The sequence below is a fragment of the Crocuta crocuta genome, unplaced genomic scaffold (genome assembly GCF_008692635.1).
Source record: "Crocuta crocuta isolate KB4526 unplaced genomic scaffold, BGI_CrCroc_1.0 scaffold18, whole genome shotgun sequence".
In the NCBI taxonomy this organism is placed as follows: Eukaryota; Metazoa; Chordata; class Mammalia; order Carnivora; family Hyaenidae; genus Crocuta; species Crocuta crocuta.
Window position 1 is genome coordinate 3,243,119 of NW_027532589.1, and position 72,089 is coordinate 3,315,207.

Below are 72,089 nucleotides of genomic sequence, written 5' to 3' on the forward strand. Positions count from 1 at the left end.
ACTATTTCCCATTTGCACTGACCTTACTAATTACATCAGTACCTTAGAAAAAGAATGTTCTCAATTATATTATGATCTGCAAGAAAGTCAAGTGAAGGTGTTGCCAATTTCAGTTTTCCTACCCACAAAATGCAAGTTTGAATAACACTGATGGAAAAAACTATTTAGAAAATTGAAAATAATAAAAATATGTTTTACAATATTCTTTAGAAAAATACCATTGACACAGTATTTGAAAATATATTGGATAAAATGATTAAAATATGAGACTATGCTTCACGAATATTTTTTACAGTACACTCAAAGCTTATCAATGTCCCACCTTTGTATCTCTTCTATGACTCTGGCAAAGTTATTTTCCTTAGCAGGGTTTTGGTATCTCTGGAACATTTCCCTAAATAAGCAACATATATGTTTCGAGTCATGCGTAAATTCTGCTCAGATTTTATTATAGTCAATTCATGGCACATTACATCTTTATGTTACGCAAAACACTTTTTTACTCTTACTTTTAAATAATTTTTTATTTATTTTTGATCCCCGCTTATAAACCTCCTATATGTTCCAACCCAACATATAGGCATATACGTCATTGGGTAAGTATGTTTCCTTGAGAAATGCAAAATGCTGTCTTATGTGCAATGAATCTCATTCAGTTTCTTACTTTCGTTGTTCAATAGTGTTTTTAAATGTTTGTATGTTATTATATGTGCACGTAGTACACAAAATACTCTTGCAAAATCATCTGTCATTTGTATTCATCCCGTTTTACCAAGCCCTTTCCTGGTAATGGATAGCCTGGTTGCCTCCCAGGTGTAATGAACACCTTCAAGACCACCGTTCCAGGGACCTTTGTAAGTTACTCTTAAGTGGGCCTGCTGGGTCATAAACTATCTACTTAAGCCTACTTGTTGCTGTCATTTTTCACTCCAGGATGACTATATCATTATACCCTCTTACTAGCTGTGTGCGAGGGATCCTGTTGCTTCCCCACATTCTTAAAGTATTTGGAATTATCCACATTTCTGATTTTTCACCAAACCGATGAAGACAAAGTGGGATTTTTTTTTTAATTCGGATTTGCATTCCACTGACTACTAACGTGGTTGAGCAACCATTTATTTTCATGCTATCATTCCAGATTTCTCCCTTATTAACTTGCTTGCTCATACCCTCTACTTATTTTTCTAGTGAGTTCCCCATCTTTTCCTTGTTAATTTCCAGCCATTCTTTGTATTTTCTGGGTTTGATTCTGTACTGTTTTTAGATCATGCAAATGTCTTCTCCCAGCCTACTGTCTTTCGGTTAACAGTGTCTGTGGTGCCTTTTGTTAAACAGAAATCTTACTATTGATATAGACAAATTTTTAAATTTTATTTTAATGTTTATTTACTTTTGAGAGAGAGAGAGAGAGAAGCAGACTTCAAGAGGGGGAGGAGCATAGAGAGAGGGAGACAGAGAATCAGAAGCAGGGTCCAGGCTCTGAGCTGTCAGCACAGAGCCCGACACTGGGCTTGAACCCATGAACTGTGAGATCATGACTGATCACGAGCGTAAGTCAAGCACTTAACCAACTGAGCCTTCCAGGTACCCCTTTAGACAAATCTTTAAATTTTTCATTGTGTGCTTTGTGTGTGCTTTGAGGGTCTTTCCAATATCATGGAGAAATTATCTTAGTTTTTTTTTCTTTTAATTTTATAGTTTAACCTTTCACATTCATGCTTTAATCTCTGTGTAAGAGAGATGCTTTAATCATCTTGGTGTATGAACCTAGTGTTTTTCTATATTGTGTGAGCCTATTTTTCTCAGCCCAATTCCTTGGGTATTCTGATCACCAGCTTCAACCTATAGAGGCGGGTTTCCCAAGCAGGATGCCAGCAGGGCATCTAATAATTCAACTCAGTTCTGATACAATCCACCCAAATGTAGCATTAGATTGCACAGGTTAAGGGTTCAGTCTTACAAGTCTGCACCCCTTCCCCACTTGAGATGTCAGTTGAAGGCCCCAGGTTGTTATCTGTGCTTCTGACCAATTGGTTGCAGATTGAAGTTCTCACAACCTCCTTCTTGGAGTTCAGATACTAGTCTCAAGTCCAGGTAATTACCTGTACATTTGACTAAGTAGCTATAAATCAGAGGTTCTCGTGACATTCTTCTCAGGTTCAATTAATTTGCTAGAACCACTCCCAGAACCCAAAGAAACATTTTACTCAGTAGATTACCAGTTTACTACAAAAGGATATGATTCAGGAACACCCAGATAGAAGAGTTACATGGGGGTGAGGTGTGGGGAAAAAGTGCAGACCCTCCATGCTCTCTCGAGGGGCAACAGTATTCCCATATCTCCGCTTGTTTACCAGCCCTGAGCTCTCTGAACCTTTTTTTGTGTGTGTGTGTGGTTTTAAGGGGGCTTCATTACATAGGCATGATTAATTAAAATCAGTGGTTGCTGATGAATGATTCAGTCTCCAGCCTCTCTCCCTTCCCAGAGGTCACAGGGATGGGACTGGAAGCCCCAACCCTCTAATCCATGTGATTGGTTCTTCAGCAACCATCGTCCATCCTGAGGTGCTTTCAAATATCATGTCAACAACATGACAAAAGACACCTTTATCTCAACACTTAGGAAATTCTGAGGGTTTGAGGAGAGGCCCTGAATTATGGATGAAGACCAAATATATATGAGAAATACATAAATCACAACATCACACCAACCTACTTCTGATTTTGGGTGCCATGTTTATCACCCATGAAGCGTTCAGTCTATTGTTATCATGTCTATTTTTCCCATTAATGCATTTTTCTACCTCTGCACTAGTTCCATGCTGCTTCATCATCATAACTTACAAAAAGCTTTCATATCTGATATAGCAAGACCCATACTTTGCTCTTTTCTTTCAAATTGATCTAGTTATTTGTGAACACTAGCTCTCACATACAAGTTTAGAATGGTTGTTGCTACTCAAAAATTCCTCCAGGAATTTTTACTGTAATTGCATTGGATTTATAAATTAATTCTGAGAGATAACATCATTACAAGATTAGGTCTTGCCATCATAAATTCAATATAAATCTCCATTTATTCAGCTTAATAAACATCCCTTAACTTGTCTCTGCAAAGGAAAACTATGAATCCATAGTTATCGTTGCTTTTGTTCTCTACTGAAAATGTTGTTTTGTGAATGTTCTATATTAACGATGATGTTTGTTGGAGTGGAGGGATGCTATTGATTATTCTTAATACATTTTGGATCTGGCAACCTTTCAGAATTCTATTTTGTTCTAATAATATCTTTAGAATCTATTGAGTTACCAATGGAAATAAATACATCACCTCTAAGGAATAGATTTTGTGTCCTCCACTTCCATCTTTTACCCTTTATTATTTTTTATTTCTTAATAATTTACTTACGACTTCAAATGCTATGTTAAATAACCATTGGTAGTGTGCATTCTTGTCTTATTTTTGATCTGGTCTTAAAGAAATCCATTGTATTTCATTATTATATAAGATGTCTCTGTATGACTTTGTCAGGTTAAGGAAATCACCTTCTGACCATAGTTTTTCAAGTGGTTTTATCACAAATAAGTTGAGTTTTATCAAATGCTGTTTTGTTTCTCATCTCTTGAGATCATCACTGGTTTTTTTTTCCTGCAGTCCATTAATGTAATGAGTTGTATTGATAGATTCTTCTGAGGTTAAAGCTCTCTCACGTTTCTAAAATCAGCCTGGTGTTTTTCAAAATGATGTTGACTTCGGTTAGCTAATATTTCATTTTGGATTCAAGAAGTTTATAAAATAGTATTTTCTGGTGTACTGAAGGTAAAAAGTAAACACAAAAGTAACATGAGCATTTATGATTTAGAAGTTGGCTGGTCAGCAGTCATGAGAGAGAAGCCTGAGAACACGACCCATTTCCTTTCTTAGGTGTTCCCTTTCCTCCATGTGGTAAGTTTTGACACCTACTCTGCACAAAGGAAAACTTGCTCCTAAATATTTAAATAGAGATTGTTGAAAAGAGAATCACATTAGCACCCACTAGGGAAAAAAAATAAATGATTCCAAGCACCGATTCACCACTCCAAAAGTCAGCAAAAAGAATCTCAAACAAAAAGCACATTTGAACTAATGCTGTGATGATTGCAGACAATCCTCTCAGAAACCTGAGAGTAATTGAACTATCTCCCTTCCTATGATATATTAGCTATCGGAGTAGGAGGTGGAGAGACATAGTGTGCAAATGTCTCCTTAGAAGAGGAGTCTGTTAGAAACCCTTTCAGCCCTGCACCTACTGCCACCTCCCCTATGAGAGACTTGCATTGTCTGCTTTGCAAATAAAGGGAATGTCATCAGTCACCGGAAAACAAAACCAATGGTACACACATTTAGTGACTGCAATGTGCAGGACACCTGCACACAGGGGATGTTTATGGTCTAAAAAGTACCTAATGAGGAACTTCAGTATGGGCTGTTGTAGAAATTATGGGTGGTGTTTGAGCAGAAAGCAGGGATCCAGACTCTCAGCCTTGAATCTTCATTTCCTTTAAGCAAGCTTTCCATGTGAAAGGAAAACTCCAAGGAAGAATTGATGAATGGTTTCATTAACTCACCCATATTTATTGAGCTCCTGCTAAGTGCTGGTCTCTGAGGCTCCAAAGATGATGACACAGAGTCTCTAAGTCCTTACACTTAAAAATGTACAGGGTACACAACTAATAATAATAAATGAGGATGATAACACAACGGGATAAAGCTAAGAATGCACAGGGTGGATTTCAGGACAGAAAAGATTTGCAACCTAGACAAAGAGGAGGTCACCTAAGCTTCCCAAGGGAAAAGACACTTGAGGAGAGTCCCAAAAAAGAAGTAAAAATTAGCAAGGGGAAGACAATGCGTGTGTGTGTGTGTGTGTGTGTGTGTATGCGCACACACGTGTATGTTGATGTAGAAGTAGTGGCAAAGAGGAGGAAAGTTCCAGAGTGGAGGAAAAATACATATAAAGTCCCACGGGAAGACAGCTTCATGTATTTGGGCAACTGCAAATAAATTACTTCATGAGACTCAAGAAAGAAGTCCCTATATATCAGGCCAAATTAATTGGCCTTTTACTGAAGGTGAAGGGAAGCCACTGAAGAAGATGTAGCCCATGAATGACTGGAGCAATGAGAAATGGCCCACCATGGCAGTCAGCTTTCCACATGGACCATTCCCTGGAAAGCTCTCCACCAACCCTCTCTTGGTCCAGGAAACAGCAAGTCCGAGAAAACTCGGCACTCACTCTATTGAACAGCCTTTCATCTTTTGAAATGTCTCAAGACTGCTTGCTTGTCCCCTTGCAGCCAAAGACTGCCCAAGGAACCAGTTAGAAGGTCTTCCTCATTTCCGAACTCCCAACTTAATAGATCAACTTGCCTATCAGAGCCTGTCTCAGAGTTTCTTCCTTATCTTGTAGAAAACTGATTCTCCTTTTGACACTTTGGGTTTTTTAAAAAATTTTTGTGTGTGTTTTATTTATTTTTGAGACAGAGAGAGACAGAGCACAGGTGGGGTAGGGGCAGAGAGAGAGGGAGACATAGAATCTGAAACGGGTTCCAGGTTCTGAGCTGGCAGCACAGAACCCGATGCGGGGCTCATACCCACAAACTGTGAGATCATGACTTGAGCCGATGTCCAGCTGAGCCCCCCAGGCGCCCCAGTCTTTTCTACACTTTGAAACTGCAGAAACAAAGGTAACAGCAAATGGATTCCCCTCCCCAAGTTTATGAAAAAAGAAAACACCAGCCTGTGTTAATTTTATCTGAGTTAGTTTGGTCTTTGACATCAGAGATGCCATAGAACAGAAAGTGGGCTGAGGATGAGGGAGTGGTAAGATCAAAAGCAAGAAGATAACAAAGACGGAAGCTAATGCTCTCATCCTGGAAAGGAGGGAAGGGAAAAAGAAAGAAGCGGAAGGGAAGATGGGGAGGGAAGAAAACAATGGACCTTAATCAAGGCAAGACTGTAGGGGTTAAAAGACACAAATGGATTCAACAAGCACTGAAAAAGAAGAGTCAACCCAAGTTTCCGATTTCCAGATGAGAAAGTTAGCAGCCCCTGAATGAATGTGGTAATCAGAACATGGCCTCTCCCTAATCAAATTAAGCTTTTTAAAATGATAATTGGAGGGAAAATTACAAATCATTTTCAAAAATAAAAATAAATGAACTAGGGCACCTGGGTGACTGGGTCAGCTAAGTGTCCAACTCTTGATTTTGGCTCAGGTCATGATCTCACAATATTCGAACTCGAACCCCTAGTAGGACTCTGCACTGACTTGGGGACTTCGGAGCCTGCTTAGGATTCTCTCTTTCTTCCTCTTTCTGCCCATCCCTCAATCATTCTCTCTCACTCTCTCTCTCCTTTTCAGGCTCTCTCCCTTTCTGAAAAAATAAATAAACTTAAAAAATACTTTAAAAAAGCAAGTGAGGACTACTGGAAGTTCAATTTCTCCCCTCATTTCAGGGGCTCCCCTTACAACTGTGGTCACATTACTATTATTCCTGTCTTTTGTTCTGCTCAACCAGTTACTTTTTTATTCTTAGATTGTGAGCCTCTTACTGATAGGGACTGAATCTGAGTTTTCTCACTCTGTTTCTCTTCCCTATTCTCTGTCTCAATTTTTAACACTGTCTCTCTCTTCTCTCTTGTTTTCTGCCTCCATCTTTCTGTGTACGTGGGCATCCAAAGTCTTCCTTGAGCCATCCTCCACCATCTTTCCCAACTCTCCTAGAAGGCATGTAATGGGACCATGACTGAAAAGGGCTTCTCTTTGTTCTGATCTCTCTCCTAAGGACAGGCACGTTTCTGGATTCCAGGTGAGGCTCTCTTTTGGCACTCTAGGAACATAAGTGTGTGTGTACACACACACACACACACACATTTGTGACCTTCTATTTACTTATGTAGCATTTTCAATAGAGCCTTAATGACAAGACCTATGCGATTATATTTATATCCCCAGCACCCAGCACAGTGCCTAATACCCACGGGGTACTAAATTTATATTTGTTGAATGAAGGTTTAATAAATGCTAAATAATTTCAGAAAACTCTAAATTCTAACAAAAGTATGAGTCAGGCATCCCTGAATAAGTAGAATAATTAATACTAACCCATGAAAATGATTATAGGAGGTGTTAACTATAAATGAACGTGCCTTATATCACACATGATGATAAGTGGGTATCATCAGGGAAGCTCCTTGTTTGAGTGGAAGGAACTAAGTAGATAGCCTGCTTTCTTGTATACAAAGTATAGTTCCCACATAAAAATATATAAGCACATTCAAAAAATGGTTAGTGAACTAGAGTACAATCAGAGATTAAGATAGATGGAAGTCAGGGGAGCCTAGGTGGCTCAGTTAGGTGGCCAACTCTTCATTTCGGCTCAGGTTGTGATCTCACTTGAGGGTGGTAAGATCAGGCCCAGAGTTGGGCTGTGCCCTGGGCATGGAGCCTGCTTGACATTTTCTCCTCCTCTCCCTCTGCCCTTCCCTTGCTCTCTCACTCATGCACACACTATCTCTTTCTCTCAGAATAAAAGAAAATAAAATTTTAATTTAGAAAAAGATGAAGTCAGTATTCACTACCGTTGAGGCTTGTCAACTCTTCTGAGTTGGGGAGGAAGGAGCTCCTCAAGTTAGTAGAGTAATGAGAGTGCCCACTGCATATGTGGTCCTCTCTATGAGATTTGTGTTCCTTATAAAGGCAGAAATAAACTGCCTACCCTGTCCAAAAAAAAAAAAAAAATTCAAGCTTTCCCCAGCCATCTTAGTTGAAGGAAAATTCAGCACATATTTTGTAGAGGCTCCTTCACAATTCATTCCCTGAAGGCATGAGTTCTTTGAACAATTTGAGAACATGGCACAAACAGGAAAGCTGGTTGATGGATGGAAATGTAAATATGAAATTTTAATGAAGGCTCTTCTTTCTCACCTAAAAAGAGATCGTAAATATTTTAATGCCTGCTCAGTGGAACTTCAAGTGTCTGGTACCATTAGTGAGATATTCCTCATCTTCTCCAAAAAGCTAACACTGGTTTTGATATTTCATAATACCCAAACACTTAGCCCAACTATCCCACTCAGAACAGGGAGCACCCAAACTTCCAGGGTCAAAAACACCACTTAATCATCTCGATTAAGCTGCATTTTGTTCTTTCCTTTGGTCCAATATTTTTGGCTTGTTAGAGCAAAGCTCCAACTGATTGGGGTGCACAGAGAATAGAAAGCAACTTTTGACAAAACAGATTGCAGATTAACTGAAAATTTTATTTTGTCCAATATTCTTGGAAATCTGTTTTCCTTGTAATGAGGTGCTTTGATCACAGTGACACTTCTGAGAACAGGATAGAGCTGGCATAGCTGTAAGGAAGAAGAGGATACAACAAGAGACAATAATGGGGACCAAAGGAAAACTTCAGAAACTTACAGATGGGCTAACAGAGAGTGAGTAAACCTTTCCCATTGTCATAACCAGGATCTAGAATGATAGAAATCTCAAAATAGCCATGTCAAGAAGGTGGCTTTGGAGAAACAAAGCAAGAGCAATAGGAGTGTTAAAAAACAAGTCAAGTCATGCAAATAATTCCATTCATGAAGGCAAGAGTGAGAGCACCAGGTTGGGAAAATGCAGAGTGAACAGGAATAAAATGGGAAAAGCCATCATTTTTAGCTGATAGTGCAGAGCATGATTCAGTCCTGTACCCCAATAGTTTTGAGGGGAGCCCAGAATCCCCTGAAACCTAATAAACTCAAGGAGGGGGGGTTGTCCTGTGGTGTCCCTGAGTCATCTGGAGAGAACTTGAGAATCACATACTGTTACTGCTCTGTTGTTCTGGTCTCTATCTGTATAATCCTAGGAAAAAGTATTTGGCTTTTCTAAATGTCAGCTATGAGACTTAATCATACTTGACTAGTATGGTTAGTCTGACTACTTTCCTAAAGACCTTCAAGTGTTTGATACCCGATTTTGCTCCCAAATCATTTGTAACATTAGCCACCCACCTTGTTTATTCCCCTCACAAAACAAAAAAATAAAAAAACAATAGCTATTTCTGAAAGTACTGATTCTGAAGTTTTATCTACTTATGCTACCATCTGATTGATTCTGGCAAAAGTAATAAAAACCAACAGACATCTGGATATTTATAGAAAAGCTAAGGCTGGATTAGAAAGCCAACCTGAATGGGGTCGGTTTCCTTTCTGCAATCTCCTCGATCCCCCCTCTAGGAGGCGCTGTAATTATGTCAGGTGATCAAGTGTCTTCTACCTGACCTCTTTCCTGCTTCAGGGAAACTATGGAAAACCACACAATGGTCGTTGACAGAGTGTGGGAGTCTAGCGTTACTTCTTTCGTATCGAATCTATTCTAAGCTTTATCTCAGATGAGGAATCAAAGGTTCTCCATCCGGTTAAAGAGACAACAAACATAGATGAAATGAAAGGGAGGTATATTATTGGCACCATTGAAGTCATAACCAATCTGTCTACCACTAAAGCTGGTCCCAACTCAACCTGTGGGAAATAATTCAATCTTCTTTTAATTAATCGCGATCATTCACACTCTCAAAACGACCACTCATTAGAGATTATTACAAAGGGAAATGGGGACTATATACGAAGTCTAGATCAGAGCCAGGAAGTTCCTCTTTGGAGGAAAACCACAATGTTAACCCGTAATAGTCAAGTCATGTCTGACCTTTCCTACCCAAACTAAAAACAAAACAATTTCATCAACTGAGGAATCCAGTTAAATGCTGTTTTCCTTAGTTGAAGCCTATCTTGTGATCCACAGCTAACCGGGTCTCCATCTTCTTCTTATTTACGAAACTCATTATCCAGCAAACCCACAATGGCCTCCCATGCAAGGTGACCTGAGAACCCTCCTGACTTCAACTTGATAAGAGACACTGAATTAATTAAATCCAAGTGCAGTGTCCTGAACTGAGACAATGGCTCCGTCAGTACGGAACTACAAACACAAACCCCAGGGGCCTTTTATGGCTGGTAACAGGAACAGCCTGTCCCCTCAGCTGCCTTTCAATTAGTTGGGAAGGTGGAGGCTGCCTGCTAGCCCTGGTTTGGGATGTGCTGAGGTTCCTCTGGTGGAGGTGGTATGTAATTAGCAGGCACGTTGCCGAGCTGCTGGCTTGCAGTGCGCAGCTCTGGGAATGAAACACCACAGAGCCCCCAGCCACGTCCCCTCTCTTCTCCACTTTGCAGCGTCGAATGCAATTCCAGGCAGCACAGGAAAAATAACATAATGAAAGATGGGGAGTGTGCGCCTGCCTGCTTTTATTCTGGAGTTTTGAAAATGGGCCCTCTTAATAGGAAGCCCAGGCATTGTAGACCCACAGGGAGGTCATAGGAGTGGAAGGCCAGAGCCCCCGGGGCCCAGAAGGGTCCCGTCCATCTGTGATTCAGCCTTTGCAGATGACAGCTCTTCTCATTGCACACCCAGGGAGCAGCAGGTGATGGATCGAAAGGGTAGTCAGTGACAAGTCGCTCTAAGAATAACAGTTCAAAGTTGAAGCATTTGAGCCAGGCCATGGGTCATGAGGGAGTTGGAGAGGTGGGCCTGAATCTCAATGTATTTGGCACTTAGCCTGCAGCTGAGACAGAGATCCTCAGCTCCATTGTTGTAAAGATTATACCAGCACCAAGTGTACTGATCACCTTTGCATGCCAGATCTTTAAACACACTTCATTTAGTTGTGACTTGACTGTTTTATTGGATGAGGGAGAGAGGGCTCAGAGGGTGAAATCTTGCTCAAGGTCACACAGGGCGCAAGAGCTGAAGGTGGCCCTCACACCCAGGCCTGCCTGCACAATCTTATCGGAGTCAGCTGTCACAATTCTCGGCAGGCAGAAACCCAGGGCATTCTGAGGCCCAGGAGGCCAGCTTTCTTGCCAATTCTGTCTCCTAGAAGTTCCAATTTTAGGAGCTGTGCTTTTCAAAAGGAAGACCAAAAATAAATAAATAGATGATGGCGGTGCAAGAAAATATTCTGTCTTCTGGGCCTAATTGCAATTAGCTCATAAACTCAGCCTCAAATGATGATGTATTTAGCACCGGAAATTAAATTCATTAATTATGGTGCAGCCACCACCAAAATCTTGCAGCAAGTCCATCCTCTGAATAAAGTATTTTAAAATTAATGACATACTTGTTCCTGCTTATTAACAATTTAATAGTTATGTGTTAGGCATTTTTAATTAAGTGGGGAAAAAAAGGGTGGCTGGAGAACTGGAAGATAATCAAATCAGCAGCACCCTCGACTGGAAAGCAGTAGAATCAAGACCTCTAGAGAGAACTGTCTTCTGCCTCCCTGGGATTTCAAGCCAGAGAAGGATGGCTGGGCCTAGCCTTTGTCCACTACGTAAAGTACACCATGTGGCAAGCACAGAGATGCACATAGGTTGCTATGAGAGATCAGAGGAGGATTTGGAGAAATCGTATGAAGGGAGACAAAGTAGGCTTCCTGGAGAAGGTGGCTGAACCAGTAATTCAAAAATCATAAAAGTTAACCAGTCCAAGGAGGCAGAGGGAGAAAAGAAGAGCAGGTCATTCCAGAGAAGCAGTTGAATGCAGAAACATGTGTAGGCCAGAAATAAGATATTGGGCACCATCTCCTACATCCAGTTTGGTAAACCAAGGGTACACCAGTTAGATTGGGGGTGGGGGGTGAGTTAGGCAGAGAAGACATGGAGGAGGGACCCATATCACTAAATGTTAGTGCATCTGGGCTTTGTCTCATCAGACAACATTTTCCCATCACTGTACTGGCCAGCCAAGAAACAAACTAGTATTTTACCACCAGGAGTGAGAGTGTTCATAAGGGAGAAATATACTAATAAAAGCTTAAGTAACTAAGGTTTTCACCTGATTTGTTTTATAAACTACAAATACAAAGTTAAGCCCACAGTGATATCCATAACCCTTAGTTACTCACTTTGTGATATGTTTTCTTGAGCTGCAGTGAAAGAAAGGACAATTATACCAAGCATGCCGAGAAGCAGTCATAACAAGATCAAGCCATCTGTGGGAAAGTCCCCTACGTGACTAGCATTTGTCACATTACTGTTTGCAAAGAAAGGTTGACAATGTCTACAGTAGTTGTGGAGTGTCCCCTAGGAACTGTTAGCTGAGTTTTATTACCATGTTTTCCTTGGCAAAGTTGTGATTGTCTGCGTTTTTCACCTCCCCCTGGGTTCACCCCTCTGTCCTCCAGGACAACTGTTATGATTAATTTTGTTCAAAGGACAATCTCAGCACCTAGAACGATACTTAAGACTAGGAGCTGTTCAATATATGTTGACTGTTGAATTAATCAGCCTGGGCTAAATTTTCTCGTGCTGGTCATCATTCATCTGAAGCCTTGTTTGTTATGCAGCACTCTATGAAGGCCATAGATAACTAATACAAAATAACTGGAAGTAAGCTCTGATATAACTAAGACCTAAAGTACATGGAATTCGTTTGGGGAACAGACAGCAGGCAGCAAGGAAATTGTTATAAGAGGTATTATGGATTGAGTGTTTGTGTCCTTCCAAAATTCATATGTTGAAATCCTGACTCTTAAGCTGATGATATTAGTGGGTGGGCCCACTGAGATAATCAGGCCTTTAGAGTAGAGACCTCAGACCATCAGAGGAATTGGTGCCCTTCTAAAAGAGAGCCCCAAAAGCTCACTTGCTCCTTCTGCCCCATGAAGCTACACAGAGAAGACACCCATCTATGACCCAGGAAACAAGTCCTCACCAAATCTCACTAAATCTTGATCTTGGACTTCTGGCCTCCAGAACTGGGAGAAATTTCTATTGTTTATAAGGCATCTGGCCACGGCACTTTATTATAGCACCTCATGCTAAGACAGGAAACCAGAAAAAACCTGAGGAAACTGCACTAGAATGCTGAAAGACATATTGAAAAATTGTTAAACAAGCCTAGAAAAATGGCAAGAGGTCTGTTATATGAAGCCAGAAAAACGGCGATCCACGTTATGTGTGGTACAATGTGTGAGAACCTCATATTCTTTGACTGAACCATTTCATTTATAACTAAACCCAATTGGAGAGACAGCTCATTTAAATGGCATCAGTTCTAGAACCAGACACCTGCACCGAACTGCCATGTATCTTGGATGGCTGACTAGCTTCACAAGGTCAAAGTCCTTATGAGTTTTATGACACAGTAGGTTTTGTAGCATCACCTCTGAGTTCGTGTCTATCAGGGAGACACTCAAGTCCTTACCCTGTCACTGACTATATAAACCAAGACTTGCCACCTGACTTCATCTTTAACACGGAGACTAGGGGGCGGGCTGGACAAGGAGAGATATGTGCATAATGCACTTGAACTTTTTCTCCAGCTGAGTAGAGAGAGCACTCTGTAGCCAGGAAAGAAAATTTGCAGAGGTGAGCAGAGGAAAGATCGAGCATAATCTCAGAAACAATTGTCTAAAATAGGATAAAGCACCAGCAAACAAAAGTTCCACTGGGGAGAAAAGAATTGCCTGCAGGCAAAGGAAAACACATTAAAAAAAATTAACATTGCGGCTCACAAAAATCATGAGACAAATACAGGGAAACAAGCCACAAGAAAAGGCAAACAAAAACCTTTCTCTGGAAGATGAAGATCTTAAGCAAACAACTGCCCTGAACTTTGAAAGAAATTAAAGAAAATGGAGACTTTGTGTAAAAAAAAAAAAAAAGATCAAATATGAGAGAAAATGGAATGAGTGAAATGGAGTATGAGGAGCTAAGGAAGAAAACTGAGCAGAAAAATAATATCATTGCAGAGATTTAAACCAAGTCCAAAGCAAATGTGTACCTCACACAATGCTAAGGAAACTGGCAAGGGCATTACCAAAGACACATAAAATAAAAGAGAGAGAGAGAGAGAGAGAAAATGAGAATAATTGGTGCTTACCTGAAAAGATAATAGAATAAGATAGAACAAAATAAGCAATGAAAGATACATTTTAGTCATAACTATTTACGTTTAGAACAAAAATGCAAATAATTTAGAAGTTAATTTTTGTCATTGGATAGTGGAATTTCCTGTGATTTTTATTAGCTTTCTCCTTTTTTGTAGTTCATCATTTTTCAACACACACACACACACACACAAGTCTCTCTTTGTGGTTATGAAAAGCAGCAAGAGTTATTACTTGTAGCCTAGGCATGTAGCTCCAAGGTGTTCTTAGGACTCCATCAAAAGCAAACCAGACCATTGGAAACCGACAATGACTTCAATAAAAGCTGTCTTTGTTCACTTCTAAGATAGCATTCTTGGCTCAGCCACACTATTTCTGGACAGCATTTGAAAGAGTATTGTAAAGGTCAGTTTACCTCCCAAAACAGAATCCCCTTGTGGCCCCGTCCTACCACCTATACCAAAGAAAACACTCTGGATTTTCTAGAACCAGATAATGTTAGCACAAAGTGTTATCTGTTTCTTCTCTCTAGAACCAGAGATGAGAGCTCCAGGGGACAAAGACAATGTTGTAAACCTCTCCTGTCTTCCTTATGGTGCCCAGTATAATTTAAGAGACAGAGAGGGCTCCCTAAATCTTTCTGAAATAGATGTGGATTCAGTCTAGAAAGCAATGCCAGTACCAAGCCAGTCCCAAGTGTTTCTGCTTCAAATTTGGACCTACATTAACTAAATGCAGGACAACAATTGTTCTTTTTCTTCTCAGATGGAAAATAAGATCTTTTGCCTTATTTAAGTCTCAAAAAAAAAAAAAAAAGAGCCAACAGCCTTGCTTTTCTGCAATCTGAAAGAAAGTGATGGTATAGGACACATGATTATTTCATGGTCCAACTCTGTTCCTTTGTAACTATAGCTAGTAGAGATCAATGACAACAGGAAAGCTTTTCTCTGCAAGCCATTTGCTGGAATATACTGGTTATTAGGTATGGTCATTAAGTTTCATGCATGTCGAAGGTCCATCTTTATGATCCGTCTCAAAAGGAGTTCAGAGGTAATCTGATGCCCCTTCTTTTTCAATTTCAGATAGGTGGGAGTTGGTGGGCTTCATTTGTCAGAGAAAGCATTATACTTTAGCTCGGAGAAGAAAGCAATTTATTATTTCAAGAGATAGCCCCACGTGAAATTTATCCAGCTGTCTAAGGTCAAGGTGCAGCTCCTATCCATTCCAAACAACAAGAATGACCATGAAATGAGGTGACACAAAGAAAAAGTATAGGTTGGCTGCAATTCTTAAACATGTGATCCCAGACGAGGTATTGAAAACATGTAAAATAATAAAAATACGTTGTGGGATGGCTTCCTCCCCATGCACCCTCCTCAACCCGAAGTTGTCAAGGAGATTAATAAGTGCCTTATTCACCAGGAAGATGAATGCATCTCCCGCAGTGGGATCAACAGATTTCTCATGGTTTCTCAAAGTTTCACCTGTAATTGTTTCGCCTGAGTTGTGATTCTATGCTTAGGACCAGGCATGGAAGTCTATAATTTTTCTTAATGATTAAATGAATAATTGTACCCTCAGTTTTGTATTTCTTTCTAACCTAACATGCCGCCCCCTTCAAATAAATCACATTTATAGCTTCCTTTAAAACTTACTGAAAGGAGAGATTTCTCAAGAGGTAGCCCATATTATTCCATGTTGTTCCCTGTTCTAGACCCTCCAGGCACTCAGACACTGATAAAAATGAGGAATAAATTATTATGACATTTTACATTACCTATAATGATTCAAAGCAAGAATAACAGGAACCTTAGAATCCATTTCCAAAAGTGGAAAATAAGCATTTTTGGGGCAAAGGACAAAGGTCAGCACATGAAAAGAATGGCTCACTATGAGTCTTCACCAGAAAATGTGGGATGAGATGGTCATATATACTTATAAAAATGCAAAATTTGTTTTCACTTACAGACTCTAACACCTTTAGTAAAAGCATAAGGGCTTAAAATAGTAATTCAACATTCAAAGCCATGTTTATTTAACATTTACTTAGTTCAGGGGCACCCAGGTGGCTCAGTAGGTTAAGCGCCCAACTCCAGCTCAGGTCATGATCTCACGGTTCATGAGTTCGAGCCCCACATTGGGCTCTGTGCTGACGGCTCAGAGCCTGGAGTCTGCTTGCGATTCTTTGTGTCATTCTCTCTCTGCCCCTCCCCAACTTGTGCTCAGTCTCTCTCTGTCTCTCAAAAATAAATAAATGTAAAAAAAAAATTTTTAAACATTGACCTAGTTCAGTTACTTATACTTTCCAATCCCTATTATATTTAAGACTCTGTGCTAAGTGTTGAAAGAATACAAAGATAAGTAAGACCCAATCCGGGGACATACAATATAAGCGGTTACAATACAACAGAGAAGTAACACATTCAGTAAATACGCTTTGACCATCCACAATTTGCCAGCCACTATCCCACATACTGGGATGATGTGGCAAACGTGTGAAATAAACTCCACTGGACTCAGGGAGTTTACTAACCGTCCTAGGAATCCCCAATACATCCATAGAGAGATACGAAGTGCAGTTGGGCCGAGTTAGGGCTGGCAAGAGATTAGTGCTTTGGACAAGTCAGAGAAGTCTTCATCATAATAATACTATAACAATAAAAAAGTAAAAAAAAACCCACCTCCCTCATACATTGGACATCTCCTCCTCCTTGTTGCAGGCATAAGCCAGGTTTCAGTCTTCAGCAGTGATGACTATATCTTTGTTGGCTACATATCCTTAAATATGCCTGGCCTCTCTCCTGCCTCAGTCTCTAAGCTCTCATGGTTGTATCCCCTGAAATATTTATCAAAGTCTTTTCATAAGCAGAGATCCTACTGAGAGACTTTCCATATCAGTAGAGTGAGCAGATTATCAATGAAAATCAGAGTTTGCAAATTCATTTTTGGCAGAGTCCTAGACTATGTAATCCAAAGAACTATTATACTAAGACATCTCTACCTCATATAAAATATCCTTTTTAATACATTGGTGGGCCTCCAAAATGAATGGAAATCTCCAAGTCCCTTACCCTTCCACCAAAGCTGAAAATGGATCCGGTTGCCTTTAGAACACCAGCACTGAAATCCAGAGGCCCTATCTTGGGACAGCAGCAAAGTCAGGCACTGGGAATAAAATGCTCACAACCAGAGACCACCAAAGGAAGCCTATATAACCCCAAACTGTGAGAATAACCCAACAGAAGCCAACACAAATCTTCTCTGAAGGAAATCCTCTGTAATATGGACCTAGAGGATTTCCGGACATTAAAATCAAATAAATAGAATATAAAGATTACAAAACAGACAAGGAAACAAATCATCATGAGTGAGACTCAGCAGAAACAACAGACAGGCTTAGCTCTCTAAGGACTTTGAATTCCAAATTGAGCAAATATAGACCATAATACAATTATGACTGTAACACACAATTTGTCATTTCTTCCAGAAATTAAAAAGAAAACGGTGTTTAAAAAAAATCAAAGTTTGGGTTAGATTTCAGACTATACTTAAGAAAGGGTAAAATAGCACAGTAAAAGAACTGGCCAAGAACACAACGCAGATCAGAGTTGGGGAATAGGAGCTAGGAGTTAAGACTCATGGGAAACAGAATGAGGTGCTCTTACAGCCAAACAATCAGATTCCTGAAAGGAGAAAATAGAGTGATGATTCACTTGAATCATAATGTACCCCAAGCAGGATAAATAAATAAATCTATCTCTAGATACACAATATCCAGTGAAAATACAATATCAAGATGTAAAGGAGGACAAAGGAGCTGGGTGGTGGTGGGGAATCATACAAAGCTGAGAGCAAATTTTTCAACAGCAGCCAGAAAACAGTGTAATAATATCTTCAAAGGACTGAGAAAAAAAAATCACCAACCCAAAACTGCATAACCAGACTTCCAAGCAAATGCTCCTACATAAAGAAAGGGATAAGAGAGATAAGGGGGGAAAATGAGCAAAAAAAAAAAAAAGGTGGTTAACATGTATATAAATCTAATCAAACATTATCTTATGAAATATTAAAATAAGAATATTGAAATTATGAACTAAGGAAACAGACATAAAATCCTAGACTAAAATTAGCTGGGAGTGGTTATGTGATCAGAAGTAAAATGTTCTGAAGTTCTTGTATCAAAGAAAGTGTAAAAAGAGATGGGTTGAGAAAACTAAGCACTAGTGTTGGTTATGTTCTAGAACTTATGTTGGATGGCAAGTTATTGTTACACTCATAACTTACATATATGTTACATACCTTCTTTGGAAGTCTTCAAAAACTAATTTTATTTATTTTTTAATGTTTATTTTTGAGAGAGAGAGAGAGAGACAGAGTGCGAGTTGGGGAGGGTCAGAGAGAGAGAGGGAGACACAGAATCTGAAGCAGGCTCCAGGCTCCAAGCTGCCAGCACAGAGCCCAACGTGGGGCTCAAACCCATGAACCACAAGATCACAACCTGAGCTGAAGCCAGATGCCCAACTGACTGAGCCACCCAGGTGCCCCGAACACTGTTTTAAAACAAAGCATCACCAAGGAAGTATTTTGCTTTCTGGTTCACAACACAGAGAATCCACAAACCCTTTGGTGTCCCTCTTCTCCTTGAAGACTCTTGTAAACCCCTCCACTTAATCTGTTTACCTAGGCATATGGGCTAACCTCATGAATGGAAAATAGAAGAGACTCATTTAGTTATACTGTTTTTTTCTTCTTACCTGATAACAGCATCCTCTAGATTAGCAGGGATCAAGTGAGATTTGTGCTTGCGAAATAGAAAATTAGCTACATGAAATGCATTAACAAGCATCAGCAGCTTCTAGGCAGAGGGCAATTTCACAGACACAGGAATTAAAAACTGTGTTTTATCTGTGTATGTGGGAGGGACACAGGAGCCGCATCTCATCTGTTTGTATTAGTCACTGAATGTGGTGTGTATGAAGGTGGTGGTGATATGTATGTGGGAATTGTGGCACATACACCAACGATTGCAATCAAAAATTAAAAGGTGGAAATGAGTGAGCATCAGGGATATGTATACTGATGAATGTGTTTAAAATATGGGTGTGTGGTGGAGTTAGGTACATTTGTGTGTCCATGCCTAAGTGTGTTTGTTTTTACATGGGAACAGATAGAATATTATATTGAAGACTCTGAATTTGTTGCGTGGGATTGTGTGTGTTGTAAAGGGTAATGCATGGGAGTTCATGTGTATGGGAAGGTGTTAGAGTGTGTGTGTGTGCACGCGTGCGCATGCATATGTGTGTGTATGTTTGGGTATTGTAAATATTTTGTTTCTTCACTTAGTCTGTCATTTTAAATAGCCAAATAATGGGGGTGCCTAGGTGGCTCAGTCGGTTAAGCCTCCAACTTGATTTCAGGTCATGATCTTACAGTTTGTGAGTTCAAGCCCAACATCAGACTCTGTGCTGACAGCTCCAAGCCCAGAACTACTTCAGTTTCTGTGTCTCCCTCTCTCTCTCTGCCCTGCCTGTGTTCTCTCTCTCTCTCTCTCAAAAATAAATAAATATTAATTAACCAAATTATGTTTGATTAGGAATTTTGCTAAAGGGAGCCAGGTGTTAATGACCTTATTCCTCCAAATATGAAGGAAATAAAGGTCTTTGTTGGACTAATAAGCTTGTTGAAACTTCCCCCCTAAATTTTTTAAGTGTATTTATTTTTTGAGAGACAGAGTGCAAGCAGGAGAAGGGCAGAGAGAGAGAGAGGGAGACAGAGAATCTGAAGCAGGCTCCAGGCTCCAAGCTGTTAGCACAGAGCCCGACATGGGATTCGAACCCATGAACCATGAGATCATGACCTGAGCCGAAGTCAGACACTTAACTGACTGAGCCACGCAGGCGCCCCCACTTTCCCCCAAATTTAATGTGAACATTGATACTGAGTGTTCAACTAACATGTTGAGTTACTGGCCTGCCTAAATAATTTCCACAAGCAGCCAAATCCTCTTGGTTTGGGTTTTTTATTTGTTTTATTTCCTCCAACACTTGGGCAAGAGGAAATATCCACAGGCCAGTTGCCTGCCCAGTACAGTTTGACATTATTTTTAATAGTTTATTGTCAAGTTGGTTTCCATATAATGACGTTATTTTTTAATCACAAAAGTGAATTGAATGAATATGTAATAACGGAGCAAATGTTACTTGGTAGAGAACAGATAACTGAATATTTTGGTTCAATACTTACTATTCATATTATCTTATCGGAGCAATTTCAAAAATATGATGCTTAATTCTAAAATTATACCCAACATTGAAATATTTCAAAAGAAAATAGGTAACAGAAAAGTTGAAACTTAGAAAGAATGGAATTCTCACCCCCTACTCACTAGCAATGTGATAGAACAGGCCACTTGAGGTAGATGACTCAGATCGCTATAAAACTAAGAGAAACCCACCCATGTCACAAGGTCTTCTGAGGATCAAATAAAACACTATACATAATAGCACTTTGAAACTCCAAAGGTCATTGCAAATGTCAATTAGTTTTATTACAGAGTTACTATTATTTAGTCTGTAGATGCGCAAAGATGATAACAATTCTGGTAAATGGCATTGCAATGAACCAATCTTCAGTGTGCATAGATATTTCCCTCTGTGAATGTTGTAGTTTGGATCAACATCTAGTAGAATAGCAGAGGTGCTGAGCCAGGAAACCTGTGTATTCTGAAGACTATTTCAACATCTACTGTGTGAACACAAGAGACTCTCTCCCTCATAATTCTGTCCCGTCTATGGGCAAAGTTTCAGAAGCATGTTTCTTGAGTATTGTGTGGAAAAATGCTGCAACATGGTTTTATAAAGTCTTTAGTAAAAAAAAAAAAATCTCAAAAAAAAAAAAAGAACTAGAAGAGTATCTGAAAACAGAAAACCCATTTGCTGTCAAATTAAATATCCCACTCTTGATATTGCAAAGCAGCAAACTGAGATTTTTTCCCCCACTGGTAATGAGAAAAATCGAGGAGTTTGAGATTAACTGTACTTTTAAATTTTGGATAAGATGTATAATATTGTGTGACAAAATCTAACAGAAGCAACCATTTTCATCTAGGTGTTGTAAAAGGGCCTCGTCTTTGTTTTCAGGGCTGTCTTGAGCATGGCCTTGGGTAACAACGGCATAAAATCAATCCCTGACTCCCTTCTTCTCAATCAGCACGATTTTTTTTAATCTGTGTCCCTTGACGCATGTGTCTCTGCCTTTCTCTGACTGTGTTTAGACCACAACTGCACTAATAGAGACAATCTACAGAGTTGTGCACTGAACTCCTTAGGCATTAGTGACCCCGCCTTTTTAAAAAATTCTTTAATGTTTATTTTTGAGAGAGAGAGAGCAGGGGAGGGGCAGAGAGAGAGAGGGAGAGAGAGAATCCCAAGCAGGCTACATGCTGTCAGTGCAAATGCCAACATGGGGTTTGAACCGTAAGATCACGACCTGAACCAAAGTCAGATGCTCAACCCACTGAGCCACGCAGGAGCCAGTGACCCCCCCCGCCCCCCAGCGAGACCATGTGCACAAGGCCACTTTTCATTGTTTTCACCAATACATGGCTGGGATGTGCATCCACTTGGCCATCTTTCCACTATATCATTGTCCCCAGTGGTCCTCCTTGACTTCAACAGCTCCCCACTCCTCTCTTACTTCCCATACCCTGTCCCTGTGCCCTTGGGAACTGCCACCAAAGACGTTGAATAAAGTACCAAATAACAGAACAGAAATCTGATTCAAGCAGTCTGATGCCAGAACCCCCGGACACTTAACCGCACTAGCTGTAACCTCCGTATACAGCGCATTCTCCAGCTCCTCAACATCTTCCCAGAGAAATTTCTCCACTTCCTTACTCTTTGCATTGTAACCTGGCTTTTACTGACTGAAGGTACCACTTTTCTTGCCTGGGTAGTCTTGTTTTTCTTGCATTCCAGCTAAAGCAGTTCCCTTTTCTCCCCACTGCCTTTCCAAGCCCTCACTTCTCCTTTGAAATGTATGACATCCATTCATAGGATCCAATTTCACTCTTCACCACTGCCATCTACAGGCTTGCTGGCGCACGAGGAGAAATAAAATGATGGCAGCCAGATTTGCTTGAATGGTGCTAAGGCACCAATATAAAAGGCAGAAGAATCTGAGTTCTGGCCATGCCAGTCCTCTGATCAGGCTAGGCAGGCCACCATGTTTCTGCCATAGTTTCATGGGCAGTTAGGAAGGTGTAAAGAATTTCCACCCCCCTTCACTGGGGTGGCTTTGTCAGTTAAGGATCTGACTCTTGGTTTCAGCTCAGGTCATGATCTCATGGCTTCATGGGTTCAACTGCCGCCCTTCCCCACCCCCCGGCCCATCCAGCTCTGTGCTGAGAGTGCAGAGCCTGCTTTGGATTCTCTCTCTCTCTGTGTCTGTCTCTCTCTCTGTCTCTCTCCCTCTGTCCTCCCCCTACTTGTGCTGTCTCTGTCTCTCTCAAAATAATTAAAGTTTAAACAAAAAAAGGGGGTTCCTGGGTGGCTCAGTCAGTTAAGTGTCCGACTTCAGCTTAGGTCATGATCTCACGGTTTGTGGGTTCAAGCCCCATGTGGAGCTCTGCGCTGACAGCTAGCTCAGAGCCTGAAGCCTGCTTTGGATTCTTTGTCTCCCTCTCTCTCTGACTATCTCCTGCTCATGCTGCCTCTTTCTCTCTCAGAAATTTTTAAAAAAAAAGTTATAAAAAATTTTTTTAAAAAGGATGTCCAGCCCTTTATTTACACCCTCAATTTCACATATATCTTTTGTCAGTTCTAGAGAAACCAATGTAAGATAAACTTTGGTCACATCCAAAGCATCCTTGCAGCCAACTTCAAACCCACATCACCCACTGTGGTCTAGCCTCACTAGGCTTTACCTGTTCAGGCTCACTCAGCATAGGAGTTCGGCCATGATTCTGGATGACTTTTCTATCCATATAGATAACATATGTCCTGAATGTCTCAACCTCTTGACCTCACTGCCAATGATTACCTCCTCCATCACCCCCCTCTCTCCAATTTATGCACGCCGTTACCATACCAGTCAAAGATACCAAACAACACAAGCACAACAGTAGAGTACCTTAATGCATCTAGGGTAAAATAATTAAACATCATCAAGACAGTCACACAGAGCTAGATAGTTACGCAGTGTATTCCCTATCTATAATGAGCCTGTATCTCTCAAATACTGTAGCATGTTTAGTATTGCTCAGATTGGCCTAATGAAGGAAAACTTCCTGGAAGATGAAAACTATGAGGTACTTCTTATTCTGCCAGTATCTAGCTGTGTAGCCATTAACACATCTGATTCTTGAGTCTCATCTGATTCTTGAGTCTCGTCTCTGTAAAAGAAGAGGTGACCTAAAATGGCGTCCATGTCCTCTTCCAGGTTCTGGATTCAACACCCCCCACCATCAATAACGACTAAGCTGTAGGAGCAGAACAATAAAGGAGAGACCTCTGTGTCCTGAGACGAGGTGGCTTTGAGCTGAACTGTGAAGGAAATAATCAGACGACCTAAGGGCAGAAAAGGGCTTTCTAAAAGAAGCACAGGGTTGAGAACAGTCTTGGCATTGGATGATAGTAACACACCAAGCCCAATAAAGAAACTCTCCTCTCCACCCCACCATGCCCTGCCTCATTCTGCACAAGGTGTTCTGTGGCTGCTGTGATGCCCAGAATCCAGTCGGTCCCTGGAGCTGGAAGTTGTCCTCAGTGGGCCCTGGGTGGCCCACCTGCAGCCCCGTTGTCTGTACCCCCCCACTGTGGGCCTCTGGAATTGTGGGAAAGCCTGGGCTGTACATGAATCATATACATGTCAATAATGCTGACACGGCCATGCGGGGCAAGAGCACAAACAGACAACTGAGCAGAATGGGTCTCCAGGGTCCTGTGAAAAATGCCAGGGATTTTATTTTCGTCCTCCAACAGGAAACTCAGCCTGCACCTGGAAACTCCACGGAGGCTGTTTAATAAGACATTTGTTTACTTCCTTCCCCTACCTCTGACAATATAATCCTTCCTGATTCTTTCCATGATTTGACTCTAAATGAAAAAGTATGATCTCGCATTTGGGGGAGTAACAAGCCTACAACACACTGGTAACGTGCCAGTGCTCTAGCGTTTGATCTGCAGAGATGGAAGAAATAAAGATAAAAATATGTTCCTGGTTAAAATAACCAACCATTCCTCCTGTCCAGGAGAGAGGGCTGCCTTCTGGAGACAGTCCAGGAAGAGATGGGGAGATAAGGGAGACCAAGAAGTCTTTCTTGTCCATTGTTCCTAAAACAAAACAAAACAAAAACAAAAATTTTTAAAAAATGCAAACACCTACTTTAATAAATTGCAGCCTTCTTTGGGCTTACAATAATTTTAAAGTATCTTTGAAAAAAAATATTTACAATTAACTGATGACACTATACCACACCAAACTCGAGAAATTAAGTATAATTATGAAATTGGAGGGCAAGTGCAAGGTCGAGGGTGGGCAAGGAAACTGTGGGAAGTCAGGGGACGGAAAGGTAAAATGAACAAGAAATATGGTTTTCTTAGAAGGCTGCTCTTTCTGTCCCCACATCCCTGACTTCCTCAGCACCTCCCACAGAGATGGAAGATAAAGGAATTTTGCAGTTCAGACACTCACACACCCCGTCCCCACCCTTCACTCTTTACAATTTTGCAGATGCAAACATTTTGCATGATTAAATTCCACTTACTTCGATGCAACTCCCAGCCACCACACCTCAGGCCCACGTGTTCAGGAAGAGCTAGAGGGAGCCAAGAGAGGTCAGAAGCCCACCTAAATGTCTTTTTCTTTTCTTTTTAAAGTGTTTATTTATTTTTGAGAGAGAGAGAGAGAGACAGAGTGTGAGTGGGGGAGGGGCAGGGGGAGGAGACATAGAATCTGAAGCAGGCTCCAGGCTCCAAGCCGTCAGCACAGAGCCCAATGTGGGGCTCGAACCCATGAACTGTGAGATCGTGACTTGAGCAAAGTCAGGCACTTAACCAACTGGGACAGCCAGGTGCCCCCCGTTTTTATTGACTATGTGGTTTCACTGTCCTGATTATGGGCGATAGAGCAATTAACAAAGATCCCTGACCACAAGGACTCTCAATTCTAGGAAAGAGAAGGTATGCAATGAACCACAGATAGACACTAAGTGAAAACAAGTAAACTATGTGGTGCATTAGAAGGTTTTAAGGGCAATGGACAGGGTCACCCGATAATTTATACTCCAAACTGGGATGCTAGACAGTGATGGGAAGCACTATTCATCATTATACTGAAATAACAGTGACAAATAGGAATTGTCTTGGGCCAGTGGGGATGCAGGGTCACACCAGCTGCGGGCAAAGGAGAAGTAGCCCGGGGTGAAGACAGTCCAGAGTGTGTGTGGGAAGGGACATCTGTAGGTAGTTTTAATAGAGTGGCCAGAGTAGACCTTATGGAGGAGGGGATGCCTCACCTTCCTGAGCCCCCGTTTCCCCATCTTGTAAAAGAAACAGCTTGACCAAAATTAATCGCTAAGGCTGCACACAGATCCAACATTGTGCACTCGGTGGTCCAGAGGGGGATGGGCTCTTGTTCTCTGGTCTGCTGTAAGAACAGGAAGAGGAGGATGTTGGGACTACTGACGGTCCAGATCAGACAGGCCCATAGCTATGGCTGCGGATTACACACGCTGCTCTTCTCCTCAGATCCAGCCAGTGAATGTGCATTCTCAGAGCTGCACGTGCAAAATTGTGCTCCAGTGCAGGCAGCCTGTGTTCTGACTCATGAACCCATGTGGTGGCCACCATCCCTGAGGGGGCAGCTTGCTGCTGCTCATCCCCATGGCGATCGCTGTTTTTCACATTGACCTGTTTGTCCTTGTCCTGACTGTATCCGAAGCCACGATGTTGGTAACGTAGCAGAATGGTGGACAAAAATCGTTTAGAGGCAGGTCTGAGAAGAGGGTGTTTGGTTTTGAACAAATAAGCGAGAAATGATGGAAAGCCATCCGGGTGAAAACATACCGTGACAGTTGATATGAGGGCGCTCAGAGTAGTGAAGAAAAAGTCAATTGCGCCCAAGGATTAAGAGCACAGGCTTCAAAGGCAGGCGAAGCTGGGTTCTGATCAGCCATAGTCATTTCACTTCTGCGAGCCTCAGTTTGCCTATTTGTCAATGATGGTGATAACAACGCTCCCACAGGGACTTATTAAGTGTGTAGGAAGTGCTCAGCTTAGTACCCAGCACACAGTAGTGCACAGTATGTAAGGGCCATGGCAGTTGCTGTGGTCACAGTTATTGAGCTGTTCACTTGGAAGTGATAGTTGAAAACGCCAAGTGCGAATAGATTGGGGGATGGAGGCTGATGGAGAAAGCATGAGCGGGAAGGTACAAGGGAGAGCAGAGGTCGTTGAACAACCTTGGAAAACGACTGCATTTAGGCAGAGAAGGAAACAGCACAAGGGACACAGACAAGCAAAGACAAGGGGATGCAGTGGGCAGCAATGTAGAAAGACAGTTTGGAATGGTGCTGCTTCAGAGAGGTGGCTGGTGTCCGCAAATCCAACAGTGAGAAGGAATACCATCAACACCGGAAATACGTAGGTAGTGGAAAAGCTCAGCGGCTGATGTCGGACTAAAAGGAGCTAAGGAAAGCTACTTTGAAAAGTAAATTACACCAGTAAATGCATTTGTTTAAAAAGAATTCCAGTAAAAAAAAATTTTTTTTCTTAAGATACTAGCTATGGTTATGATATCTGAGTTTAAGGGCAGTGGAGAAGGAGAGATCAAATGGGCCAGAGGAGAAAGAGTTAATTTTGAGAGCTGGGATCTGGAAGATACTGGAAGAGGTGCCTGCTAGGGACTAGTAGAGAAGTTACAATGGCCCTCAGACATTTCCTGGACTGCTCTGCTAAGATTAGAAATAGAATGGTATCTCCCATGATTCCAGAGTAGGCCGTGGGAACCTTGTAATCCTAGGGAATGTTTGCTGAATGAATGAATAAATGAACGGATGAGTGAAGCAGAATTCATGTTCCTTCTTCAGGAAACTTTGCCATTTCCCTCCTATGTATACCCAGCTGTTGATGTCCTCTGGAACTCTCTCAAGTAGTTTAATCCTCCAAATCTGCTCCTGGCCCCTCTCCAGATTTGGCCCCTTCACTCTGGCCAGGTTTGGTCTTTTAGACGTCACACTTGCCCACTCTATGCCCTTGCTCTGTTGATCCTGTGCCAAATAAAATCTTTCAGACTTAGCTCAAATCTCAACTGCTATGGAAGGATTTCCCATATGTCCAGCCTACAGCCATCTCGCTTCCTCTGAATTGGCCTTTGGAATTCATTGCTTTGTGTCAATGGTGAGACTTTCATGTGTACAAGCCTAAAGCCACACCCTCCTAGGATACTCCCAGAGGTCACAGGAAAGCAGCCATGTCTGAATGTTCCTCAGAAGGCATCAAAAGCTGTGTGGCATCCTTGGCTCATTTAAGACTTTGTGCCTGAGCTCACATAAAAGGGATACCCAGATAGATATTCAGATCTCATAGACTCAGATTCTGAAGTATCTTCTTCACCAATTACTTCAGCAATTACTACGGCTGTGTAATAAATTTAGTGGCTTAAACAATGACAACATTTATTTTGCTTAAAAATCTGCAAATAAGGCAGGAGTCGGCAGGGATAATTTGTCCCATTCTCCTCTATAACAAATGGGGGCAGTTTCTAGGTGGGAGCTAGAATCTTCTTCTGAAAGCTTGCTTACTCACATGTCTGGTGTTTGGGCTGGGCACATTCAAATAGCTGGGGGCTGGAACAGCTGAAGTTTTCAAGAATTTCTTTCTCTCTCCATGAAGTCTCTTTAGCAAGGATGTTTCAGGGTAGTTGGATTTCATACCGATTGGCTCAGGGCTCCCAAGGTGCATGTTCCAAGAATGTGTAAGCCAGGGTTCAAGGGGAGGGAAACAGACCCTACCTCTTGATGGTAGAATTCAACAATACATTGTAAGAGCAGCAAAGGAGATAAAACAGATACGGTGTGGCCATCTCTAGAAATACAATCTGCCACACCTACCTTTTTAATTTTGGTCAACACTCTGACACCTCCTCTTCTGGTTCCACCTTCATCTATTCTGATGGTATTCTGGTTACTCCCAGCCCTTGATCTTTGTCTCGGTTCCCTGCCAATAGCTTTAAGGTATAACAGCTGGAATTTGGAGTCAGACTAAAGCAAAACTCTATCCCTTTCTTGCTACTTGTCTAATCTTAGGCAAATAATTCCACGTTTCTGATCTTTACCTCTCACCCGAACAAAAATGAAGATGAAGCTAACTCCTCATGACATTGTTCTCAATAATTGATACCATCCTTCCAATTGCTGTGTCTCCTCCAACTGGCCCCCTGCAGGCCTGAGACCCCCCCACCCCTCCCCTTTGCAGGTCTGCCCTTGCAGACAGCCCCTTCTCCAGCCTCTCCAGGCCTTGTGAGAAGAAACAGAAGAAAATCGGACCTCAAATAAATACAAATAAGTGTGTTCACTCCACAAGCAGTGCCTTCCCATGATAAACTACTTAATCATGTGCTAATGAGGAACAGTCGACTTTCCTAATGCCAGACGTTGGAGGCTGAGGGTGTCCTCTGTGCCCTGGTGTTAATTACTTCCTTGACTAACTCCAAAAGACACTTATTAAATTTTGAAACTCTCTGCTCATAAAGGGTCCACACAAGTACGGCTAATGTCTCTTTCACTTTCTGAATCAAGGAACAAAAATGCCACCCAGGGAAGAAAGGGTCTTGGGGGGGTGGAGGAAAGCAGATGGAATACATTAAATGAGGGTCCATTCCCCAGGGAGTGGAGGAAGTTGTAGAATACAGAGGCAGTTCCACGTAGCACCATGGGTTCCAATAAATCCTCTCCGGCACTCAGAAACACTGTGGTCTTAGACTGTTTACTTAGCTTTCCTTAAGCCTGTTTCATTTGTGAAATGGGATTGTGATATCTACCTTGCAGACTTACTGTCAACAAAAGCTATAGTTTTCCAATGTAGTGCCTGGTCCATAACGTTTGGGCAATAAATGGCAGATAAGATACCACGACTAATACCACATTTACAGCTACTAGTAATATTATTATTACTTCCAACTAAACTGTCAGCATGACTTTACAATATTCAATATTCAATAATGAACCCATTATTATTTTGTACACAAGACAGCCAACATCAGACCAAGGCAAAGGTAAATAGAGTGGAAGCAAATAGAGGTGACCCCCAAAAGTTTGTTTGGGTATCCTCGGGGTGATGTCCAGGCTTTCTGTCAACACTCTCTGCTTATTGAGATCTCCTTCCTAAACTCTGTCACCTGAAAAGTTCTCCAAATCAAATCAAACTATAAATTAAACTTGAATCCCAGATCTGCCACCTGCTATCTGTGTGATTTCAGACAAAAGAAAAACTGTTTCAACTTTTCAACTTCTTGTTCTGTAAGATGGAGATGGTAATACCTACACGGCATGCTTCTTTGAGGAGCTAAATGTCACATGTCTAGAATGCTCGACTTGAAGTAGAGGCACAAGAAATTTGGAAATACATCGTCTCTCTGAACTTAGAAAGTATTTAAGCCTCTTCGACATAAGGCAGAAACATGTCCTGCAATAAACACAGCCCACACATAGCTGTTGCCCACTCCCCCCCCATACTCACAAACACGCACATACACACACTCTCACATGCACATACTCACACGAATACATACACATGCACACTAATACATGTACACACATGTACACACGTGAACACGCTCATACCCACATACACATCCCTGCACATTCACACACAGATACATACATGTGTGTATGCACACACACACTCAAATACATGGGCTTCTCCTAGAATGGGATTCATTTTACCCCACTATTCCTTAGTAATCTCTCTGAGTAATCTTGGAGGAGAAAGCAATTTGTACCCAGTACAGAGTGTAATTCAGAGAAGACTGTTCTCACTCTATCTCTTTGGTCATAATGTATTTCATGCCAGGCTGTGCAAATTATTAACTATTTTCTCAAACTGTTGAAAGATCTAGACTGGTAAGATCTAGACTGGTCCCACAATTTCCTGGGGACTTTCATAAGAACACATACTTGGGTCCTACCACAGATCTGCTGGATCAGAATACATTGAGCTAGAGTCTAGGGATCTCTATATTTTTGTAAGATCCCTATATTACTCTAATGATCAATCAGATTCTAGGACCACTCATTTGATTCTTGCAATTGCTCTGCATGCTGGATTCATTATTCCATTTTAGAGATGAGGAAAGTGAGTATGGGTGAGGTTTGATACAAGGACAAACCAGTGAATGACAGAGATGGGTCCAGAATGGTTTTTTGATCCTTTGATTATCCCTGCAGGTAACCAGTTATTGTGACTATGGAAGAGTCACTTCGATTCTTAGAACTTTCATTCCCCTGTATGTCAAACAGACAGAGAACCCCAGTCTCCTTACCCCTATAGAAGCCTGGCAAGAATCACATGAACTGATGTGTGGGAAAGTAACTTAACACTTCACATATAAATGGTAGATGTGGTTGTGATTTAAAGGCAGGACCTACAACTTCTCCACAAGTTAGGATCTCATCTGTCAAACAGATTCCTGGGGAGAGCATTTCTATCTATTTCTATCTTGTGGACTGAGAATGGACACTTAATCCAGAGTCCCTTCCAGAGGGAACTGGGTTGGGCATGGAGAGCAATTTACAGTTCCTTCAAGTGACTAGAATTGTGATATGGTTACTAATATGGCTGCTGCCCTCTGGCCTTGAGGACTGGGGAGCCGACAAAGCCAATCTGCTAGGGAAGAAACTGCCACACAGCCAGAGAAGCAACCACGACAGGAGCCTAATAGAAGTACTCCTGTGGTGCCTGGGTGGCTCAGTCGGTTAAACATCTGACTTTGGCTCAGGTCATGATCTCACAGTTTGTGAGTTCGAGCCCTACAGGCAGCTCAGAGCTGTCAGCACAGATCCTGCTCCAGACCCTCTGTCCCCCTCCTCAGCCCCTCCTCCACTGATGCGTTTTCTCTCTCAGAAATAAACATTTTTTAAAATAAAAACAAAAGTGGGGCGCCTGGGTGGCTTAGTCGGTTGAGCGTCCGACTTTCGCTTAGGTCATGATCTCGCGGTTCGTGGGTTCGAGCCCCGCGTCGGGCTCTGTGCTGACTGCCAGCTCAGAGCCTGGAGCCTGTTTCAGTCTGTGACTCCCTCTCTCTCTGACCCTCCCCTGCTCACACTGTCTCTCTCTCTCTCTCTCTCCTAGAAATAAATAAAAAACATTAAAAAAAATAAAATAAAATAAAAACAAAAGTAAAAGTACTCCCAACGGCTCTCCATGTTCTGGTTCCGGTCTATTCCTGGGCCTTTGGCCGTTCCTTGAAACACTCCATTATCCTTCTCATAAATCCCCATTCTGTGTCGCGGCTAGTTTCAATGACTTTCTGTCACTGTCATCCAGAAACAGCTATTAAAAATACAGGTACTCAATCCCTTTAATAAGTGCTTTTGCTGACGACAGAGACAATATCCAAGACAGGGGCCAGGTCTTCTTGCTCAGCCGCGCCACCACAATTGCCAAGTCCTTCTTCCTACACAGAGGGCCACTTCCCTCAAGATGTTTCCCAGTCCCTCAGAGGGAAAGATGGCAGAACGTTCTGCTGCCTTTCTTCACAATAATGACCACCTTGCCATCGACGGTGATGAGGACCATCATGTTCTGGAATCTTCTTTCAAAGAGATTTAGAATCGCTTCTTGGCAACTTGAATTTGTTGGGCCAATCCAAAGGCAGAGAAAGGAGCTAGGAAATAGCTTTGGGGTTTATACGACTTCATGAAAGGCAATCTATCCTGACTTCTGTTTTCGGTTTAAAAGCTATTATTTTCCAAATCCCTGATAAGAAAGCTAAGAGCTAAATTTTTGGTTGCTCTGTAGTGTGTGTAACTGTAGTATGTGGCAGCCTTTTTGAATTGGTCTCACTTCTGGATCCATTTTATGTCCCTAACCTTGCTTTGCCTTTTTTTTTCTTTCCTACTTTTAATATATGTTATTTTGCCGCATTTTAAGTCTCCTTAAATCCTTTCTGGAACAAGAAGCAATATAACAAAGTAAAAACAGATTTCCCCTTTGTTACTAAAAGAATTCTTCCACTTTTATATTACACACAGGCACGTAAAATGATGGATAGTCTGAAATAAAATATTTAGGCTCAGTGTTCCATCAGTCACTGCAAGGCATTTATTGTGTACTTCTTATGTACAAGGGATTGTAGAGACTACAAATAAGTGTAACAGAAAAAAAAAAACCTTCTAGTATCACTGAGACACAGAGGATGTTCTCACAGGAAGGAAAAATCATCCAGGATTCAAGGTCACCAGTGCAAGCGATCTTTTGATCTGGGCATTGGGGTCAAGAGAATGCTGCTAGAGGTGAAGGGATTTAAACTGGGCTTTGAGGAATAGAGAAAATTCCAATAGGTAGGGAAAGACACAAAAGGTTCTGATTCAGCAGGCCTGGGGTGGAACCTGCGAAGATCCATCCCTGACAAATTCCCAGCCTGATTCCTTGGCCCTAGGTTGGGGACCCACACTCTGAAAAACACTGATCTAAACAAGAGAGCTCTCCGCACAGCATTTTAGACAAGAAGTGAGATGGAGATGCCTATTTCAAAGCAAGGGGAGTAAGAGGGAAAGCCTGCCGGGGTCCACTTGGTCAGATACCTCTCACTATGTCCCTCTGACCACAACCACTGCTCTACCCCAGCCCTCACAGCACCCGGGCCCCGAGGACACAGTATCGTGGGTCGTGAGACAGTACACTACAGGCTAAGGCTTCCTGAGTCTTACAGGTGGCTTTTCTCCCAGCCAGAGGGAGGGCCGTGTGACAGACTCCGAGGTCACACAGTCCACTCATCTTCTCACCACTTATTACTTGAGTAATTTTAGAAGGCCTCTTGGTATCCTAGCCTCAGTTTCCTCAACTTGAAAAAAGATAAAATGATATTATCCTCACTGTGAGAATTTGAGATAATGAGATCTAATCTAATATGTGCCCAATAAATGGAAGCATTTATTGTTCTGTGACAATCCTACTGTTCAAGGTCCTATCTTCATTACATAACGAGTATTTATTAATTGCCCTCTCTGTGCCCAGTGTTAAATATATATTCTAATTGAAAACATAAGACTTTAGTGCAAATGATTATGATATGAGACACCATGAAAGGAGCCCCACAGGATGGTTCAGTAATAGTTGCAAAGTTCAGAAGACCCTTAGGTGGAGCTTCTCATGAAAAAAGGAGAAGATCAGTAGTGGGGATTCCCTTCCACGAATGGCCCACTGGATCAGGAAGAGTGGTGGATCCCAGACAATGTGGGGGAAAGGGGAGGACTTTAAGCAGTAAGGCCTCTACCAGAGGAACAGGCTCAAAGCAAAAGGAAAAGAACACCTTAAATAACTTTTGCTCATAATGACAATTTTGTCAAGAATTGTTATTATAAATAATAATAATAATAATATGTCTTTGTTTGAATACCTACCACATAGCAGGCATGTCTTTTTCAAAAATAAATTCCAAAGTTTATGACAGCTGGGCAAGGTCAGTATTATTAAGTCCATTTTATAGAAGAGGAAACTGAGATTCAGAAGAAAGATTCCTGCCGAGGTCACAGACAGGTTCATGATTAGGTCACCCTAACTCCAAACCCATGTTGTTTCTACCTCATCGCACCATGACTCTCCAGATCCCACTAATGGAAAAGATATGTCAGGGGCCACCAGGGTGTGCAAAGGGAAGCCCAGCCCCCACCCCTAATTAGGCCAAGATGGTTCTGATTGTCCTCTAATACAGAATCCAGTAAAGATTCCATTGTGGGCTAGAAACATAGGTTGGAAGCCACCACGTGGTTTTTATATCATACAGCCAGAGCTTAGGAAGTGTCTTCCTTTCATGACCACTTTCTCTTAGCCCAAAAATGTAACACAGTACAATGGTTAAGATAGTGGCTTCTGAAGTCAAACCAGATGAATTCAAATCCCTATCCTAGAAGCTGTGTAATCCTGAGCTGTTACTTACCTCCCTAGGCTTCAGTTTCTTCATCTATAAAATGAAGAAATAATAGCTATCTTCATCAATTTTGTTGTGAAAGTTAATATATGTAAATGCTTACAACATCCAGCCAATAGTAAGCAGTAGGTAATTGTTAACTATTATAACTATCATCTATAAATCGGGGCTAATCTGAAAGACTGCCTCTGAGTCTCCCTATATCCACCTATTTACCCAACCCCAGAAATTACAATCCAAAAGAATACAACAAATATATTACCTACCTCATTTTTAGCAGCAGAGTCTATTGAAGTCAATTGCCATTAATCCTGTCATTCATTAATTATATCATTCACTCAGTCACTTGAGATTTATTGAGCATCTCTTATATGTCAGGCAAAGTTCTAAGTACTGAAGATACAAGGATGAATAAAAGGAGACAAAGTTCCTGATCCCATGAAGCTTATATATTATCGGGGGAGACAATAAACAAATAAATATAGGATCTGTGAGTGATTAGCGTGGGAAGAAAACTAAAGCAGGATAAGTAGACAGAGAGTAGAGGTGGTATCATGTAAAAGGACCACAGAAGGCCTTTCTGAAGAGGTGACATTAGAGCACAGACTTAAATGAAGTTAGAAAGTGAGCCGCACACATGACGTGGGAAGTGTGCTCCAAAGAGAGCAAACATTCAGTGCATAAAAACAGTCAGTGTAGCTTCTTGGCAGGTGTAAGGAGTACGGATGATGAAATCCTCTGGATGCAGCCAGAGGACAGATAATACAGAGCTTTATAGAACATAGTAAGGCCCATGGTTTCTTGCTAAGTGTGATAAGAAGTTACTAGTAGGTTCTAGACAAGAGAGTGGTTTACCTTTTGAAAAATCTCTCTGCAACCATGGGGAGAATAGATCATAGGAAGATGAAAAGTGGAAGCAGGGAGGTGAGAAGGAAGTCTTTGCAGCAGTCCAGAGGAGGGGTGAACGTGACGTGAGCCGGGTGGTCAAGGTAGTGGGAATAAGAGGTCAGTTTCTAGATACACGGCAGAGTAGGCGCCAGAGTAGATGGAGAAGAAGGTGGTGGACTAAGCCCTGGGACTCTCTAAGACCAGGGTCCACCACAGGGGAGGGAGGAGAGAAACCATGGGCTTGGCAGGGATCTAGGGTAGCGAGAAGCCATGAGAAAAAGATGGCTTAAGATAGAAGTTGTGAAGGATTATTTCACAATGCTGAGAAACTGGATAAATAAGATGATGAAGGAAAATCGAGGATTGGATTTGGGAAAGTTTGAGCATCGTGCCCTTGACAAGAACAAGATGTGTCCCCTGCCACTTCAGGGATGAAAGCCTGCTGTGAGTTATCTCATGAGAAATGAGATGCTGAGGAAGTGTTAACAGTACTTTGAGAAGCAGTGCTGTAAGGTAAAATAGAATGAAAGCCAGTAGAGATGAGAGATACGAGAGCTGCTATTTAAGATGGGAGATAGGATAGCAGGTTATAGGCTCATAGGTATGATCCAAGAGAAGGGGGAAAAATGAGTGTTGAAGAGAGGGGATTATCGTTGAAGCAATACCCTTAGGTAGGGGACAATGGATGAGGGCTGCACAGCAAGGACACAGGCCAGTTGCATTTGTACATGAGGCAGCAGAAGACAGGAGACCAGCACAATGGGCAGCCAACGTGGGTCAGAGGACTTTCCCAACAAGAATCTCTTCTGATAAGAAAACCAAAGCCCTCAGACACTAAGGGATATCCTAATAAAATCTCTAGTTAATGGTAGAGCTAGTTAATGGCAAAACCACTCCCAACCCCCATGAAATTATACTACTGAGCATCAACCCACTTGAATATGCTTACTACTCTGTTTGGGGGGTTTGCTTTTGTTTTTGTTTTAGAGAGAGAGGAAGAGTGCAAGCAAGGGAGAGGGGCAGGGGGAAAGAGAGAGAATATTAAGCAGGTTCCATGATCAGCACAGAGTCCAACTCGGGGCTCAATCCTTAGATCATGACCTGAGCAGAAATGAAGAGTCCCACACTCAACTGACTGAGCCAGCCAGGTGGCCCAGATATTTACTACTCTTTCCAAATACCCCTGAATTCCCCTTTACAGTTTCATGGTTGTTGTTTGGGGCTTTGTGGGGTTTTTTCCTTTAGTGATCCAAATTTCTCTTGGAGTCTTTGTTCGTCTGCCAAACACTAATGTAATGAGAAGTTTGGAACTCTGCCCTGAATGTCCATTTACAGAGATTTTAAAACCCGCCATTGACCATGCAAAAAGAAGAAATATAATAATAATGAAAAATAAAAAGAGAGAGAGAGAGAGAGAATCCATTGGATCCACCTAACATCTCTTCACAATAAGGGCCAAATAACCCCTGACTTAGGGCAGCCGTGCCCAGCAAAGTGCCCTGCCCACAACGGATGTTTGTTGAAATCTATTGACTAAATCAGTGATCCATTTATCTTACAAATTGTTAGAACTTCCGAACCTGAGTCAATTCTCTCTTAAGACTGATTCTAGTGTTTGAACTGTGAAATCAACTTACCTAAGGGTCAGTTCTTTTCACATTTGTTTATAAACTGAGAATTGAACAATAGCATGTGAACGCATGGACAGATCATTTCAAATTACTTAGGCCCAATTATTGGTGCCGAGCCTTAGGAACAGAGGTTAACCGCTATTTTATCATCAGAAAACAACCAGTTTAACCCCAGGATAATTAAACCAGAATATGGTCAAGACCAAGGGGCAGAGGTCTGTGACGTGCAAGCTCCACATGGCACCCAAGGGACTTTTGCTCATCACAGAAGAGGCCGGCCAGATGGGGAAGTCACCTGGTCACCTTGCAATCCCTGTCCTGCTAACAAGTCCCGAGCCATTCTTCACCTCAGATCGTCACCTCCCATCTCTGCTACCATTGTAATTGGTTACCAAGCTATGAACTGTCAGCCTTTCCTCACATAGGCAGCCCTCCACGTCTAGGAGTTAGGGAGTACATCACTTTCATCCCTTGCCCACAGCATGGGGTGATGTCCAATGCAAGGGCAAGGCTCTCATCTACCTTTTTTCTTATTCCAGCTTTATTCAGCTATAATTGACAAACAACACCATGTGAGTTGAAGATATACAAGGTGATGATCTGATTCATGCAAAATGATTACCACATAAGGTTAATAAGCATATCCATCATCTCACATGGTTACCATTTTTGTATATGTGGTGAAAATACTTACGATCTACCCTCTTGGCAACTTCCAAGTATACGACATGACGGTATTGTTTGTTACAGTCACAATGCTGCATATTACATCCTCAGAACTTCCTCATCTTATATGTAGCAGTTTGTACTCTTTGACCAGCTTCAGCCAACTCTCGCCACCCACTCCTGGCAATCACCAATTTACTGTGAGTGTCTATGAGTTCCATTTTATAGATTCCCCATATCAGTGAGAACATACAGTATATGCCTTTCTCTGATTTATTTCACTTAGTATAATGCTCATAAGGTCCATTAATGTTGTTGCATGTGGCAGAATTCCCTTCTTTTTTATGACTAAATAATATTTCATTAAATATTATTGGAAAATTATTAGCTATTGAAAACAAAATGCTGCCATAAACATGGGTCAGATATCTCTTTGAGATAATGAAGTCATTTCCTTTGGTTATATACCCAGAAGCGGGATTGCTGGGTCATATGGTAGTTCTATTTTTAAGCTGTTAACTTTCATAGTGTTTTCCATAGTGACTGAACCAATTTACAATTACACCAATATGTACAACTGTTTCCCTTTCTCCACATCCTTGCCAACACTTACTTCTTATCTTTTTGATTGATAGCCATCCTAACAGTTGTGAGATAATGTCTCACTGTGGATTTAATTTGCCTTTCCCTGATGGTGAGTGATGTTGAGCATCTTTTCGTACCTCTTGTCCATTTGTATGTCTTCTTTGGAAAAAGGAAAAAAAAGTTCTTTCTGGTCCTTGCCCATTTTTAATCAGATTATTTTTTTCCATTGAGTTGTATGAGCTCCTTGCATACTTTGGATATTGGCCTCTTGTAAGATATGTGATTTGCAATATTTTCTCCCAGGCCAGAAGTTGCCTTTTCATCGTGCTGATCACTTCGTTTGCTATGTAGAATCTTTTTTGTTGTAGTTCCACTTCTTTATTTTTGCTTTTGTTTCTTGTGCTTTTGGTATCAGATCCAAAAAATCATTGCCAGGACCCATGTCAAAGAGATTTTTCTTTTTGTTTTCTTCTAGGAGCCTTATGGTTTCAAGTCTTATGGTTACATCTTTAATCCATTTTGAGTTATTTTTTTTAATGTTTATTTATTTTTGAAAGAGAGAAAGGCAGAGACAGAGACAGAGAGACAGAGCATGAACAGGGGAAGGGCAGAGAGAGAGGGAGACACAGAATCTGAAGCAGGCTCCAGGCTCGGAGCTGTCAGCACAGAATTTAGCACGGAGCTCAGACTCACAAACTGTGAGATCATGACCTGAGCCAAAGTCGGATGCTTAACAGACTGAGCCACTCAGGTGCCCCATTTTGAGTTAATTTTTGTGAACATCATAAGATAGTAATCCAGTTTTATTCTTTTGCATGTGAATATCCAGTTTTTCCAAAGCCATTTATTGAAGACACTATGTTTCCTCCATTGGTTCCCCTGTCAAGTATTAGTTGACAGCATATGCACTGGGTTTCTGTGCTCTTGATTCCCTTCCATTGATCTATGTGTCCCTTTTTCTGCAGTACCATATGTTTTTATCAATATGTTTTGTAATATAGTGTGAAATCAGGAGTGTGATGCCTACACCTGTGTTCTTCTTTCTCAGGATTGCTTTGGCTATTAAGAGTCTTCTGTGGTTGGTTCCATATGAACTTTAGGAATTTTTTTTTCCTATTTCTATTAAAAAAATGCCATGAAATTTTTATAGACATTGCATTTTTATCTATAGATGGGTTTGGGAAATATGAGCATTTTTAACAATATTAATTCTTCAGATCCATGACCATGAGATATCTTTCTATTATTTATATCTTCTTCAATTTCTTTCATCAATATCTTATAGCTTTTAGGGTACAGATGTTTCACCTCCTTGGTTAAATTTATTCCTAAGTATTTTATTGTTTTTAATGCTATTGTAAAGGAGATTATTCTCTTTTTCAGATAGCTCATTTTGGATTTAGAAATGCAACTGATATTTATATATTGATTTTGTTTCCTGCAACTTTATTGAATTGGCTTATTAGTTCCATTTGGTGAAGTTTTTAGGATTTTCTATATATAAGATCATATCATCAGCAAACAGAAACATTTTTACTTCTTTCTTTCCAACTTGGATGCCTTGTACGTTTTATTCTTGATGAAATTCTCTGGCTAAGACCAGAGTACTCTGGTTGTACTCTATTGCATAGGAGGCATCAGAGTGAGCACCCTTATCTTGATTCTAGAAGAAGAGATTTTAATCTTTTACCATTGTGTTTGATGTTAGCCTTGGGACTGTTACATATTGGCTTTATTAGGTTAGGATACAGTCCTTCTATACCCATTTTTTTGTAGTTTTTATTAAAAAAAAAGATGTTGAATTTTACCAAATGTATTTTTGCCTCTATTGGAATGATCATATGGCTTTATATTTCATTCTATTAATGATATGTATCACATTTATTGATTTGTGAATTTTCCAGAATTCCTCCTGTTATTGATTTCTAGTTTCATACCATTGCAATAAATAAAGATAATATAATTTCAATCTCCCTAAATTTTTTAAGACTCATTTTAAGATGATTCATCCTGGAGAATGTTTCATGCGCACTAAGAAAAATATATATTCTCCTGCTGTTGGAATTTTCCGCATGTGTTCGATAGATCCATTTGATCCATAGTATTTTTCAAATTCCCTGTTTGCTTATTATTTTCTTTCTTTCAATGTTCACTATTGAAAGTAGGGTATTAAAGTCCCTAGCTATTTATGTAGTGCTGTTTATTTCTCCTTTTAGTTCTTTAGTATTTACTTTAGATATTTAAGTTTCCAACATTGGGTGCATGAATATTTGCAATTGTTATATCTTCTTGATAATTGACCCCTTTATCATTATATAATGACAATGTCTCTCATGAACATTTTTAGCTTAAAACCTATTTTACTTGATAAAAGTGTAGGGACTTCTGCTTTTTTTTTTTTCTTAAAATACATTTGTCCATCTCTTCACTCTCAGATTATATGTGTCCTTAAAGCTAAAGTGAGTCTCTTTTAGACAGCATATTGTTAGATCTTGTTTTTTTTAATCCATTCAGCCATTCTATGTCTTTTGATTACAGTTACAGACTTTCATTCATTTATGTTTAAAGTAATTACTGATAGGTGAGGACTTACGGTTGTCATTTTATTAATAATTTTCCAACCTTCTGTAGATCTTCTGTTCCTTGCTTCTTCTTGCTGTCTTCCTTTGTGATTTGATGATTGTTTGGTGGTGCTTCCCTTTGACTCCTTTATCACGTTTTATGTAACATCTACAGGTTTTTTCCTTTGTGGTTACCAGAAGGTTTCCATAAAATATCTTATAGTTACAAGAACTTATAGTTACTGAGCACTGGTTGCTGTAATCTCTGCTTACCTTTTCTCTCTATCTGATCCCCAGTAGCCAGTGGTCAAGCCCTATAGATTCCCCCTACCCTAATGATCCCCAAGAGGCAAGACCCAGGGGGGCTTTCTGGGAAGTGTCTCACAGCACTGGGGGAGCTTGGGCTCTCTTTTTCCACCAGAGAAACCATAGGCCCATGGGGACCTTCTCAGTGTGGCACTATGATGGCCTGGAGAAGGGACACTGCAAAGTGAAATTGTTCCTCTTGCCCTTCTAATGCAGTCATTCTTAGCCTCTGTGACCCGGGTGGGTGTCACAGCTTCAGCTCACGTTCTAGAGTTTTCACACTGGTGGCTTATCTCTGTCTGGTTGCCAGCTGGTCTTCTTGTGAGGGGGACTGGAGTTGGGAACAACTTGTATTGCCATTTTCTCACCCACTCTTGAAAAAGGATGGAAATAAAGAATCAAATCACGTTGGATTTAGGTGAATATCTCAATGGTAATATTGCCTTTGGCAAGTCCAACATTAAGAGTGGAAAACTAGAAAAGCAATCTTCATGACTTGTTTCTAAGATAGAAGTTAGTATAGTAGGACAACCAATCGGAATGACCAATGAGATATTGTAAGAGGAGCACAATATTTGACTCTGAATGGCATACATTGTCCACATTAGACAGCTCACATGACTTTGGAGCCACACGATTTCTAGTCATAGCCCCACCTCTCCAAGCTGTGTGACCTTGAGCCTGTCATGTAATCTCTCTGAGCCTCAGGTTTCTTGACTATAAAATAGTGCTTCTCCTCCCTATTAGGTGAGAAGATTAAATGAAATAAAATGTGCAGAAGGATGAGCCTGGTTCTTGTCCATCTTCTGGGTGTTCACCAATCTTAGGCTCCTCCCCCTACACTGAAACATCTGCCTATCTGCAACAGGCTCTCAGAAAACTGCCAGAAACATTTAAATCACCTACTGTGCTCCTATATGCGGCCAGCACAGTGAGTGGGGAATTTATTGGTAAATGGATTTTCCCAGCACTTCTTTCTCATCCCTTCATTTCCTGATTTGACATTTCAGCTTAACAGAGAAAGCTAATGGAAACACTGGTTGCCACATACGTAAAAGCTGGTGAATATCATTTCAAAATGACAAAAAAAAGAGAATATTTTAGGCACATTCTGCTTTTCCCCTGACTAAAACATAGAGCAAAATCAGTGTGGCTGATCTTGGAGTGTCGGATGCCCTGGGAGTATGTGCTAAATTAAAATGGAGGGAAGCTGAGAAGGGCAAGAGATGTGCAATATTCAAACATTTGGATCTGGTAAAATATTTCAAATCTGACTGTTTGAATTGTAAACCCTTAGGGCAGGAATGATGTCTTTTTGAATCTGTACAGACCTAAGGATGCCATTCTCATTCTATAAACATGAATTAAAATAGTAATAGTCATAGTTTGCCATACATTTCGTCAAACCTCTTAAGTCGGGTACATCCAGTTGGGACTACTCCTAGAAGCTGCTTGAAAATAATTTCTAAGAAGATTACAGAAAGTTCTTTTGTTTTTTCCAGAGCATTTTGTTTCTTTTTTTTTAAGTTTATTTATTTATTTTGAAAGAGAGGCGGTGAGGAGCTCCAGTGGCACAATCGGTTAGGGCACAGATGAAAGAGAGACAGGGAACAAAGCAAGGGAGGGGCAGAAGAAGACAGAGAGAGAAAGAGAGGATCCCAAGAAGTCTCTGCACTCTGTGCTGTCTGCTCCATGCTAAACCCCACACGGGGCTTCATCCCACAACTGTGAGATCATTACTTGAGCCGAAATCAAGAGTCAGATGCTTAATTAACCAAATGAGCCACCCAGGTGTCCCTCCAAAACTTGTTGCTTCTTTACCCAAAAATAAAGAAGTCGCTCATCCAGGGAGACTTCCTAAACTGATGAGTGGATGTCAGTTGCCCCACTCCCCGCTTTCTCTGGCCTTGAATCTCTCTCAGCTGCTTTCCCAGAAACCCATCCAAATTAAAAGTTTATACTTGTCCCTAATCCACATAAACTAAAAAGTACTGAGTGTAACTATCTTTTCATATAGTACAATTAAGCTAATATGCAATATCCAGTTGCCAGAGAACGTGTAATCTTAACCAAACTACTCAAGTTCAAATCCCAGCTCTTTCACTTGTTACTTATGTGACTTTGTGCGAGTCTTCTAATCCTCTGTGCCTCATTTCTTTATGTATAAAATGAGGATGATTTTATGCTCTTCAGGGTGGTTAGTTGGTATATGTAAAGTATCTAGAATAGTGCCTGGCACATAGTAAGAATTATATACGTAATAGGAAGTTTTATATAAGTTACAAAAGGCTGGCTAATGTTCAGCGCAAAGCAAAACACCTCATACCCATTTTTAACAGAAATCATTTAATTAACCACATCAGTCATAAAACATCCAGCCATACAGTCCTTCCATTTGACCTCCTCATCTGCCAAGGCCAGTAAGTACTCAAAACAATGACTATCTAAAAAAAAGAAAAAAGAAAAAAGACAAGTGTCAACTTAGATACAAAAACTGTTCATTCAGAAACCTGCTTTCTGTTTGAAGGAGTTGACCATGAGCCACTAAGTTTGTTGGGAAAAAAATAAAGTAAACAGAATGTCTGTGGTCTAACCTCTGAGGTCAGTTTTTTTGATGAAACACAGAGCATCCCATAGAAGGGGTATCAAGGAAAAACTACCTTCCCTGCCTCACTGGCATTCTTAGAATTCAGCCACACTTAACTACTCACTGTCCCCAGTACACCTGGTGCTTTGTCTGTGGCCCTTATAAGTAATGTTCCATCCACCTCAAATGGTCCTATCTCCCCCCACCATCCTATCCCCACAGTAAACTCTATTCAGCTAGACTCAACAAAATTACCTTTGAAACATTTCTAGACTCCCAAGCCAATGTGGCAGTTCTCGTTTGTAGATTCCACATGAACTAATCCCTTAGCTTTCTTACTGTTCACTCAACTTGTCTCTATTTGCTTTGAATCTTAAGATTCTTAAAGGTAAGGATTGTTCCCGATGTTCCTTTGTATTGCTCACCTCTAAGAAAGTGAAATGTACATAATAGAAGAGCAAGAACTAGTTAACAGTTGAATTAATTCCAATATGGGTGGGAGGGGAAGCTTGAGAAATAGAGAACTTAGAAGTACATCTCTATGCACAAATGACAGATTACTCCTTAACAATTTCCCAAGGTTTAGTCCTGCTAAGGGATATCCCCAAATTCTCAAATCCCTTTATGAACAAAAACAGTAAGAGGAGAATTCTTATAAAGTCCCAAGAAGTTGACATTTATGCCAGTCCTAACTTAGGAAGTCCCTTTAGAAAACAAAGAATATCTGTTAAACACTGTTTTGATTCCTAATGAAGAAAACATACCATCTGGAAGTGAACTCCCGCGTGCAGATGGTCTGGGCACACATTCTGGTTGGTGCGTGTTGACTGTGGGAAGAACAAAATATGAATTTTTACAAACTATAACCTAGGAATATTGAGGCAGAGTTTAAGGAATAATTTCTATACTTTATCCCACTCTACCTATATGTCCTTGTCTAAAATGATTTCTTTGCTCCAAAAGAACAGAACATTCCATTTGTTCAATTAGTTGCTTTAATTGTGCCAGGAATCAGACTCAAGTACTATGCTCATATCAGGAAAAAAGAAAAAAAAACCTTATATACACATATAAGGAGTTACTCAAATGTACTATATAAAATGCATCCCGGAAGCTCTTTCTCAAATTCAAATCCGCACAAAGCTTATTTCAGTAATGTATCTCAACAGCGACACCTATAGATGCATTCAAAAATGTGTTTGTCATCGCACTGGTAGAAAACCCAACTAAGCTATTTTTCAATTCCAAAGAAAATATTCCTATTGTACTTTGTTTAAATCATGTATTTATTATTAATTTGCCTTTATTTAATCTGGCTGAGGGGTTTTTTTGAAGCTGAGGTTTACAATATCCCGGAAAGTCAAAGGCACATAATGCATTTACATTTGGGTCAAACTCATTTTCATAAATAAAACAAATAGCAGGAAATGAATCACTGTTTGTCCATTTCAACATGGGAAGGATAGGATATCTGACCAAAGTTAATCCACCTGAAGATAAACACAGTAAAGAAAATTGAGGATAAATAAAATCCATCTCGTGACAACTGCAAGGTGCTGATGAAAAGAGAAGGTGCCTGACATACATCCTCTCCAAAGTCAGAAGCTTTAATAAGGATGAGCTAGGTGAAGATTGCAATCTCAACTGCATATACTTTGTCACTCAAATCGTAAGGACCTATTCGATTGAATTACAACATAGAAAATGGATTAATTTTGTATTAGCATTCTTTGCAGTTGGTCCAAAACCAAAATCTGGGAGTCTTAGGTTCTCTGAATAAATTTGATTATGTTTATCCTTTCTGTTCAGACCTCTTTTGTGATTTAGAGTAAATGGCATTCACTCCAACATCATACCAATGTCATACCCAGCCCCACAGTACAGAAGGACCAGGGTTATGCCCGTAAATAGCGTCTATACAATTGAACAATTAGTTGAAACTAAAAGTTCAATCAGCAGTTTCTACTGAATTGAATTTCTCATCATAGTAACAACAGCAAAGGAAATTATGTGGTATTAATAAAGAAGTTGTTGAGCAGTGAAATATGTGTCTGGCCTATTTTAAAAATAAATACAAATGCCCCGTCTATATTGAAAGCTATCAAAATCAAAGCTAAAAAAGAAAACTGCTACTACCAAGTGCTACCCCCAGGTGAAAAAAAAAAAAAGAAAGAAAGAAAGGAACTCATTTTCCAGGATTAACCACCTAAGTTCATGCATGAGCATGCAAAACTATTAAAGTCTAAAAAGACTGGAATGAAAATACTGAAAACTAATCAATGTAGTTCCTGGCAGGCAAAGAAACATTAACAATAATATAACAATAATAGCATGGGGTAGTGGAGAGAGAAATTAACTAGAAATCTGAACACTTGGGTTCTGGTTCATTTCCATCTGTGGTGGATGACCTTGGGGAAATGAGCAACTTTGAATAAAGCTCTAAAATTTTTATTTCCTTACCTGGGAAGATAGAGTTCAGAGCTGACCCCATTTAACTCCGCAGGGATCCACAGCCTCTTGAAGTCATGATCATCATCGTCACTGTGTCCATCAAATGCACTATCCCTACCGCTGTTAGAGAAAGCATGGTGTCAGTCTGCTTCCACAATTACAGTAACTGCTACTTAATTGAACACAAATGTCAAAGATTGAAGGTCTAATTATATCTTTCAAAAGTAGTCTATGAAAAAATTAACAATACCAAAATTTGGGGGGACTTGACCTAGAATTCCTACAAGAGCAGACACATTGACTTGTCCTGTTGATCTCTGTACCAAATTCACATTAAGACTTTTTTTTCCCCATCTACCAAAGGAGTGAGACATGTTTATTTTTAGCAAATTTGGAAGCTATTAAAAATATAAAGAAGAAAATTCATCCCCCTCCAACAGATACCACTGCTTTCCCCTGCCAATAAAGAAAAGAAAGGAAAGGAAAGGAAAGAAAGGAAAGGAAAGGAAAGGAAAAGAAAAGAAAGGAAAAGAAAAGTGCTTTAGCAAATTGGTGTTTTTACTAACAGATATATTTTTGTGAAGTTTGTTTTTTTTCCTGCAAGACTTACATATATTTTTAAAGAGGTAATTTTCTTTAATGTTTATTTATTTAGTGTTTATTCATATTTGAGAGAGAGAGAGAGAGAGAGAGAGATCATAAGTGAGGTAGAGGTAGAGAGAAGGGTAGATAGAGAATCTGAAGCAGATTCTGTGCTGTCAGCACAAAGCCCGACGTGAGGCTTGAACCCACAAACCAGGAGATCATGATGTGAACCAAAGTGGATGCTCAACCAACTGAGCCACGCAGGTGTCCCTAAAGAGCTAGTTTTCTTTTGTTTTTTATTAACCCATCATGTCTATTGTTACTTTATTTTATGTTTCACTGAACTGTGTTCATGTGGCTATAAAGAAGGAGTGGCTGGGATTGTTTCAATGAAACCTTTAACACGCAGGTTATATTCATTTCAAAATAAAAAGAATAGACAAAGGATTTTAAATGACTGAATCCGATTCCATTTCCCACTTAGAAATAACAAAAGCTATATGGTATTATAAAGATGTATCCTGAGGAGTGAAATGTGTGCCCAAATAATGCCATTCTCATGAAGATCGTCAAAGCCAAGGTCCCCGAGGGCACTATATATTCAAGATTGCTCCTTATTACTTTTATTTTTTGATAAAAGTCACCGTCTCCCACCATTGGAGAAAAATCACAGGAAGTCTGAGCATCAGGCCCCCCCAGGATGGGAGAAGGAACCAGAAGGACAGGTGATGCTTTTGCAGCCAATGGGAAACACCCAAACTTCAGCTCTAGAAAAGCCGTAGATAGGTTGACCCCTCAGAGTTGTCATGAGCCAGGACTCCTCTGTGAAGCTTTCTCTGCGTGTCCTGTAAATGTACCTCTTCCCAATATCCCCTCAGCCCCCTGTGCTGGCTTCCTCTGAAACACCTACTGAACCAGACTGTGTGTATTTGTTTACACATCTCCAGAAGGCACCTGTGAACCCCGTAAGCAGCAGGGTCCATATCCATCTTCTCTGTATCTCGAATGAACACCTAGCACTGAAGGAAAGTTGGCAATTAAATTAGCGAATAAATGAAATGTGGCCATTTCATGGCTACATAATGACGATTCAAAAAACCCCCCAAGGAAATCATTGGAAAGCACTGCCTATTTTCAAAGAAACCCTTTGAAGAGATGACTAGGGTAATTGCATTGCAGATCTCGTTCGCCTGACTCCTCAGAACACCCAGATCTCATGATATCCTCCCTCAGTTCCCCCTTCCTTTCGTCTCCCAGCCTTCTCCTCCACCCTTTCAAAACTCAAAACTCAAAACCACCAGCTGGCCCTGTCCGGGCATTGCAGAAATTGCTGGCATCCCTTCCTGACGAAAATCAACTTAACTTTGGTCAGTACCGACTGAAGTTAAACGATACTTAGGTCAGCACCACAAAAATGCGGGCTGAGTAGCCTCTTGAGAGCAAAGGATACCCCGCGGAAGCAGGCTTGAGGGAAGCCTATAAATACTTAAGCATTAATATTATTGTCCTTGTCACAGAAACAAAATGAATTAATGATTTCCTGGACCAACTCTAGGGATGACCTCAAAGCCTCCGTCCCTTGATCCTTTTATCTTATTACATTTCCTCCCCAAAGTCTTCCCTCCTTAGAGTCAGAACTGTCATCTGTAAGTAATGGGCCATGTACACAGACCCTATTCCTTCGATGAAGGCAGTGGGGGCACTGTTTCCACCCCCGCTCCCATGTCTCCACAGGGCGCTCGATGTCTGTGTCATCCCTGAACAATTTTCGTCAACTAGCTCAGAACTTGCCTGAGGAGAAGGGGAGCTGGAGCGGAACCGTCTCTTTAATGGGATTTTAATGTGATCTTCAGCAAACTAATCTTATTTAGATATCATAGGAAGCCATGTAATCTCATCTGGGCACTCTTATTTCCTACTGAAAAAGGAAAGCTCTGTAATTCATTTTCAGCAACAGGAACACTTTAATAAAATCTGCTTCCGAAGGTTAAATGATCAGACAAACAGCTACAGTCCCAACACCCTGTATCCATCTCACTGGTCGGGGCAACTGTGACAACAAAATAGCCACTACAAAGATGGTTTAAATAAAACTGATGCTAAAATCTTATGTCTCTGTCACATGCCTCATTTTTTTTTTTTTTTTGGCCCATGTTTTAGAGTCATATGGTTAACTGTTGAGGGAGGGCATGAGGAAATAAACTAGGATCTGAGAGGACCGAATCTCTGGCATGGTTCTATTACCTACAAACCAGCTGTAACCTTGACTCTAAGCCTTGGTATCTTTATGGAAAATGATGATGCAATGGCCCGGATTGAGACGTGTGGACACCCAGGGTGGGCTTATAAAGTTGCTCCCTCAAAACGATATTTTCAAAATGTGTATCTGAGGCATGGTTGGAGGAGGGGCTGGACACCGCCATGAAGCAGGCACACAGAGAAGGACGAGGGCAGCAGCGCTGTTCTCACCACTATGGACCCCAGCAATTCTGCTCTGGTCTCAAGTATGTGTAGTTCACTGGTCCCTGGAGGAGGTCCAGGATACACAATCCTCTCCATCACACCCAGGGATGCTTTAATACCTTACAAATTGGCCCCTTGGAAACCCATATAAGTACCACATCCTTAACCCAACCCTGCCTACTTGAAAAACACCATTGGAAAATCTATCACATTACCATCCATCAAGCTGAACAGACTGCTATAGATGGAATGTTTGGGCCACCCCCAAAATGCACTTGTTGAAACTTACTCCCCAGTGTGATGGTATGTGGAGGTAAAGCCTTTGGGAGGTGATTAGTCATGCGTGTGGAGTCCTCATGAATGGAATTAATATCTTTAACAAAGAGACCCCAGAGAGCTCCCTTCTCTCTTTGCACATGAAGACAGTGAGAAGACAGTTGTCTATGAACAGGAAACAAAGTTTTCCCAGACACTGGATCTGCCAGCACCTTGCTCTTGTACCTCTCAGCTTCCAGAATTGGAAATCAACTTGACAATAAATGAAGGAAAGAAAGAAAGAAAGAAAGAAAGAAAGAAAGAAAGAAAGAAAGAAAGAAAGAAAGAAAGAAAGAAAGAAAGAAGGAAGGAAGGAAGGAAGGAAGGAAAGAAAGAAAGAAAGAAAGAAAGAAAGAAAGAAAGAAAGAAAGAAAGAAAGAAAGAAAGAAAGAAAGAAAGAAAGAAAGAAAGAAAGAAAACAATTTTGGGAATACTCAAGAAAAAAAAAAAGAAAGAAATTTCTCTTGTTTGTAAACTACCCTGTCTGTGGTACTCTGTTTTTTTTTTTAATAGATTTTTTAAAATGTTTTATTTATTTCTAGGAGAGAAAGAGAGAGGCAGCGTGAGCAGGGGAGGGTCAGAGAGAGAGGGAGTCACAGACTGAAACAGGCTCCAGGCTCTGAACTGGCAGCACAGAGCCCGACGCGGGGCTCGAACCCACGAACCGCGAGATCATGACCTAAGCGAAAGTTGGACGCTTAACCGACTAAGCCACCTAGGAGCCCCTGTGGTACTCTGTTATAGCATCCCAAATGGAGCAAGACAATCTTTAATACAACTCTTTCTTCTTTATATGTATATCTCTTTCCCTGAAGTATCAGCTCCTTCAAAATAGGGACTATACTTACCCGTATGTTTACCCCCAAGCACCTGACACAGCACCTGGTGCATAAGAAATAGTTGAAGATCCGTGCTGAATGTTTGTTGGACAAACATGAGTTGTTGGATCATGTCTAAAGGCCACAGACCTAAGGAGTCTATAGACATTATCTTCTTTAATTCTTAGATGCACACGCACGCACATATGCGTGTGCAAGTATTATGTTATTTTTAGAGATGAACAAAACTAACGCTCACTTGTACAACACGCATCTTGTAAATGGCCTGTTGGAATTTAAATCCTGACTTTCCTAATTCCAAAGTCAAGTTCTTTTCATTTCACTGTGATTTCTCACCACTTTTTCTATAATCTACGAATTCGAATTAATATTAGACTCAAACCATGAGCCTTTGGTTTTGTTAAAATAAACATTAATTCTTAGAGCCTCTCAACTTTATTAGAAACACAAAGTAAATATACTAATCATCAAGACTGTGCTCATTTGCTGAGGAATTAAATCGGCCATAGCTACTGAGGTATCTTCTCTCCCAGAACTTCATTTTTATTCTAAGGAAAACATTTCATTAAGGGGAGGCCAGCCCTGTGTGAGGCAAAAAGGAGCTGCCACCCCCATGTATGATAAGATTTAAAGAAAACTCCTACTTGTTCTCAGAATGTCCTTACCACTGTGACTTAGCTCAGGCTCCTAGAAACAGGTTTTGAGTGATGGTTTGTACATAGAAAGTTGGAGAAGGGGGAATATGTTTGGGAACAGCATCTATAAGGGAATGAGGGATGGGTTAGGCAGAGAGAGGAGCTGAACCACGATACAGTTTTGAGAGAAGCCTCAGCATATTCTACAGGGAGATCTGGAGCTCTATAGCCCTTGTAAGTTGTCCCTAGTTAAGGTAAGGAGGCTAGACATTTGTACCCCAGTATCAACCAATATTAAATGCAGGCAGCCCCTGTAAGGGGTGTGAACCTAGTTATGGCAACTCCAAAAGGGGAAAGACAATTGCAGAAAGATTCAGCCTTCAACAGCTCACATTCTCAGCAACTGAGGAGTCAATGTGTCTATTATAAGGCATTGGAGGGTGGGGAGGACTGGGTAGTGTGGTTTCCATTACATCACTACATTTAGATCTACTTGCTGCTTCTTATATTCATCCCACTTGGAAATAGTTCCTCCAGGATTCGGAGCTGGTCCTATTTCCTGGGGAAACTTTGGGAGGAAGATTTGTGGGATGAACCCTATCTCCCGCTGCTACGCCTCCTCTCGAGCCCACAAGTGAAACTCATTGTCTCTGTGTTCTACTACCCATCCTACGTTTCTGCCTCTGTTGGTTAACACTTCACTGGTCTGGGTGGCTTTCATAGTCAACTGACTGGAACCCTCATCCCTGAGACTTCTGAGCCCCTAGTCTCTAGGCCCTTCTCAAGCTCCAAGTGCATTCATTTATGTCAAGTTGGGCAAGAGATTACCAAGAGATGCCCCAGTGGATGACCTGTGTGACGAACTCTTCCCCTGTCCCCATTATGGAATAACAGCCCTGTGTCCTCCTGACCACCAGGGTCAATGATTCCTGCCAGGGAATGATTCTTTTACTTGCCTGCTGGCCTCTTGACATGAGAGGTCCAAGAAGATAGGTAGAAACCTTAGACTAAAACTTAATGGACTTTTACTGTATCCCCCACTTAAAGGCATTCCCTCTCTGGGAACCAAGATCAACAGACTTGTGAACTAGAGCAAATAGGCAAGAAATACAAACACCCCAAATGGGTCACCATTCCTACTTTTACCCCTTGTTTCTCAGACCTTTATAATCTGAGAGTGTGTTTTTTTTTTTTTTAATTTAGAGTATATTCTGAATCCCCCAAGCTATCATTCAGCTGCTCCCTTTGAATTCCATTTCATTACTCTGCCAAGCTGGCAGCTTCTGGGTACTGTGCTATGTGAAGTGACCAGAGGATTCCACGATCACATGCCCACTGCTTCACCTCCTTTGCTGTAATGTGGGTCCCTTCATCTTGGGTAATATTATGTAAATTCCTTCTGAATGGATAACACAGTCTAATTCTTTGAGTACTAGTCTGCTCGAGGCACTGGGTGCAGGGAAAGAAAAACCATATCCAGAATATATGTTGATCTCACTCAAGACAAATCACTGTCCTTCTGTGATGAAAGGCTTCCAACATAAGCAATTTCCACCCAATGGCTGGTTGCTGTCCTCGAGAAATGGTGTTACATCAGGGGTTTGGGATCTGGCTCTGTTGCAGGAAGGCTGAAAACTTGGCAAGATCATAGTTAGGTCAGCCTTGGTAAGAGAAAGTCCTTACTGCTGGCTTGACACACATCCACTCTCTTCCATCATGGCGCTTCTTTGTGAACTCATTGTAGCTGCATTAGAGTGGCTAATGAGAGAAGCTGGCTGACATGAACTGGCCAAGACTACCTCTCTCTTTAGTGGCTTTTCCATGGCAGATGCTCACTGATGGCATTAACATGCTCACTCCCATGGGTCCATCCACATGCCTTCACATTCCTGATCTTTCAGTCTTTCTCATTGGAGATCCCTGCCTGACTAGCCAACACATTCACCAAGAGTTTATGTATGTTCTTACCCAAGGCCAATACTATTTCTAAACAAGGTGGGTGATCTGGGTGCAGCACCCAAATATTTGCTCCTAAAAAGTTTTCCCATTGTTCTGTTCTTCAGAGATAGCCTTGAATGGGTCTGACATGTAGCATTAGTTCATTTGAGCTTGTACCTCTTGCCTCTAGGAGCACCGTATTCTATTAACGACCTCAAGAACTCTCCAAGGGTTGTGCCATCCTGACCTTGCAATTCTACCCACTTCGGTGCTGATGAAGTGTCACCAGCCAGCCTCTGTTATTTCAGGATCTGATCATCCCCATTGCAATCAGGGAGCCTGGTTCTTTAACAGCTGCTCCTACCATCAGCCCCTGCCTGATCTCGGTGCCACTGGCCCCTCTCACCGGGGCAGCCCTATTTGCTTGGCTAAGTGGAGTGTCCCGCAGGCCCTCCTAAAGCAAAGAGGCAGCCTTCGTCCTTTCCATAACTTATCCACATAACGTAACCCTTTTTCTGGGCCCTGTGATCTTTTCTTCTATTGTCTGCCACAGCGGTTCCGACGTGCCTACTTCCCATCGCCTTGTCTAAGCATCCAAGAGTCATCGCGGCAGCTTGTTAACACGGTCTCCCAGGGTCCTCTTCTGTATCGTGAGAGAAATAAATCTTGCATCACAGGCGAGTGCTCTCATTTTGATCAATTCTCCCTTCTCCAACTTGATGTTTTATCACCCCCTTGATTCAGCACCCTCAGGGTCCAATCCCATGCATGCTATCCGGGCTCCACGGGTATGTAAATAGCTAGGTCCCCCAGTGATTTTTATTCCTCTCGGCAGACCCAGCAGTTCACTGGCCGAGTTATATCATGATTTGACAATGATCATTGGGGGAATGGAGTTTCATCATGAGGGCAGCACGTGGTGTCTTGCAGATATAGGCCACCGCACTGTCTTCAAGCAAAGGAGGGTGCACTTGTCTTTCAACAGGAGTGTGTCATCTCTGCAAGCCAGAGGGTGCAAGGAGAAAGAGCAGCTTCAAGCTTCTTGAGTGCAATGACACAGATATCACTGTCTCAAGTCTCGGAGTCCTGCTCCATCCAAACCAGAGTCCCGAATTTGACACAGAAGTCTTGCTGACCTTTAGAATGTAAGCTTTTCCAGAGTTCCATGACCCTAGGTCTGACCCTCAGCTTTGTCTGCTCTCGAGCTGCAAGAGACTCAAGGTCTCTTATGCTACCAAGGAGGCCTTCTTGCTGTTATACTTTGCCCTAAATTGGGATCGGTCACCTCAGTCTTTTGTTGTCCTCCTCCAATACATTGAGAGCACTTCCAGCATCAATCTGATTCTCTATGCCTTACCTTCACCACCTCCTCTGTACCTTCCAAACACCTGAGATATTGTACCAGCTGGCATATCCCCTTGCACTGACACTACATCCCAGTTTCAGTGGCTTACCTGCTGCATGCCACGGGGTCCTCCTTGCCAGCCCCCAGGGAGTGATCTCATTCCAAAATATCATTTCAGAGACCGCCTCCTGGACCACTTCTGCTATCACCTGTCTTAAGTCAAAGATTCGCACGCAGCAGTATTATCAAATACAGTGCTCAGCAACAAAACCCTTGTGGAAATGAGGGAAGCCTGGGGAGCAGAGAGAAGTTGAACCACGATACATCAGCAGCACAAACGTCAACCGAGCCCGCAGGGAGCTCTGCAACTAGAAGCGCTTTTCAGAGTTGTCCCAAAACGCGACAAGGGAGGCTGGCCTTTGTACTTCTGGGTCACTGGTCACTGAGTGTGGGTAGGGCACAAATTTGGGCAAGACAGCCTCTGTAGCCTCTGGAAGGGAAAGCAGCGGAGAGGAGCCAGTGGCCTGCGCTGAGAAGCTCGGGGGATGAACTCCAGGGTGCAGAAGGGGGATAGGGTGGTGCGCCCCCTTCCACCACACCTACCCTTGCATGAAGGCGCTGAAGGGCATGTTTCAAGTGCAAAACTCGAGAGACTTGCAGACTGATAACCGTCAGATCCCAGATCACAGCGGTGTAAGGGATTCAACCCAGAAAAGAGAAAAGAACTGAAAGATAGAAGATAGAGCTGGCAAGTTTTGATGAGGAGAGAGATGAGAAATAGTGTGGCCTTTGCAGTGCTGTCATTCCAGCACTTCCGCTTAGATAGCCCGGTAGCCAAGAGACGACGGAAGAGCTCAGGGCTCTCAGAAAGGAAAAGGGGCAGAGGAATGAGAGAGGAGAGACAGACAGAGAAGGAGATAGCAAACTGTCCAACATGGCAAGCTCTGTGACAAGCTCTAAGTCTTTTATTCTATATTACATATCTTCATTCGGAGCCAAAAAATAAATGAAGATGAATCCAGCCTTCTCCAGGGGTTAAGAGGGCCATCGAAGAGAAGAAAGTACATGTTTCTTGCAGACAAATGCACTCATATGACCTAAGTCTTAACTTTCTGGAGCCAAACTGGCTCCAGACAAACATTTCTTCATTTTTTATTGTTCTTGTGTTTTCCTCCTTTCCTTCTTTCTTTCCACATGTCTGTAAATCTCTTTTCAGATCCCAGGCTTGTTACTGGCACTAGGGATGCAGACGCAGAGTTGCTGCCCCACAGGTGCCGCCCGGCCAAGTGGGAAAGACTGCACGCGAACAAATAAATCACAGTGTGGTGTGACTGGGTGAGCACTTGCAACACCTTGGAGCAGAGGGGAGAAGTCTGTCTGCTGCACAGGGTGATCTAGGGGGCGCCAATGAACCACCCTGACTGCGTTGACTAAACCAAGTTCACCCGTAATGGTTTTGTCATCTTCTGTTTTATGTTCCATTCCGTTGCTTTGAGCCATTTCAAGAACTGCATGGGCAGCTGAGTGATTCAGTCAGTTAAGCGTCCAACTCTTGGTTTCGGCTCAGGTCGTGATCTCGCAGCTTATGAGTTCAAGCTCTGCATTGGGCTCCACACTGACAATGCAGAACCTGTTTGGGATTCTCTCTCTCCCTCTCTTTTCCTTCCTCATGCACATGTGCATACACACTCTCTCTCTTTATATATATATATATATATATATATATATATGTGTGTGTGTGTGTGTGCATATATCTATATATATACACATATATATATACATATATACATATACATATATATGTAGAGAGAAGGATTTTGAGATATATATATATCTCAAAATAAATAAATATACTGTAAAAAAAAAGAACAGTGTTGCATTTTATTTCAAATGCCTTCTCTGATTCCTTACTCTTTATATGGGAACAAGAACTTCTGAAAAGTATAATGATTCTTGCCATCCACAAACATCCTTTACATAAAATTCTAATATAAATGACTTCTGTGTGTGTTTCTACAATGACAAGAATTCTGATTTAATCCAAATCAAATCTTAGATTTTCCAAATTTGAGGAATGAAAGATGTTGGCAGTGGGGTGGGAAAGGAAGCCTAGAAGTAAATACTAAGGAAGGTAAAAATGGATAGCACTACTAGAGCAGAAAGCTATACATTACAGCTTTTGAAGAATCTGAAGAAATTAGCTTGAACCATAGAGTTTCACTTCTGTACTCTTTAAAAAAATGTTTATTCAGTTTTGAGAGACACAGCATGAGCAGCAGAGGGGCAGAGAGAGAAAGGGAGACACAGAATCCGAAGCAGGGTCCGAAGCAGGCTCCAGGCTCTTAGCTGTCAGCACAGAGCCCAATGTGGGGCTTGAACTCATGAACTGTGAGACCATGACCTGAGCTGAAGTCGGACACTTAACCGACTGAGCCACCAGGCACCTCACTTCTGTACTTTTTAGAAATAAAAAGTTGGCTGAAATAAAATACACACGAGGATCTAACAGAGCCTGGTCCACATGTTCTATCATATTCAAACACATTCTTGAGAATGAAACTTGGCAAAATATGGAACTTTGTAGACATGTTATTCAGAAGATAAGGCTTCTGTGTCAGGAAGCCAATCATCTACAAGTAACAGAATATGGGCCACAATGATGTTAACACATAGGGGTTTCTTCTTCTCTCTACACATGGAAGTCAGGTGACCATGTAGCCTGCAACCCCTGTGATCCCTGCTAACATGTCCTTTCTCACAGCAGAAGAAGAGCAAAGGGTCATGCCAGTCAACTCATTCCTTGAGAAAAACAAACAATTTGCAGGAAGTGCCCAAGGCAGATTTCTGTGCAAGTTTGTGGCCATCACTGGGCCCCATAACCATCTGTAGCTGGAAAGGCTTTGGGTAAACAGGTATTTCAATGTCCAGCCTCCTGCCGAGAAGTACCAAAGGACAATCAGATAATGGGTTGAAAAAGAGCCCATTTATTTACGGTATAAGCCACAGTTCTCATGGGTGAAGTGAGGGTGTATAGCATTGGGATAAAATTTTGAGGAACGTCTATTCAACCATGATCAGCAAAGGTGCTTAAATGAAGGTCATAAAACATTTTCTATATGTAATATTTACATTAATGAACATCTCTGGAAGCAAAGTAAGATCTCAGAGTATGGAATTTGTAGGAAAGACCACACATATGGAGAAAAAAAATTACCAACTTTATGGATATACACATTATCCCTAGAACAAAAATTAAGTAGCTTCCTGTTGCCATTTCCAAAGAGGAAGGTCCTAAAATGTTTCTAGAGAGAAAGGGAAAGCCAATGGAACTAACTGCACATTATCAAGTAATGTCACTTGTATAAGACCTCTCTCTGGTAATTAGACTCTCTCCTCACTTAATTGAAACCTGTAGGAGTTAACATTAGGTCTCAGAAGATAAAGATAATATTGTGTTGCAGTAGAATTTAGCTGCAGATACGTTTCAACTGTAAGAAGAATGATGGGCTTTTAGCAATAGACATTGAAAAGATGGATGAGTTAACATCAGTGCCTGCCTGCTGTTCTTGGTGACGTCCATGCCCACACTCAGGTGGCCTGGGAAAGTAAAGCCCCCTCCAAGATGCTCTGGGAAGTTCTCTCCATGGTACTCATCAGGACAGCCTGAAATGACAAGACACATGCTCTGTCACACGTAGTTGTGGTCACACTTGCTGGAATCTGAAGCCAGAACTACTGTTCCTTTTCTAACCAAATGGAACTGACTAACCTATAGCAACTAGGGGTTTCATGGGAGCCTAAACCCATCTCCCTCCACCAACAGGATTCTCCATGCACTTCTGGTTTTGTGAGACCTATAACCTTTGCCCTAGCCTGGACCAGGAGCTCCCATTTTCCTTTTTTTTTTTTTCTGTCTCTATGGAAAATAGAGCAAAGCATGGGTGCCTGGGTGGCTCAGTCTGTTGAGCGACTGATTCTTAAGCTCAACTCAGGTCTTGATCTCAGGGTCATGAGTTTGGGCTCTGCAATGGACTCAACACTGGGTGTGAACCCTACTTGAAACACACACACACACACACACACACACACACAGCACTTGCTTCTTGTCTGTGCAGAATGACAGAAGTCACAGCAACATCAGATCACTGTGATCATTTCTAAATACAGTACTTTCAATTTCTGTACTCTGTACAAAGAATTTACCAGTAGTCCATGGACACACTTTTAGTAGCACTTGTTCAGAGAAAGGAAATCTGCTCTTAGTTTCTCTTTGGAACTGACATTTAGTCTTTAACTACATAATAATAACAAGATCATTGACATTCTCTTAATTCTGTCTGCTGGATCCATTCTTTCATTTTATGAGCACTAAAATATTTATGAAGCTTTCCTCATAAGACCAACCTCTTAAAATCCCTACGTTCTCCAGCTTCAAATCCTCTCATTCAAGTATAACCCTTGAATGTAGTGAAAGAATGCTCTAGCTCTATCTACACAGAGAATATTCTGGAATCACAATGAAACACCAGTCTGCTGGGGCTCCCTATTAGCTAACTGCTCTCAAAGGGGGAAAGAGTCCTTACATCAGACAACTTGTTGATACAAGCCAACGTCTTGTTTGATTGAATATCATGGGTGTATGAATCAATTCCTACAGCTGTAAAAAGTATTCTGATACATGTTCTGTGGATAATTTGCAATTGAAAATCCATTAACAGCACAAATGGAGATGAATATTGCTAAAGTGGACTGAGAAGATGTGCCAAAATAGAGATTGAAGTACATTCTAAAAATGAAGTAAAGTACTTCCTGTAAAGCTGTCCAACTCTTTCTCTCCTCTACTAAGAGAAAGTGAAGGTAATTTAGATCATTCTGAGATAAATCTGTTGACAGGGATACTAACAAGATGAATGAAAGTAGAGAAAGAAGTATTTGGCATTAAAACAGGAGCTTAAAAAGAAGTGTGAATTCGCAAGCTGCAAACCAGCATCCAGTACATTTCGGAGGCAAATTTCAACCAGGACTCAAAAATTAGTCGGAACGAAGTGAAAAGCTGATGTTGCAAAAACCAGCTAAGCAAGAAGCATGGAGGAGAAGAATAGTGCCACGTTACCAGAATTAGAATTCATTCAGAAAGATATCGAGCAAAAATTTGTTTTCCTTCCAAAGTGCCTTGAGAGTTAGAACGAGGGCATGTTTGCCGTGTCTGTAAGCATGATTGTTCTCCAGTGATCCGATCTAGAAAAAAAAGATGCTCAATAGAATTGCAGAATTGTGCATGAGGGGAGTGACATTCATACTGCTGTCTTCATTTTAATTCATTCTATGAGACTTACTGTTCCAAGGATCTGATTTCCACATCACAATATGAATATTCAAGATGCTACTTTACGTATCACATATGGTTTGGATTTGAATGATTTCTCCCCAGACTGGAGGGATTTCTCTGAAGCGAATCTATCTGTGTTCTTTCAGATATTTTCACTTAAAAAAAAAGAAAAAGTTCGGAAAGAACTTTTTAAAGTAACCCAAGGGAAAAATAATCCGAACTAGATCTTAACATGTTTCCACTCTTTCAGATTTTTTAAATAGCCAACCTACTGTTTTCCAAACTTTGGACATCCACTCGCTTAAACCCCAAAATCATGAAAAGAAAAAATCAAACTCAGATGTTGAAATTAGAATCTGGAGATGAAAACACCACAGAAAATATACTAAAAGTGAAAGTGACAAAAACCATTAGTATAAATCCTCCGGGCAGGATATAATGTGTTATTGAAATAATGGTAAATATTCAGTTAATTAACTGGAATACTCAGGGTGCAGGAGATTCCAGTTAGCTTCAGTTTTCTAGATAATTGAAACTTTCCCTAAAAATCTCTTCCCTCTGTTTGTGCCCATCTCTCAAAGTACCTTGAAACTGTACCTAAATATTAACTCAGATTGTATGGAGATGGAAAAGTACAAGAAGTTTTGGGATGAACATGATATTTTTCCATAAGGTAATACCTGTGTATGTTTAAGTATACCTGTAGTATGTAGTATGAAATTATATATGGGAAGTCAGGGTAAGGAAGAATCTACCATTTACTTTACTTGGTGCTTATGATATGCTGGGTACCCTGAAAAGCGCCTTCATACTTTAATTCATTTACCATTCCAGAAAACGCTTTAGAGAGAAATGAGCCTAATTTTACAAATAAGAAAACCATAGTTTAGAACGGTTAATAGAGTTTCCCCAAAATCACAGTCAGTAATTGACAAAACTGAGATTCTAAGCCAAGTCTGTCTGACTCCAAACCATGCTCTTTCCGTCATACCACTGTGACCTAGGCAGTTCACCTAGCTCCACCATCCCTGGGCTGTAAACCCTAGGACCACCTACTCTACCTCTACTGGTCTTGGTTCATCAACCAATAAAATTAGAGTGTGGCTATCTATAGCAGAAACTACTAATTGTCCCTCTCTCTTTTTTTTTTTCATTGTATTAGAACTCCAATGTTTAGCTAGGTACGTGGCATAAATGTGATATTTCCCATGTTCCCTTGCACCTAGGTATGGCCATGTGACCAAGCTTTATGACTACGTAATGGGATGGAGCAGAAGTGATAGATGCAATGACCAGTTGCTGTCTTAAAGGGACTGATCATGCCCTTCTTGACCCCTTTACTTCATCTTGAGAACTGGAATGCAGAGGCAAAGGCAGGAGGTGCTCGACCACGTAGACAAACACAATATCCGGTGTTGGTGTGGCAGTTAAGAGGAGGAACCACAGTACCTGGGACCAGAGAATGCCAAAGCTGTTCATGCCGCTTATCTTGGGAACAATATGTGAGGCAGAAACAAATCTCTTGTCTTGTTTAAGCCATCGTTTTGACTCTCCATCACATCTGGATCTAAACCTAAGTGAGTCCAGTCTCTTCCAACTCCAGATCTGAAAACTGAACATTTTTTGTGTATGGAAGCTTTGCTATGAACAGGAAATGGGTACCTCTGATAATTAGGTAAATGAATAAATAAGCAAGAATCGTTTTTGTTGGAGCAAAAAGGCCATTTGATTTTCTCCTAAAAGTGACAAAAAGAAACAAAACTCCATGGTTTACCTTCACTTAATCAAAAGTTGACTCTACGAATTCTGTACAACTTTCTGCAAAATAAGGACAATCCGTTTTATACTGTCTATAAAGGGCACTTTTTTAAAAGTTTTAAGGGATCTAATTACTAAGAGGTCTCTTATGGGTCATTTATTACAAGGCTTATCAAGGGCACGTTTTTTAAATACAGTCATTTAACCCAGAATCAGAACCAGGATGAAATGTAAATCATACATTTTGAACTACATTGGATTTTCTTATGCCAAGTATTTGGTGTCTAACTACAAACCTCCCTGTTCTAGAGTTTTCATGTATGTGAACTTAGGACACACACAAACCTGTACATCATGAGGAAATAAAATGTTTCGTAACCAGAACTCCAAAGCCATGGACTTAGGGATCTAACTGGAAGACAAAGCAAATCCATCTTCCCTAACAGAGATGATAAAACAAGAACAGGATGCAGTAGAGGAAAAAATGGTTAAGTTACAAGTGCAACATTAGATTTCACCAAGATGAGATTTGGAACAGCTGCATGGTTGCAATTGAAGTCTTGAAGACAGAGAAGATTTGAGTTGGAAATCATGCCAAGAGGAAATGATTACCTTCCCTCTGTTGGTAGAAGAAACTCTGGGAGGGAATAAATTTCCCACAAAGCATAACTTGAACCAAACCATCGGTCAACGTAAATGCAAAGCAAAATCTCAACTCAACAGCTCTATTGAAGCAGACTCGCTCTGCTGTCCTGTTTGCCCATCAGCTACAGCTCCAAGAACGCCATTGCTAAAACAGCCATTCAATCATTAGTTCAGTAAATATTTTCCAAGTATCTGCCTTGGGCCATGCACTGTTCTGGGAGCTAGAGATACAGCGGGAAACAGAACAGACATGATCACTGTTCTCATGAAGCTTGCATTATTGGGAGAAGGGATTCATTAATAAATGAATATATAGAGGGTGTCAGGTACTAGTAAGTACTATGAAGAAAATTAAGCAGAAAGAAAAAGAACACATGGAGGGAGCAGGGTACAGTTTCATACAAGGTGGGCAGAGATGGCCTCTCTAAAAGATGACATTGAGGCAATACCTGCATGAAGTTATTTGGGCTAACAATGCACTGGGGAAAGAAAGACATTATTCTAAGACCCTAAACCCGAAGCTGGCCCATGTGTTCAAGGAAGAATAAGATGGCCAGAGCACACGAAGCTGAGGGAAGGAGGTGGAGGGGGATGGTAGTGAGAATAGAGCCAGATAATGACAATGAAGTCTCAGGGAAAACACTTGGCTCTCTCTCTGATAGAAGAAATTGGGAGGTGAACAGAGAAAAAGCATCAACTCCTTACTTTCTAGAAGGATCACTGTGGCTGTGAGGTTCAGAATAAACTAGGTGACTAAGGGTGGAAACAGAAAGACCAGTCGGCATTATGACAACAGTCAGGTGTGGGGTAACAACAAATGAAAAGTATAAATAGGGGTTGGGGATGGCGAACAGTGGTTGGATTCGGGACACATTTCCTGAATAAAGCTAACTCTATATTCCAGCTATGAGAGAAAGAAAACGACTGAATTCTTTCTTGCCCTGAATACTGAATATAGTTGTCGTTTCCTGACATGGGGAAATAAGTGAGGGAAAGCAGCTTAAAGGTGAGAACCACATGTTCAGTTTCAGATAGGTAACATTTGAGACAGTTATCAGACATCCAGGTGGAGACATAAAGCAGATAACCAAATATTCAACTTGCAGTTCAGAGGAAAGATCATAACCGGACAGATGGTATGGAGAGTCAAGACAGTCTATGCAGCAGATGAGAACATGTAGGAAGCTGGTAGAATCGAGAAGAGAAGCAGTTTGAAGACTGAGTTGTAGAGGTCATGGTAATGATGCATGTGACACAGATTTTTGGTTTCCTTTCCAAGACCACCTTACCCTTTTTCCTAATAAAAGAACCTTGATGTTATGGGAAAGCAGCAATGTCCCAAGCTTAAAATAAACAAACAAACAAAAAACATGTCCTAGATCCCCTCGTAGGAAGGTATAACGTATGACTTATGAATGAAAGTCACCTTGCAAAAATGATTGACTCGGCTCAAAACTGCATCCTTTCGTACCTCCTTTTTCTCTTCCTCTCCACCTGGAAGTGGTCATTACGACCAGAGATTCAATAGCCATCTTAATTCCATGAAGAAGCATGGAGAATAGAAGTCATGTACTAAAGAAGGGGGAGCCAACAGGAGTCTGGGACACAGATGAGACATGAAGCCACTTACCACCCCCGGGCCCTCTTCCTGCGGGACTCATGTTACATGAGAGAGAGACACATATACTGTTTAAGCCATTGTATTTGGGAGCCCTCTTATTAACAGCCAAACATAACCCCTCATTGTTACAAGGAGGGCCAGTAACAGAGGCTGAACATTGACCAGTGCTGGGAGCCACACCAGTTTCGCTGGATGACAGTCACAGTGAGCAAATGGCAATGTTTGCACAGCTCCTGCCATGAGAAATGAAAAACTGGTATCTCCTTCTGCTACTACTGGCTCATGTTGGAAATGAGCCTGCTGGTATTGACCAGGCCTCACAATATTCCAGATCAGACCGATATTCCCCACACAGATACCTCATAAGGAAAAGCATATTCCTGCCTCTTCAAAAGAGATTTTAGATGAAAGCACTGTGGATGATTGTCAAAAGGCTCTTCCTATGGGCCTTGTAGACCCAAGACTTAGATAACAAAGGAGGTTAAGAACACAAGAGTTACAATTGAGCCTGGCCCTGAGACAAAGAGCCTAATTTAGAGTTAAGGAACAGATAAGGGCAGAACTTAAGTTAATACTTATACCTTTTCTAACTGGTGATGGATGGCAGTCCCTTCCCTAAGGCCTACTTTCCGCAAACACCCCACCTTACACTGGCAGCTGGGGTGAGGATAGATAAAAGTAGCTAAAACATAACCCAAAAACAAAGGCTGACACATTTAGGGCCTCCAAGGTGTTTACACATTCAGCATCAAGTCAAAAAAGTTTCCACAAACAACTTATTAACCAGATCAAAACCATTCGTCCTCTTGTGAGCCAGACAAAATGACTCCTAGCCTATCTATATACAACTTAACCTATGTCCTAATCTAAGTGTTATCAACTTAGAACAAATATGTATGTCATCCTGTTTTTCACTAAGAACATCCTGTTATTTCTTTAGTTGTAAGATTTATTCAACCTCACTGTAATTGGGGTAATTCTGCAAGAATACTTCTGAAAAACCTGTTTTTGTAACACTTTTCAAAGCATCTTATCACAAAGAGTTTTCCATCGTAAAAATTTCTTTTTTTTAAGCATGTTACTGTTTGACCTACAAATAAAGACACCAAAACTGACAGTGCAGAGATGCATGCCTGGTGATCAGAAAGAATCTTGGGGTTCTCTCACTCTCTCGCGCGGACACCTTCCATCCTTCAGGGACCCCTGGACAAGCTGGAGCAGGTCTCCAGCAGACCAGGGGTAGCAGAATAGAGAGAGGGAGAGAGTGGGGTCCTAGTGACTTCCTGGGGAAAAATATTTTCACAAGGGAGACTGGGTCAAATCCCGCTAACAGTCTGGGTAAGAGGGAGGACTTAGATCTCACCACTGGCTCTGTTGACACAAAGCTATTGGTGAGCTTGGCAAGAATGATCTTGCCGAGAGGAAAAGTCTCACTAGAGTAGGCTCAAGAAAAGACAAGAGTTGAGGAAGTAGGCACAAACAATTCCTGGACTTGGCCACTAAGGAAGGAAAGAAATGGGGTGTTGGCCATAGAAAAGGTCCGGGGGTCAGAGAAGGTTAATTTTAAGATGACGGTGTTTTGGATGATGGTCAGAGTGGTCCAGGAGAAAGGGACAAGAGATAACACAGGAAGAGAATAAGGACAAGTGAAGGAGTGGTGTCCTTGAGGAGGTGGGACCCATAACCCCAGTCCATGCTTGGCGAGGAGACACATCTCCTTCTTCCTCCGCCTCAGTCGCTCAGTTCTATACATCTGATACACGGGCTGAACACTCCAGCACACACTCGTCTCTCTCAGAACATCTACTGTGCCAACAATCACACACCAAGTCCGCACAGCTTGGCAGACGAAGACCTGGGTTTGAATCCCTGCTCTGCCCCTAGCTGGCTGTGTCCTCAGATGAGTTCTTAGCCTCTGTAAGCCTGCTTGGCTGTTTGACTGCCCCTCAGGGTTTCTGAGACAAAAAACAAAAGATAACATGTGCAAAAGCACACAGTGTGTGGCTCTGCGGCGTTAGCTCCCATGATCATTCATTGGTCTGCTTCACATGCATTTTTCACGGCGTGCTTTCCAGATGCAGGGCACGAGCGAGAGTGGGAAAGAGCATTGCTGTCTGTGAACACGGGAGATTTCCATGTACCAAAGAGATTTTTTATGGCTTCATGATTTTTTAAGTGATCTGGTCAGATAAAGATAACTGGTTCTTTCCGTATTCGATTTTAGAGGAAACTAGAGCAAGGACTTTGCCCTTTTAAATGTTTCATTAAGCAAGATGTGTGCCTGCCCTACACAACCTCTGTAATAACTGCCGAGGCACTTGCAGGGGGAGGGTTTGGCCCCACCTGAGCCCACTGGAATCTATGTTCTTTCCCAGGGCAAAGCCCTGGCTGATACATTAATCACCCGAACCGGTGGCAAGTGATTTTCTCTGCTTTTATCGTGTCACCTCCCAGCCCTGCGCCAGCATATGGTCTATTATGTGCAAATGATTAAACAGATTTTCTGCCATGGGTAAAAAATATATTTCCCATAGGATATAGCAAAGGCTCTGTAAGTCTATCCTAGAATCGTGAGCCTAGAATTCTAAGTGACTCAGTGGAACAGGTACAAGAAAAAGCCCTTACACTGATGGGTCCATAACTTGTGGTTTCTACCGGCATAAAAGAAAATATATTCACTGTGCTGTTCCTCCCGGAAGAAACGGAGGTCAGAGGACGGCATTCAGAAATAGCTTTCAATGTCACGGGTTTTGCCCAAGCTGCCCTTCCTCCCCGGCCCCCCTTACCTGGTCACCTAGGTATCTTCAACACTTGCTGTCATACTCTGCTCCTAAGTGACCTGCTCCAGGTAATGAAGATGTCACCCGCACACTCTCCCTTGGTGAGAACAGTAAATAGTTTCTTCTCTGATTTCCAAAGCTCTAGGGGCATATCACGGTCAGAGCATTTATCAGACTGCATGATAATTTTGCATTTACTAGTCTATTTCACACACACACACACAACCGCACCTTATGCATTCCCTTAAGGATATTTTTATCTCTGAAACTTTAATGTCTAGTACACAGTAAATATTGAGTAAATAGTGGGTGAATTTATCTTCACTTCACTAGAGTTTCCTCTTAAGAAGTCTAATATGACATCGCCAACATTCAAGAATTTTTCAAGTATTAAATACATTTGAAACAAGTACATTTTAGGGGCGCCTGGGTGGTTCAGTCAGTTAAGTGGCCAACTTCAGCTCAGGTCATGATCTCATGGTCCATGAGTTCGACCCCACACTGGGCTCTGTGCTGACAGCTCAGAGCCTGGAGCCTGCTTCAGATTCTGTGTCTTTTTCTCTCTCTGCCCCTTCCCCACTCATGCTCTGTCTCTCTTTAAAAAACAAATACACATTAAAAAAAAAAGAAACAAGTACATTTTATATTACACACACATACACACCATAATATACCAAAATAGTACAGAAAAATACACCAAAATGCTACAATATCTGTGGGAAATAAAGTTCTTTTCTTCTTTGATTTTGTTGAATTTACCAGAAGTTCAACAGTAAACATATTACTTTCAAAATTGTTTAAATACTAATAAATGTAAGATATTTACTTCTATTTAGTAATAACTACAAGGTACTGACTGACTGACCACTAGTAGAATATGTGCTTCGCAGCATATTGTCTCGTAACTATACGGCTTTTTATAATTTTCTCAACCTCTGGGAGACTCTGTTTTATCTATAAAACATACAGATTAAACAAGTGGTTGCATGAACTAAATAGAACTACGTATTTAAATGTCTTTGTAGTATTTGACACATAGTAGGTGTTTAATTAAAGAAGGTAGGTCAGCTGGTCATAATGCTTCTAGAAATACAGTTTAAGGTCAGGGAACAGAGAGTTCTAGTTCTAGTAAAAATGGAGACACAACAGCTCTAAACCATCACTCTAGCTTTAAATTCTCAGTGGAACCCAGGGCTGTTCCAGCCCAGCCTCCATAAAAATAGTATTTCCATAGAAGGCGTTGTGAGGCAGTTGTGGAAGTTACATCTCACCCCACCCAGAGACTGGCAAAGCAGAGACAGAAAGAGCTAGCAGTAGCGGCCTCACAGCAAGAGCGATCACGGTTCCCAGTGACGCGCTCTGTACGCAAACACACCAACTTTCTCCATCTAGAAAACCAACCGCGGCAGAACAGCAAAAGATCCCTGGCAGACCCATCGAAGATTTTCCACGGGCTTTTGCCCCACAGGTATTTGAATGCCCTGCCGATGCCAGCTACCTGAGTCCCCCTCGGGTCTCTCCCGCTGTCCCTGCCAGCGGCCGGGAAGCAGGCCAGCAGCCACCTCGGATTACCGCGGCTGGGTGGGCACAAGATGCCAGCCTAGATCCCCGCAGCTAACTACCATTGTGCTCAAGCCCAGCCATCCCAGCTGTCATGGGAATGCCACCAGCCCGACAGTCTTCACCAGTTTTCATTGCCCTGCACCTTTAGCAAGAGCAAGCAACTCAACAGCTGCCAGTGCTCCTGGGATTGCTGCTTTCCCTGGGCCCCACCATTATGTTTGTGTTTGCAAGCAGTCCCTGTGGCCAAGTATATGTACACCACTGGCTCTGACCCCTAACGTTGCTTTCCCGGGTACCTACCTGGTGGCCCCGGAGGTGGTACTGAGAAACTCCACAAACCCTGCTGCCTCTGAGAACCCTCTGGAGTGCTCGCCAAGGACCATAAAGTTGTTGATGCTGTAGATCCCAACGGCCTGAGTCGGTGAGCCCCCAGTGCCCACCAGTTCCTGTGTTGCCACATGTCCTTGCCCTTGACACCCTAGCCATCAGACTCAGGGTCACAGCATGCTTCACCGTGCCCCCACCCACCCGTGAAAGTCATCCCTTACTGAAGTGAATCCATAAAGTCTGGAGGAGGTGACTCCTCCTTCAAATGTGCAGACAACTGCACAAGGCTATAGAGATTACAAAAAATCAGGGGAACATAACCCCACCAAAAGAACATAGTAAGTGGCCCAAAGATATGGAGATACAGGAATTGCCCCACAGAGAATTCAAAATCATTATAAAAAGAATGCTCAGAGAGCTGCAACAGACCACAGATATGCAATCTAACAATAGCAGGAAAACAATACAAGAACAAAATAAGTTCCTCAAAGAGGTAGAAAACATAATAAAAGCATCACACAGAAATTTTGGAGCTGAAGAATACACTGATTGCACTAAAGAATTAAATAGAGAGCTTTGATACACACTGGACTAAATAGAAGAAAGAATCCATGAGCTCAAAGAAACATCTTGTCACATTAGCCACTCAGAGGAGTAAAAAGAAAAAAGAATGAAAAGCAGTGAAGAAAGCCTACAGATCTTATGGGTCATGATTAAAAGAATCAATATATACATCATCGGAGTCCCTGAAAGAGAAGAGAGAGAAGAAGGGATAGAAAATGTATTTAAAGAGATAAAGGCTGAGAACTCCCCAAATCTGGGAAGAGATTGGGATGTCTAAACTCATGAAACTAATAGGTCATCCCAGAATCTCAATCCAAAACAACATTCTGCAAGACATATTAGAATAGCTGTGTTTAAAGTCAAAGACAAAAAGACAATTTTAAAAGCAACATGAGTAAAATGTTTTCTCTCATACAAGAGAACCCCCATAAAATGGTGTCAAATTTCCCACACAAACCTTACCAGCTAGGAGGAAGTAGCAGGGTGTCAAAAGTGCTGAAACATGGGGCCCTGACTGGCTGAGTCAGTGGAGTGTGTGACTCTTGATCTCACGGTTGTGAGTTCAAGCCCCATATTGAGTGTAGGGATTACTTAAAAATAAAATCTTAAAATAAAAGAGAGAGGGGGCACCTGGGTGGCTCAGTAGATTAGACCAACTTCAGTTCGGGTCATGATCTCACGGTATGTGGGTTGTGTCTCATGTCAGGATCTGTGCTGACAGCTCAGAGCCTGGAGCCTGCTTCAGATTCTGTGTCTCCCTTTCTCTCTGCTCCTCCCCCCACTCACTCTCTGTCTCTCTGTCTCTCTCTGTCTCTCTCTCTCTCTCTCAAAAATAAATAAATATTAAAAACAAAATTTTTAAGTACTGAAAGAAATTGACAACCAAAAATAACTTACCCAGCAAAGTTCTCCTTCAGAAATGAAGGCCAGAGAAGGGAGTGTGGGTGGCTCAATCAGTTAAGCAGCCAACTTCAGCTCAGGTCATGATCTCACAGTTCAAGGGTTCAAGACCCACATCAGACTATGTTGACAGCTCAGAGCCTGCTTTGGATTCTGTGTCTCCCTCTCTTTCTGCCCCTCCCCTGCTCTATCTCTCTCTTTCACAGCTGAAGGAGTTTATCAACTCTAGCCCTGCCTCACAGGAAATGCTGAAGGAAATTCTTCAAGCGGAAATGAATGGATGCTAGCTAGCAACCCAAGCACACGTGAGTGAACGTCCCATAGATAAAGGCAAACACAGGCTGACAGAGATATTGCAGGCTTGGTTCCAGGCCACTGCAAGAAAACAAGTCAAATGAATGTTTTGATTTCCCAGTGCATATAAAAGTTATGTTTATACTACACCACAATCTATTACATGTGCCAAAACATTATGTCTAAACACAGAGTAGACATATCGTAATCTAAAAATACTGTTTAAAAAGATTAACCATTGTCTCCACTTTCAGCAAGTTGTCATCACTGATCACAATCACTGTAACAGATATAATAATAATGACCAAGTTTGAAATATTGTGAGAATTACCAAAATGTGATACAGAGGCGTGAAGCGAATGAATGGAGGGTTGCCCCAAACTTTCAATTTATTTAAAAAAAATTCAGGATCTGTGAAGCACAATAGAGCCAAGAGTGATTAAATAAGGTCTGCCTGCACGTAGTCAGATTCAGAAGATTCTAATACTGTCATATGAAGGTATATTAATCACTTAATTCTAGTATAAAAGTAAAGGACAGGGGTGTGTGGGTGACTCAGCGGGTTCAGTATCCAGCTCCTGATTTCGGCCCAGGTCATGATCCTGCAATGCATGGGTTCAACCCACATGACAGCCTGCTTGGGATTCTGTCTCTCCCTTTCTCTCTCTCTCTGCCCCACTCCTGCTGGTGCTGTCTCTCTTAATCTCTCTCAAAATAAAACAGTAAACTTTATAAATAAACAAATAAGTAAATGTAGGTAAAGGACAAAAGTATTAAAAATAGCTATACCCACACAATTTGTTAATGGATATGCAATATAAAAAGATACAAAGTGCGACTACAAAAATATAAAGTGTGGGTGAGGGGGAATAAAAGGTAGATTTATTTTTGCATGAGATCAAAGTTGAGTTATTAGCTAAAATGGACTGTTATATCTACAAAGTGTTTCAAGTGGGCCACAAGGTAACCACAAAACAAAAACTTCTAGTATATACATGAAAGATAAAGAAGTATATACATGAAAGATCAAAGCACCACACTCTGGAAAATCATTGATTCACAAAGGGAGATGGTAAAAGAAGAAGAANAGTATATACATGAAAGATAAAGAAGTATATACATGAAGATCAAAGCACCACACTCTGGAAAATCATTGATTCACAAAGGGAGATGGTAAAAGAAGAAGAAGGAAATAAAGGAACTCAAAAATCACCAGAAAACAATTGAGAAGACGTCAATTGTTTACCTACAAATTATTACTTTAGATGTAAATAGATTAAATGTTCCAAAGAAAAGTAATAGAGTGGCTGAATAGAATTTTTAATGCAATATATGCTGCCCATAAAACTGACTTTGGCTTCAAGGACACACATAGGCTGAAAGAGAAAGGATGGAAAAATATATTCTGCACAAGTAGAAACCAAAAGACAACAGGGGTAGCTATGGCTATATCAGACCAAAAAAGTACTTTAAGTCAAAACCTGTAACGACAAAGAAGGTCATGATATAATTATAAAGGGGTCAATTCATCAGGAGGATATAACAATGTTGAATATATATGCACACCATATTGGAGCAACTAAATATAAAAAGCAAATACAAGCAGATCTAAAATGAGGAATAGACCTCAGTACACCAAAAACAGGAAATCTTAATGCCCCACTTTCAACAATGGATAGATCATCCTGGTAGGAAATCAATAAGGAAATATTGAACTTGAACTATATTTTAGACCAAATAGACCTAAGTGTCATATGCAGAACACTTCATAAACAGCAACAGAAGGCATGTTCTTCTCAAGCACATATGAAACATTTCCCAAAATAGATCATATTAGGGTCACAAAACAAGTCTCAGAAAATTTTAAAATATTGAAATTATCCAAGTATCTTTTCTGGCCAAAATAATATAAAACTAGAAATCAGTAACAGGAAGAAAACTGGAAAACTCACAAATATGTGGAAATTAAACAACACACCCCTGAACAATCAATGGGGCAAAAGAGAAATAAAAAAGTATATTGAAATGAATGCAATGGAAACAATACATACAAAAATTTATGGGATATCACAGAAGTGATTCTATGAAGCCAGTTTTTAGGGATAAATGCCTACACTAAGAAAAAAATATCTCAGATAAAAGACCTAACTTTACACCTAGATACATTAAAAAAACAAGAACAAACTAACCCAAAGTTAGCAGAAGGAGGAAGATAATAAAGATTGTAGCAGAAATAAATGAAATGAAGACCAGAAAAACAATAGAAAAGATCAAAGAAACTAAGAGTTTGCCTTTTGAAAGGATAAACAAAATTGACAAACCACTAACTAGACTTACAAGGAAAAAAAAGAAAGAGATAATTAAAAATAAAACTATAAATTAAACAGG